The sequence below is a fragment of the Anomaloglossus baeobatrachus genome, chromosome 10 (genome assembly GCF_048569485.1).
Source record: "Anomaloglossus baeobatrachus isolate aAnoBae1 chromosome 10, aAnoBae1.hap1, whole genome shotgun sequence".
NCBI lineage: Eukaryota > Metazoa > Chordata > Amphibia > Anura > Aromobatidae > Anomaloglossus > Anomaloglossus baeobatrachus.
In genome coordinates, this window is record NC_134362.1 from 186,651,704 (window position 1) to 186,723,792 (window position 72,089).

The 72,089-nt window shown below is 47.0% G+C and overlaps 1 protein-coding gene across 1 annotated transcript; it reads left to right on the plus strand.

The window, feature by feature from the left end:
- The first annotated feature begins 31,043 nt into the window (after positions 1 to 31,043).
- DPEP1 (dipeptidase 1) lies at positions 31,044 to 54,859 on the plus strand. The gene is made up of 10 exons (XM_075327021.1): positions 31,044 to 31,280; positions 32,086 to 32,212; positions 45,360 to 45,492; positions 45,956 to 46,106; positions 48,213 to 48,282; positions 51,377 to 51,553; positions 52,744 to 52,828; positions 52,994 to 53,069; positions 54,202 to 54,337; positions 54,415 to 54,859. The coding sequence occupies exons 1-10, from the start codon at positions 31,183 to 31,185 to the stop codon at positions 54,598 to 54,600; spliced, it is 1,239 nt and encodes a 412-aa protein (XP_075183136.1). The 5' UTR covers positions 31,044 to 31,182; the 3' UTR covers positions 54,601 to 54,859.
- The last annotated feature ends 17,230 nt before the right edge of the window (positions 54,860 to 72,089 follow it).

Sequence of the window (72,089 nt, forward strand, 5' to 3'; positions counted from 1 at the left end):
ACCCTTTTCACTCACGGGCGAGGAGCGCCGCTCGAGTCCCCGGATCCGGCCCACCGCTCGAGCCACCGAGCAGCAGCAGCGCCGGACCCGAGCGTGGTGAGCGCAGCGTCCCCTTCCCGCCCGCGACAAATATGTTCCCCATCCTGGTAAATGTCCCCCATTCTGGCCTTCTTCCTAGTAAATATGTCTCCATCCAGGTAAATGTCCCCCATCCTGTTCTAATTTACCCCATCCTGGGCTCCTTCCTTGTAAATATGTCCCCCATCCTGGTATATATGTCGCTCTCCTGACATATATTGTCTCCTGGTAAATATGTTCCTCTCCTGGGCCACTCCTGGTATATACTGTCCCCCTCCTGGTAAATATGTTTGTTTCCTGTGCCCCTTCTGGTATATACTGTCCCCCTCCTTGTATATACTGTGCTCACCCTCCCTGGCTCCCACATCGCGCAACATCATATATCGCCGGCCCGCAGCTTTCATCGCCATCCATGCTATGGCAACACAAGACATTATTATCAAACGCTGCCTCAATCACGGGGACGCTGCTGAAAGCTGCCAATTTCTATTTGGTCACCAGTACATAATGTAGTGCAGGGACCTGATGGGTCTGTGCACCGCGAGGTATTTCAACTGGATGTGCGCCCGAGGCTGCACATCCAGCTTAAGCAGGGGTTGGGACCGGCAGGCCCTCTGCACCACCGGGCCTGGTTGCGGTCACAATCCCTGCGACCATGATCGTTCCACCTCCCATGGTGCAGCTGCTTCAAACTGCTGAGGATTACTCCTATGAACAGGGACAAATGAGATAGATTGTAAGTGAGTAGCGCTACAAAAAAATCTGTGTGTTCTCTTTGCCATATGCAAAATCTGTTCTGTGTCTTTAGACCAAATGCTCTTGTGTCTGGATAAGTCTGGAGCCCGGGGTGATAAGATTATATGTAAAGAGCGCACGTGAAGGAAGGAATGTCAGGACGGATTTCTGGCCGACGGCTTCAAGGGATTTTAAATTCTTTAATCTGCACACATTCCTATACTGAGATGATCACTGCGCAGGATGGAAACGCGCAGAATTTACTCTGCTCATATCTTGTTTACGCGAACATTCTGGAAAATATATGGCTCATAGGCTTAAAGGGGTTGTCTTATATTAGGAGAATGGTTCCAGAAACAATGCCACTGTTGGTATTGCAACTTTGCCATTAAGGTAAGTATACAAATAACACAGCAAAGTCCATGGACCAGGACCATATCCGATATCTACTGATGGAATGATCCTCTCATCTCCACCATCCAAGTCGGTCAAATAAACAAGTCAGACACCAGAACCTCTGCACAGGATCAAGTGTACTGATAAATCAGAGGTTAGTTTACTAGAAAATGCAACCTAGTTATGTCACGTTAAGTGCGGGGAAGTACCAAGTGAACAGTCAAAGGGAAAGGAAACCTTGTGTCTAGGGAAGGGGAAGATGGTGACCCCTGACCAAGCCTACTACTGGGCCCCGGCTTCCCTCACCACCCTAGATAAGTTCTGCACCTATGTGCCAAGCAGGATACCTGGCTGTTATGATCTGGTAACCATGGACGATCACGAAAAATCCCATTAATAAGGAAAAAACAAAAACCACAAGAGTAGTTGGAAACTGAGCTGACCGCAATCCCCTAGCTATCAGACAACACTAGAAGTAGCAGTGGGATGTTCCTAACACACTTAGACACCGCGTCACTGCGTGAGAAACCTGCTACACCTCAAAGATATAAATGAGGAACCCTAACTTGCCTCGGAGCAGTCCCCAAAGAAATAGCAAGCCCCCAACATGCAACTACGGTGATGTAACAAAGCACAATACACAGAAAATATAGATTAGCAAAGGTGAGGCCCAACTTACTAGATAGAACAGGAAAGGACAGATAACTGATTGCGGCCAGCAAAAAAACCCTGAAAAAATACTAATCTCCTGATAATAAAAATACTGAGACCACACTGACTCTCCCCCACTATATCAGGTACTCTTGTGCTTGACACTTTAAACAGAACTGCAGATATAATGGGAGGACACAAAATCACAGAACAAGTAGTTTTCTAAAGTGCAAATAATCCAAAACTGACCAGGGAGCAAGCTCCCTTTCTTGCTGGAGTGGAGGGACTGCCCTGCTCACAAAAGCAGAAAAACAGATCCTCACATACAAGAAACCAAACACCGAACCAAATGGAATATGCAGAAACACTCTTAAGTGCAAATCCAGCAACTAAGCAAAGAAACAGTAAACTTTTATCTGGAGTAGATTCAGGCACCAAATAAATGGGAAAATCAGAAGGGAAAACTTCCAGCCATCTTCAGAAGCATGCAGGAACATTTATCCCTGGCGACCGCCAGGCACACAATGCTCTCCTAAATAAACTAGGCTGATCTGCAATAGGATTTCGTGGATTCCCAATTAATTCCATCACCTGTCTGAATCACAGATTCCAACTCAGCTTCATTACCATTCCTGGCCACCAGAGGGAGCTCCACATCAGTACCCACTCGGATGACATTCACAACACCTGCCTCTGGCTGACCCTGAAGTAGGTCCTAGATAGGGAACAGATGGGATGAGCACTAAGTCAACCCCACTAAGCTCTAAAAAAGATACAGGGCTAACAAACAGGGGAAAAGAAAACAAATAACTTGTCTCCAGATGACAAAGTTTCTCCGGATGCATACAAGTCAACTGCTTGCACTGAAGACTTGTTAAGGGTATTAAACCTATCAACAGCACAGAGGGTGAGGAACTCCACAGGGTCCTAAAGGGAAGGATGAAAACCAAGCAGAGGAGATGCATAGGATACCAAATACACCAAGCAGGAATCATAGAAGGTCAGGGAGTAGTATGTGCAGCACTAATCCACACATCCAGCCAGGACCCCCTCTTTCATGTAGCATACCAGGGCGCAAGAAACACGGACTTCACCCACAGCCAAACGTTGTAACCTTCTATAGCCAGACACCACAGGACTGTCTGTCACCGTGACACAACTGTGACAGGTTAGTCTTGGTGAAGCACTTATTATAGGTGCGATCCATCCATCATGTCAGAGCATGCTGAGAGTTGTAGTTTTAAAACGACTAGAAAGGTTGGAGACCATTGATATAAGTGTTGAAGTAGAAGTCACCTGACTAGCTTTTGAGGGTCTCGCTGACCCATCTACCACATATAATGAATGTGATACACATTGCATGGTCAAAGATCACTCTTTCCGCTGCCACATTGAATCATTAGATAGGTAGCAGGGACCATGTGCAGCTGAGTTGTCCCTCAAGCTAGGGGGTGCTTAGGCTAAACCCTGTCCTCAGCATTACCCCTGAAGGTGGAGATGCTTGAGTCTTGTACCTTGCTTAGCTCCTGGCTACAACTCACCTAAATGCCCCCCTCCCCCAGGAAGTAAATGGTCAGGAGAACAAGCAAACACACAGGTAATCCAGGCAAGGCAACAGGTATCACAGGACTCAAACATCTCTAGTTGGAAGCTGTGCTACTGGTAAAGAAATGAACACCTCTGCTTAATAGAAACAAGCTCCTTCACAGTGGTCAGCATAGAAATTCTATATCCGGCATGGAGTGAAGCCAGGGGCAGGTAGATATAGCAGAAGGGAGAGACAATCACAAGCTGCTGATGAAATCAGGGAAATAGTCCTTAACTCCTTCAGCATAGAAGGAAAAATACATCAGCACAATAACAGTCAACAGGAGGCCTGCAATCAATTAAAACCTCCTGACCCCAGGTCCCCCAGAGGTGACATTGGGACGTGGCGCACTCATTACAATTATGCAGGTGAAAGGGGTTGTATAACTCATCACCAGGTACTAAAACCTTGACAAGCAAGTCGCAAAAAGTCAGAACCAGTTGTTTTTTTTCCTGGATTTAGCAGTGGAATGTCGTGCACAATGTCACGGTGTATCTCCAGCTTTAGGAAATCATGACTGACCATTAGACTAGGGCTGCATGACATTGAGGTGACACTCTGCTACAAGGAATCTAATCTTTTTATATATATTGACCTGCGACCTATCGGATCTTCCACAGTCGCGAATGTTTCCAAATGTGTTCAATCTCCCGTTGTTTGTCGCCAGCTTCACACATATCACTCGCCATAGGCTTCAATGCAAGTCACATGAAACTGCATCTCATCTGCTTTTCGGCTATTTTTGTTTTTTTGGAGTTATATAGTCATGTGAGATCAACACATTACACAAATGTTTTCGGTTGCGTGACTTGTCTGTTGCTCAACAGATGCCCTCAACCACACAGAGAAGTGATCACACTAGGAGTGATGGAAGCCGCAGCCTAAATTCTCAGCAATTCCTACAAACCTTGGATAATATCTTGGAAATATGCGATCAAACCTCCTACTCAGAGGGAAACTCCCAAAATTTTTCCGTTTATAAAAGTTCACACTAAAAAAAATATAAAAAAAAAGACTTCCAGAATTATCCAATTACACCCCCGCACCGTCTTCTATATTTTGACAGGTGACACTAAAGAGTGAGTCACTAGAAGATGTATGACAGCCGGAATGCTAGGAGTAGTGGTTCCAGAAGAGATGAGCGACACTGGTCACCTGACCTTGAGAACCACAATAGAAAAGTTAAAAAAAATAACTTTTGATGAAAGATTTTCACCGGACTTTGTACATAAAGTACCGAAAAATCTGCAATCTGCTGCATATCCAACACCAATATCTCTCCCACCGATGCCCCCTCAGGGGTGGTCACCCCACGCCTACACTCTCCCAATTATCCAATCTGACTAATTATACAGAAACATTACTCCATAACTTGGCAGATCCATGATTCTTACTCAGACTTATGTTTTGCAAGTGATTTGTCTTATTTATAAAGGAAAATGTGATATCTGATATTGAAGAATGAATGTGCACAGATGTGGGATGACGTTAGCTGTGTTCATGGTGGGATAATTAGCCTATGTAAATCCACTATCCAGTATATTGACCTTTAGGTACTGTCACGGTGACAGACAGTCATGTGGTTTCTGGCAATAGAAGGTCACAGCGTTTGGCAGCGCAGAATGCTCCCTGACTTTCTATTGTTCATTGGTATAGGTAGCTTTCCTGTTGGATTGATCTCTCCCCCTTTTGGACCCAGCAGGAGCTCACCTCCCACCCAGCTGCTGATCATCAGTATTCTCTTGGTGCTTAAATACTCCCTTCTTCCTTGGACTGGTGCTGTTGATATTATTCAGTTCATTCCAGCTCTGGTTGCAAGCAGGTGGCTTGCTCTCATCTGTAGTATCGTTGCTGGACTCCTGCCTGTGTCATCTGTGGATAAGTAGATCATGCTTTTCCCCCATGTGTCCCCCCCCTTGTGTGTTCCTTTATAGTTTAGTGGGGTTGACGAAGAGCTCATCCCACCCGTTCCCTATTTAGGGCCCAGCACTAGGGATACCTAGGGTCAAGTATCCGGCTCGGCGCACAGGTGCGGAACCTATGTAGTTTGGTGAGGGACCCCAGGGACCGGCAGTATGGATACCTAGGGTCCGGAATCCAGCTTGGCGCATAGGTGCAGAACCTATATAGTTTGGTGAGGGACCCCAGGGACCAGCAGTACGGATACCTAGGGTCAGGTATCCACCTCGGCACATAGGTGCAGTGAGGGACCTCAGGGACCAGCTTTAGGTTTGGTCACGGGTCACCATCTCTTTCTTCCCTAGACAAAGAGGGGTCCCCTTCCCTTTCGCTGCTCGCTTAGTACTTCCCGGTACCTAGCGTGACAGGTACAGCCTGTCTGATTCCCCCAAAACACATGACTCAAGTCACGGTCACAAAGACCACAGTCACTGTCAGCAAGCACCATGAGACCGGTGCTGTTCCTATAGTTTAGATACAGCAAATCCACATCTCCTAGTGTGCCCTGACCGGCCACAGGCTGATGTGGGGCGCTCACAGAGGGGGCTCCTGTCACTTTGAGAGCTTAGCAAGAACTCCAGGGGTTTTGCTTTAAATTTTCACTTACTGATGATGTCTCTGACAGAGGTCATTTAGAGTTACACAACCAGGTACATTGACGCCCCCCGTGCACTTCTATGATAATTTTCATGTGGCTTCAAAGATACCATTTCTATTATTGTACTTAGACCTGTACAACCCTCTAACACCATGTACATTACTCTGAACATTATAATCTAAACTATTATAACATTCACACACTGGAACATATATTGAACCTTCAGCACTAAATATTCTCCATCTTGTATACCTTCTAGCCATGCCGGATTTGAGAAACTGTCCTTCAAACAGGGTGGCAGGGGGCGCTGTAGTCGTGGTCAGTGTGTTGTGCAACCCTGACCGTTCGGGTCCCTGTCTCGTGTTCTGTGGGTCCAGCGTACAACTATGTCGCCCAGCAGGCCACCGACAACGCTCATAGGAGAACCGATTCGACCCAAGCACCATGCACACCCTGCTCCTCAGGAAGCGATCTTCTGCCTCTACCCTGTCCCAGAAACCTAGTTCTCCAGCTCCTCCCAGGGGCTAAACCTTTCCTTAACCGCTGGTGTACTTGCTGTGAAATGCCACCGAGCTACCCGGCCACAGCACTCCACCAGCACTGCACCTTTCTAACTCTGCTACATCATTTTTGTCTGTAAACTCTCTGCTGTCCTAACCATCACTAACCTAATGTTGCTAACACCTTAGCTACCACTTCCCTACTCCTGCTCTCTTGTACCTACATTGCACTAATATTTTATCTAAGCATTTTTTACATAATATAGTTTTTTAATATACATGGTACAAAACACATGACACCTTTAAAGGCATATAAACTCACATCAGCAATAACTTAGCATTAAATAGGACATGGTACCCTCTTGGCCACTAGATGGCACCATTTAATAGCAAATATATATATATATGTATGTGAGTAGTGTGTTCAATACTTTTTCACCATACATATACAGTACACATATATATATATATATATATATATATAATATATACTGTAAATACTGTATCTATCTGTCTATATATATATATATATATATATATATATATGTATATAAATAAAACAAAAATAAATATATATATATATATATATATATATATATATATATATATATATATATAGTGGAAAAGTATTGAACACATTACTGGAATTTATTTATTCCTTTGCACAAAAGCCTTTCTTGGTGATATAAACTTCAAGACGCCCCCTAAATGGAGACACTGGCCTCCTACATTGCTCAGATGGGATTTTGGTCCATTCTTTCTACACAAACACTCGTCAAATCCAACCCACACAGAAAAAGAAATCAAACCAAGGATGTCCATAAATTCTGTGTAATCCTCAGAAATGTGATAGGGAAAATGTATGTCACAAGAAACCTCTCATGAGGGGTAAAACCAGTGAGCTTTCTCAAGACTGTCGCAACCTTATTGTTGCAAAACATATTGATAGTATTTTTATACCTCTCTTTCATGAAGAAAGAGAGGTGTAAAAAAGCCATGGAAAATAGTTTGGAAATTTTTTTGTAACCAATGCCATCAATATGTTTTAAGACAATAAGATTTCAAGACAGCTCACTGGTTTTACCCCTCATGAGATGTTTCTTGTGACATACTTTTTCCCTATGTCATAATAAACATCTCATGAGGGGTAAAACCAGTGAGCACTTTGCACACTATGACATTGCAGGTGCGATGTCGGTGGGGGTCATGTCGAAAGTGACGCACTTCCTGCATCGCTCTCGACATCGTAGTGTGTAAATCCTAGATGATACGATTAACGAGCGCAAAAGCGTCGTAATCGTATCATTGGTGTAGCATTGGCGAATTCCATAATTACGCTGACGCGATGGTCCGATGTTGTTCCTCGCTCCAGCGGCAGCACACATCGCTGTGTGTGAAGTCGCAGGAGCGAGGAACATCTCCTTACCTGCGTCCTGGCTGCAATGCGGAAGCAAGGAGGTGGGCGGGATGTTTACATCCCGCTCATCTCCGCCCCTCCGCTCCTATTGGCCATCTGCCGTGTGACGTCGCAGTGACGCCGCACGACCCGCCCCCTTAATAAGGAAGTGGTTCGCCAGCCAGAGCGACGTCGCACGGCAGGTGAGTGTATGTGAAGCAGCCGTAGCGATAATATTTGCTACGGCAGCTATCACAATGATATCGCAGCTGCGACGGGGGCGGGGACTATCGTGCTCGGCATCGCAGCATTGGCTTGCGATGTCGTAGTGTGCAAAGTACCCCTTATTGTTGCAAAACATATTGATGGTATTGGTTAACCCTAGAACGCATACCTGGGGCCTCGCAGTCCTGCTAGGTTACTTGTTTTCTATGGTTGATTTCTATGGTTGCGTGTTTTAGGGTTACAGAAGAATTTCCAAACTATTTTCCATGGCTTTTTTACACCTTTCTTACTTCATGAAAGAGAGGTGTAAAAATGCTATTAATATCTTTTGCAACAATAAGGTTGCGACGGTCTTGAGACAGCTCACTGGTTTTACCCTTCATGAGATGTTTCTTGTGGGGCACCTTGGTAATGCTACCCTATTGAGAAAAGTTATTAATTTAAACACATTTAACATAAAAAAACCCAAACTGGATATCTTATTTAATTACTGGTAACATTAAAAATTAATGGTAAATCAACTCAATAGTCAAGCAGAATTAACATTGTAACACTTGCTATATCTTCACATAGACCCTTGGTGGTGCTATAAACTATGGCTGAACTTTTACCAGTCTAAAAAAATCATTTATATATTTATTGTACTCACTTAGCTAGTGCTATTAATTCCATATTCATTAGTAAATGCAATTAAAAGGAACTTTCCAGATTGGAAATTGTATACAATTTATGGAGTTGAGCAGATATACTGTAGATGTTTGGGAAAAAGGATTCCACATAACGTCTATGATCAAATCACTGCTCATTCTTGGATTGGCAGTTAAGGGGGTGGTCCTAATCTGTGACCCCTTTTCCTGGATTAATTATTAGGACCGCCTACTGGACTACAAAAATCCAAATATACAGAGTATGTTCCTTTGCTCCTTTTAAGTTATAACAAGCTTCTGAAATATAAGATCTTAGTGGAACATTTCGTGCTGCCGGATAACCCCTTTGATGTCATGCTTTTACACGCTTAGTGCTCGATGTTGTAAAAAGATATCAGACAAGTAAAAAAGAACTTTGCAAAATCATTGATAACAATAATAAATCTCAATGTCAAAGTGTAACTGGAAGAACGGTGATTATTAACCGAGACAGACGCTGAGAAGGAAATAAGTACAAAGGAACCTGTCAGTAAGTGAAGAAGTGCTCCGATGTTACAAGAAAGGGGCTAATGCTCAAGTCCTTAATTCATTCTCCACTGTCAAAGATATTATAGCTCTGCCTATGTCTGCAAAAGCCATGTGACAACCAAACTGGCACCCATGATCGCTCCCAAGATCCTGAATGGATACCCAAAGCCAATAACACAACATCAATTCAAGCTTTCTAAAATCAATGGATACAAGTTCGGTTTTTAACCTAAAATGACAGAAAACACACCTTTCATGGTGATGGAAAAAACAGCTATAGGGTTTATGAAGAAGAAAAACAATAAATTTTTGACCCCACAAGGTGTCCTGTGGTATCTGGCACCAAAGTGTTACCAGTAGACCCTTTAAAAGTTCACCAATATTCCTTTCTTGGACTACTTTTGATATCAGAAACAACAAAAAAGACCTGCAGTCTTGGAGATGCTTTACTGTCACGCCGGGGCGAGGGAACGCCCGGCGTGTGGTGCAACACAGAACCAGGGAAGATGTTAAGGAAGGCCCTGGCGATGGGCAGAGGGGTCACCACCTCACACTCACCTGTGACTGATCCCTGAGCTCCCTAACGTCCCTTCCCTAAATGAGTCCTTCCCCCTTGCGTCGTCACATGCCCAGGCCTATGCTGACCCTGACTAGTGAGTAGGTCTGCGAAACACTAGTCTAATACAACAAAACAACATGAGGAAGGCAAGACAAATGGGTGTGGAAATCCATGTGAAAAGAGACGGAAGGCACTCACCAAATATGCGGTAAATAAAGCTGTTTCATTCGACCATCAGGTCAGGGGGAAAGGCGTGAGGGAGGTGGGAACACACAACCCGTCGGATGACGGCCGTTTCGCGTCTTTACAACCGACGCTTCCACGAATCCATCTGGACTCGTGGAAGCGTCGGTTGTAAAGATGCGAAACAGCCGTCGTCCGACGGATTGTGTGTTCCCACGTCCCTCACGCCTTTCCCCCTGACCTGATGGTCGGATAAAACAGCTTTTTTTACTGCATATTTGGTGAGTGCCTTCCGTCTCTTTTCACATGGACTATATGGATTGTTGTCTATTGGAATGAGCACCGTGGCCAGAATGCAAGGAAATTTACAAGCCATATAATGCATGTATAAACCTGAAATAGGAAGATTGAGCGGTTAGTTCACTGAATGGTGCCAGTGTTTCCTCCTTTCTCTGTTATGTCTTGATTGAAATGGGTGTGGAAAGACACAACAAAAAGCACTCCTTGTTTTCTTCATGAGGAAACTTCACAGCTGCATCTCAAATGACACCACAGCTATGAAGAGATGAGCTCCCTCAACGTGGTCAGTAAAGAAAATATCTATCACTGGCATGGAGTCAGGACTGGTTATATATAGTGGAAGGACGTGATGGTGATGGGAAAATTCTACAGCTGTGATTAAGGCTAAGAGTAATCTCAGCCAGCACAACTGAAACGAAACCACAGCTATGAAGAGACAAGCTCGTTCAGCGTGGTCAGTATGCAAAATATCTATCACTGGCATGGAGTAAAGCAAAGAGTGGGTATATATAGTGGAAGGGCGCGCTGGCAAAATGCTGTAGCTGTGATTAAGACTAAGAGTAATCTCAGCCAGCACAATTGAAATGACACCACAGCTATGCAGAGATGAGCTCCTTCAACATGGTCAGTATAGAAAACATTTATCACTGGTATGGAGTAAACCCAGGAGTGGGGATATATAGTGGAATGGTGTGATGGCAAAATACTACGGCTGTGATTAAGTCTAAGAGTAATCTCAGCCAGCACAGCTGAAACTACACCAAAGCTATACAGAGATGAGCTCCCTCAATGTGGATGTATAGAAAATATCTATATAGTGGAAGGGCGTGATGACATAATGTTGCAGCTGTGATTAAGGCTAAAAATAATCTCAGCCAGCACAACTGAAATTACACCACAGCTATGCAGAGATGAGCTCCTTTAATGTGGTCGGTATAAAAAATATCTATCACTGGCATGGAGTAAACCCAGGAGTGGGTATATATAGCGGAAGGGTGTGATGGCAAAATACTACAGCTGTGATTACGTTTAAGAGTAATCTCAGCCAGCACAGCTGAAACTACATCACAGCCTTACAGAGATAAGTTCCCTCAATGTGGTCAGTATAGAAAATATCTATCACTGGCCATGGAGTAAAGACAGGAGTGGGTATATATAGCAGAAGGGTGTGATGACAAAAAGCTGCAGCTGTGATTAAGGCTAAGAGTAATCTCAGCTTTCTTCAGCATTAAAGAAAGTAAATCCACTCCAATACAAGATGTAACCTGCCGACACAACACACTCTTGACATTTACGTAGCCAAAGCCATCCAGATACTTACACTTTCCTGCTTCCAGCCCATGAAGTTCACTTACTCACTAATATTTCCCCCCTAGACAGCTGCCATTAAAACAAGATAAACAATGCGGTCCGGTCTACCTGTGGGTTTATTGTTATGGAGGATCACCGACTATTTCGTGACAGTTCCATCTTAACAACGACTGCTTAGGATATGACATGAATATTTGGCCAAAGTTAACAAGTAACCTCTTTAATCACTTTATTGCAAGTCCACGTGATGGTTCTATCATAGATCTTTATTGCTGTATCATTTATGAGATAACGTTATGATCTGTCAGTGGTGTAGTCACAGCTTCTCATCTGGCAACAGAACACTCAAGAAGTCTACGACTTCAAAGACTTTCTCCATTAATGGACCTCTCACCCCAAGGATAGTTGCCGGTGTCAGCAAGCAATGTCTGATAATGATGGTGTCATCTTAGTCTTGGTAAATCATCCTACAATCTGTCCCATCGGTTGGGTTCTTGTAGAGCTTGCCAGCCACTGATTAGAGAAGAAGGCTTTATTTAGGTGGAACATACCCAAAAAATCTTCTATTCCTTTGTGCATCACTGAAACCTTACCTGTTACCCCAGAGGATAATTACACCCCAATTTATTAAACTGACCCTTATTCCAGAGGTAGGCTTGATGGTAGCCAGGTCTGGACCGCCAGCGTAGCCCTAACTCCTGAGCAGCCCTGGTTTAATACCCCCCTGTTAGCGCTCAGCGAAGGGGGAATGTGTTTTTAATGGAAACACATCTTCAGAAATTGACCTATTGTTTAAATTAGGAATTTTGTTCAATTGCATTTTTTTTTAAATGCTGGCAGTATAGTTTTTGCATTTAATAATGTGTAATAAAAAAAATCTTGCCATTTTTACACTGGCTACTGAGACTTTTCTAAACTTTTTTTCTGAAAAATCACATGTACATTAGCAGCAATGGCCAGACTCTGATCCTATCTTTTGCTCTAAAGCATCTAATGAGCGAGTACAGAGGTCATTGTGAAGGGAGGAGAATCAGGGTCTTCTGTCACATCGCCTATTGGGATTGGTGGATCCTGTGTTGTCAGCTGAGCATAGAGATGTTATCAGTAACTGTACAGGAGGGGGAGGAGGTGAGCTGTGACATAACACAGGACACACCAATCACAATAGGTTATGTCACAGCTCATCTCCTTCCCCTCCTGTACAATTACTGATAACATATCTATGCTCAGCTGATAACACAGGATCCACCAATCACAATAGGTTATCTACTGTATGTAGAGGTGTTATCACTCAGTGTACAGGAGGAGGAGGTGAACTGTGATAACACAGGATTCCCCATTCACAATAGGTTATATCTACTGTACATAAAGGTGTTATCAGTCATTGTAAAGGAGGAGGAGGTGATCTGTGCCATCAGCTATTGGGATTGCTGTATCCTGTGTTATCTACTATATATAGAGGCGTTATTAGTCATTATACAGGAGGAGGAGGTGAGCTGTGACATCATCTATTGTGAGTGCTGTATCCTGTGTTATCTACTATATATAATAATAATTTTATTCATTTATATAGCGCTATTAATTCCACAGCGCTTTACATACATTGGCAACACTGTCCCCATTGGGGCTCACAATCTAAATTCCCTATCAGTATGTCTTTCGAGTGTGGGAGGAAACTGGAGACCCTGGAGGAAACCCACGCAAACACGGGGAGAACATACAAACTCCTTGCAGATGGTGTCCTTGGTGGGACTTGAACCCAGGACCCCAGCACTGCAAGGCTGCAGTGCTAACCACTGAGCCACCGTGCAGAGGTGTTATCAGTCATTGTACAGGAGGTGAGCTGTGACATCACCTATTGTGAATGGTGGATCCTGTGTTGTCTACTGTATATAGAAATGTTATTATCAGTCATTGTACAGGAGGAAGAGGTGAGCTGTGACATCACCTATTGTGATTGGTGGATCCTGTGTTGTCTACTGCATATGGAAATGTTATCAGTTATTCTACAGGAGGAGAAGGTAAGCTCTGACATCACCTATTGTGAATGATGGCCCCTGTGTTATCTACTGTATATATAGGTATTATCAGTCATTGTACAGGAGGAGGAGGTGAACTGTGACATCAGCTATTGTGATTGCTGTATCCTCTGTTATCTACTGTATATAGAGTTGTTATCAGTCATTGTACAGGAGGTGAGCTGTGACATCACCTATTGTGAATGATGGCCCCTGTGTTATCTACTGTATATATAGGTGTTATCAGTTATTGCACAGGAGGAGGAGGTGAACTGTGACATCAGCTATTGTGATTGCTGTATCCTCTGTTATCTACTGTATATAGAGTTGTTATCAGTCATTGTACAGGAGGTGAGCTGTGACATCACCTATTGTGAATGGTGGATCCTGTGTTGTCTACTGTATATGGAAATGTTATGAGTTATTGTACAGGAGGAGGAGGTGAGCTGTGACATCACCTATTGTGATTGGTGTATCCTATGGTATCTATTATATATAGATGTGTTATCAGTCATTGTACAGGTGGAGGAGGTGAGCTGTGATATCACTAATTGTGAATGGCGAATCCTGTGTTATCTACTGTATATATAGATGTTATCAGACATTGTGCAGGAGGAGGAGGTGTTCTCTGTAACCACCTGTTGTGATTAGTGGATCCTGTGTTATCAGCTGAGTATAGAGGTGTTACCTGTCTCTGATGATAATGATCCTTCTGAAAGGTTTTCTGTAAAGAACAGAAAGTATGGCCAGTAAGAAACTTGCAAGATATCCATTTTTTATTCTTTGGGATATGGAGAAAAAACAATATTGGCAAAAGAATTAAAAAAAAAATACATTTAACATCAAAACTTGATTCAAATAATCATCTATTTTCTGTAGAAATATTCACTTTAACCCATTAATGACCAGAATTGAACTAATAATATCATTTTCTGTTGTAAGACAATAATCCTACCAGGAGGATGGCAGCTACTCAACATTCAGTTTCTTAGTAATATTTTTTTTTTCTTGTGAAGTGACCGGACTACATACCTTGTAAAGCTTCCAGAGCAGATCCTCAGTGTGTCAACAGATAAGAAGAATTGCGTCTTTGGTTCCAAGAGAAACATTGTGACCGAAATACGGACGGATGGGAATGTTCTGTTTATGTTCGGGGTGAGAACAATCGCTCGCTTATTTCTTCGCACAAGGTCACGCTCACTTATACTTTATGTGTGTATTCTTCTCAAGGTTTTTTTTTGTACACGGCATTTTGTTGCAGAAATGTATGCGCCTGTGCCACTTATTAGAACTGTGTTTGCACAAATCTACACGCCTGTCAATAAAAACAATCCTGGTCAGATGAACATGTGACGCCCCTGGCCTATCAGGTCGTCACAGGGTATTGTGCAATCTGCCCTTCTGTGCAATATCCACCTCCTCCTTGGTTATGGGTCCCCAGCTATATGGTGTTGCCAACATCATCCAATAAAATCCTAGGTACACTCTGCACCACACCCACCAGATACACTAGTGGACGGCCTGAGTGGAATAGGGTCGCCCACTTGGGGGGTTGGTTGAAGGGGAGGTCAGGAGTGTCAAGAGTAGTTCAGTTGGAGAGTGGCGAGTGAAGTGTAAGGAGTGAGGAGGTCGGGAGTTGGGCTCCTTGGAAGCAACTAGGTGGCAGACGGTGGTCTGGGCCTAGTAAGAGTGGACCCCCGGTCGCAGGGGATCGTGACAAGGGGCACAGAACTGTCGAGGAGGACAGCCGGCGGCCTTGTACCATCACTGGGCTGGGACTAGGGCACGACGGGGTACGTGGACCCTTGATCAGGGAGTAGCTTCAGGCGTCCTGACAATTTACCCGACAAGGACGGAGCCTTCAAGATCCGCTCTCCACCTGCTCCAAAATCGGGGTACTAGCGCAACGAGGGGGATAGCACTTTCCACTAAAGCGGTCCAGAAAATCCCAAGCGTGAACCCTGAGAGCAAGCTCACCCAGTTAGCCATACTGGGGAGCAGGACCCGGAAAGTTGTTTTATGCTACCGGGGCCAACTAAGAAGAGAACTAAGTGCCAGGAGGAAGGTCACAGATCACCAGGCAGCACCATCGGGGACGGGACCCGGACGAGCTCCCCTCAGTGGCAGCAGTGTCCAGACACTTGGTTTACACGGTTGTCAGTGTCTGCTTATGAACTGAGTGAGTACGAGAGTGACCCCTGCATCCCACAGCATCCCCTACACCGAGTCCTGGGGCATCCCCCCTACCCATGGAGGGTTACAACACCTTGCTGCCCCCGCTTCATCACCCCGGGTACTCCCAACGGCAGCAGTGGTACTCCCAATTACCACACATCACAGGTGTCGTCACGAACTATAACTCCCCTGTAATACCCCCCTTCACTCGAGTGGCCACACGACCCCCGGGTCCGGAGACCCTCAAGCCACAGCGAACCTGGATCCGAGCAGCCCGGCTGCTTCCACGGGGGCGGCACACCAGACCTTAGGAATTTCTCCATCAAATCTTCCATGTTTCTTATAGGCCCCTTTAAATATATTAAAAGGCAGTCACTCACGGGGAGGCAGTGAGCTTGGTAGTTACAGTCTTATGTGGCGCCCCTGACCTGGTCAGGCACCACTGAGTACTGCACCCATGCTGGGGACAGTACAATACAGGTAATCCAGAAGGCTGACCGAGGTGTGACTACACAGGCGCATAGTGATCAGGTCTCACACATGTACCTATGAGAGGACCCCTGGGGATCCCAGGAGGGGGAAAAGCCTTCACCTTCACTGGAATAGTGGAGGGGGCCAAAAGCCTCCATCTCCTCTCAAGGGGTGTGGTAAGAGAGCCTGGTTGCTAGGTGGCGTAGGCAAGAACAGGAGAGGAGGAGCAGTGAGCCGGTTCAGTGCAGAGCAGAGTCCAGGGAGCTCCGAGAGGAGCTGACCCCTACCCCTGGGGCTGTTGCAGTCTGACAGCGCCCGCGCAGTGGCTACCGACGGGGGAGAACGGTCACCTAGGAGTGCTACCCGAAACCCATCTCCAGCTAGAGAGAGAGCACAGAGTGGGAAGTAAGGAGACTGCTAGGGAGTACCAGGCCCAAACGGGCGGCAGATCCCGGAGCGGGGATAGATCCACCTTTCCTTGCTAAACCTGCCGGTGTGGGGCCCTCAAAGCCCACACCACAACACCTAAAAGCCGCAGCCACGTAGCCACAGTTAGGGCCTATAGTTCACAGGAGGCAAGCAGCTGGAGTGATCTGGCCCAGGCAACAAGCAAACGGCAAACGAAGGGGAGAGAGGCTTCAGCAACTTCCCTGGGTGACCCCCATAGGGACTAAAAGTCGGGGTTACCCCAAACCACCAAGGGCTAAGGAAGGCGAGTTGGTAGTCACCATCAGAAGTCAGCCTGAAGGATACCTGGTTCCAGCCTGGTTCATCCCAGCTACGCCCGGGTTACTCACCCTGCCACCTGAAGTGAGTAAACACGTTGAAAGACTTCTTGGACTGTGTTTGAGTCATTCTGCGCCTTGTGGTACTACGCACCTACACAGGGCCCTGGGGCTTGCCTCACTCTCAGGAGGCTATTCCAACTAACTGCACTCACCATCAGCCCCAGGCGTCCCCTAATCTGCAGTGGCGGTCCCCACTGACCGCAATTCTGAGAGTGGCGTCACGACAAATAGAAGATTTCCTACCTGTGACAAAGACCAGACTGTTCCATCCAAGTGGAGTCCCTGAAGGTAATGCACCGACACTACACATGCGGGGCTTCACACTTACATAAGGTGACGCGCATGATGGGTTCAACAATCCCAAGAAAGGCATCAGGTTGACTTAATCAGATAATTGGCAGTTGCCACTTTGGGCTTTACATATGTGACACTTTGCTGACTTATCTGAAAATTTACTGACACTTTCTGGCCACCTGACTGAGCTTACCACAAAGATAGGCTGCAGCTTACAGAACACTTATTTCATCAAACTATCTGTAAGGCTAAGTTCACACATCCTGTGTTTTGCATCAGTCACAATCCGTAGCCTTGAGGAATTACGGAATCCTGCAAAATATTTTGCAGGAATCCTGTATTTCCCCATAGACTTCTATTAAGTGACGGATTGCGACTGATGACCCTGCGTTGCATCCGCTGCGTCGCGGTCCGTCGTTTTTGACTGACCGCCGAGCGGGGAGCAACGCAGAATGTAACGTTTTTCGGGCCGTCAAAATTAACGCGCCGCGCAGGAATCCGTCGCCATCCGTCAAGCTTGTAATGCATGTCTATGGTGCTGGATTCCGTCGTAATCCGTCTTACAACGGAATCCAGCGCAGGATTCCGTCATGCTCTACTGAGCATGCCCAGCATGCTTGGCACGCCCACTGGGCTGTCCCAAACACAGACGGATCATGACTGATCCGTCAAAAAACGGACGCACAGCGGATGTAACGGACGCAACTGATCAGTTTTTTCACAGGATTCCTGTGAAAGGAATCCTGTGAAAAACACATCAGTTGCATCAGTTGACATCTTGAAAATGACTGATCCGTTGCTGACGGACCTGACGGATTGAAAACACAGGATGTGTGAACTTAGCCTAACAGATGGTTCTGCACACATCAGAAGCACAGTGTCTGCCAGACATTCATAATAATTACACTTCCGGGAATGGAGAGATGGTTGGTGCTACCCACTCTCCATTCACTTCCATAGAAGTTCCTTTGGATAAATGAAAAAAGGATGATTTTGATTTTTTCATTAGTGATGAGTGGGCACTACCATGCTCAGGTGCTCAGTACTCGTAACTAGTGATGAGCGGGCACTACCATGCTCGGGTGCTCTGTACTCGTAACTAGTGATGAGCGGGCACTACCATGCTCGGGTGCTCAGTACTCGTAACTAGTGATGAGCGGGCACTACCATGCTCAGGTGCTCAGTACTCGTAACTAGTGATGAGCGGGCACTACCATGCTCGGGTGCTCTGTACTCGTAACTAGTGATGAGCGGGCACTACCATGCTCGGGTGCTCAGTACTCGTAACTAGTGATGAGCGGGCACTACCATGCTCGGGTGCTCTGTACTCGTAACTAGTGATGAGCGGGCACTACCATGCTCAGGTGCTCTGTACTCGTAACTAGTGATGAGCGTGCACTACCATGCTCAGGTGCTCTGTACTCGTAACTAGTGATGAGTGGACACTACCATGCTCAGGTGCTCAGTACTGGTAACTAGTGATGAGCAGGCACTACCATGCTCAGGTGCTCTGTACTCGTAACTAGTGATGAGCAGGCACTACCATGCTCAGGTGCTCTGTACTCGTAACTAGTGATGAGCGTGCACTACCATGCTCGGGTGCTCAGTACTCGTAACTAGTGATGAGCGGGCACTACCATGCTCAGGTGCTCTGTACTCGTAACTAGTGATGAGCGGGCACTACCATGCTCGGGTGTCTGGTACTCATAACTAGTGATGAGCGGGCACTACCATGCTCGGGTGCTCAGTACTGGTAACTAGTGATGAGCGGGCACTACCATGCTCGGGTGTCTGGTACTCATAACTAGTGATGACTGAGCACTACTATGTACCCAGGTAAGGTGAATACAGTGCAGTTTGTAATTTTATAACAATGCAGCGCTGATAAAAAAAAACTTAATTGAAAGTGAATTCCTCTGAGTATTGCTGCGGAGTCCGGCATTTCTCAGAAACTTGTGATCAGTTTTAACAATTGCAATGAAAAATAAACTCAGTATACAAAATAAAATCCCCCCCACAAAGATCTCCGAGCACGGCCATAAACTCTGCTGCCAATTCAACACAAGCCACAGAGGACAAAGATCTGCTTGGGGATATACCAAACTGGAATCTTTATTTTGATAACATAACTGTTGTTACCTATCTGCGGTGTTATCAGAGAAGGAAAGAACATAAGAAGCAGCAATGACAGTCTGAGGGAAAATAAGATAAAAATAAGGATCAAAAGAAGTGATGAGCGGGCACTACCATGCTCAGGTGCTCATCACTAGTTACCAGTACCTAGCACCTGAGCATGGTAGTGCCCGCTCATCACTAGTTACGAGTACTGAGCACCTGAGCATGGTAGTGCCCACTCATCACTAGTTACAAGTACTGAGCACCTGAGCATGGTAGTGCCCGCTCATCAATAGTTACAAGTACTGAGCACCCGAGCATGGTAGTACCCGCTCATCACTAGTTACCAGTACTGAGCACCTGAGCATGGTAGTGGCCACTCATCACTAGTTACCAGTACTGAGCACCCGAGCATGGTAGTGCCCGCTCATCACTAGTTACCAGTACTGAGCACCTGAGCATGGTAGTGTCCACTCATCACTAGTTACGAGTACTGAGCACCCGAGCATGGTAGTGCCCGATCATCACTAGTTACCAGTACTGAGCACCTGAGCATGGTAGTGTCCACTCATCACTAGTTACCAGTACTGAGCACCTGAGCATGGTAGTGCCCGATCATCACTAGTTACAAGTACTGAGCACCTGAGCATGGTAGTGTCCACTCATCACTAGTTACTAGTACTGAGCATCCGAGCATGGTAGTGTCCACTCATCACTAGTTACCAGTACTGAGCACCTGAGCATGGTAGTGTCCACTCATCACTAGTTACCAGTACTGAGCACCTGAGCATGGTAGTGCCCGATCATCACTAGTTACTAGTACTGAGCATCCGAGCATGGTAGTGCCCGATCATCACTAGTTACTAGTACTGAGCACCTGAGCATGGTAGTGTCCACTCATCACTAGTTACCAGTACTGAGCACCTGAGCATGGTAGTGCCCGATCATCACTAGTTACTAGTACTGAGCACCTGAGCATGGTAGTGCCCACTCATCACTAGTTACTAGTACTGAGCACCTGAGCATGGTAGTGTCCACTCATCACTAGTTACCAGTACTGAGCACCTGAGCATGGTAGTGCCCGATCATCACTAGTTACGAGTACTGAGCACCCGAGCATGGTAGTGCCCGCTCATCACTAGTTACGAGTACTGAGCACCCGAGCATGGTAGTGCCTGATCATCACTAGTTACGAGTACTGAGCACCCGAGCATGGTAGTGTCCGCTCATCACTAGTTACGAGTACTGAGCACCTGAGCATGGTAGTACCCGATCATCACTAGTTACCAGTACTGAGCACCCGAGCATGGTAGTGCCCGATCATCACTAGTTACGAGTACTGAGCACCTGAGCATGGTAGTGCCCGCTCATCACTAGTTACCAGTACTGAGCACCTGAGCATGGTAGTGTCCACTCATCACTAGTTACCAGTACTGAGCACCTGAGCATGGTAGTGTCCACTCATCACTAGTTACCAGTACTGAGCCCCCGAGCATGGTAGTGCCCGCTCCTCACTAGTTACGAGTACCGTGCACCCGAGCATGGTAGTACCCGCTTATCACTAGTTACGAGTACCGAGCACCCGAGCATGGTAGTGCCCGCTCATCACTAGTTACCAGTACCGAGCACCCGAGCATGGTAGTGCCCACTCATCAATAATGATCATAATTTCTTTAATCCGATGTTAATCAGGGATCCACTTTCTATATTTTGATTGTCTGTTTATCTTTGCAGGTACCAAAGTATTATCTGGAGTGTTTCCAATATGGTCTATTCTATGGTAATTTTATTTTTTAGTTCTAATTTTTTTCTTTACACATTTATATACACTTTACAGACGTCTTCATCACTGTCCCATTTAGGGCTCACAATCTACATTCCCCATCATCAGGTCTTTGGAGTGTGGGAGGAAAGTGGAGCACCCGGAGGAAACCCACACAAACTCCTTGCAGATCTTGTACTTGGTGGGATTTGAACCCAGGACCCCAGCGCTGCAAATGCTAACCACTGAGCCACCGTGCTGCCCATGTACATCATACCCTACTTACCATGTGCACCAGAATCTTACAAATATAGAATCACATTATTCATTATTTCTGAAAATTGCAGAGCTACAATCACTGGTAAATATATTTTCTTTAAGGTGCCATAAGTTGACTCAAGTCAATGACTGTGAAGCCGCGTCAGTGGTTACCATTCTTAAAGTTGGCATACAATAGGGTCATTTCACAACTCACTCTTAATTTCCTTATGAATATATTTACTCTGTGGTTGACTAATCAACAAGTGAAGATGAAATGTCTTATACCTTCTACAATGGACAAGGAGAAAGCCATACACAGCTCAGAAGATTGGCAACAGTTTTTCCGTTGGCTCCAGTCGCATCGTTGTTTTCATGATTGGCCAATACATCTCGCAACGTTTCCTTATGTCAACCGTGAGGTTAATAAATTAGTAGTGAAGAAAGAACAAGACATACTGAGGAATACCAACAACGCCAAGGACTTCCACCTTCTTCAGGATCTGATAGAGGATTGCAAGGTGCCCAAAGCAGGTCTATGAAGGACTGATAAAGTGAGTACTTTCTCAACGTTCCTTATCATCTTGTTTATGGTTTTTACGATGGGTTTGGATGACCTCTATGTGTATGGAGCCTTTAGTCTGTTAGGTCAGTTCAGAATCCACTTAAAAAGTATGTAATTCTTCTGCCATTAGTCTTCTTGGCAATAAGGATCATGTAGCTTGACAGATCTTTGGCTACAAGACAACCATAAATAGGCTGGAACATTTTTGGAAAAAGTTGAGTTAAAAATTAGGTCTCATGTCAAAAGTCACCAACTAAAACACTAAAGATGGCCACAGACAGGAGACGTTTTATGGCCAAGTCGGCCAATAATCCATAGACATTATATTGTTGAGAGGTCATCAAAATTGGCTAAATTTGACGTCTTAAAGGATTTCTCTTTTCATACAGTGATGGTATATGGCTAAGATATTGGAGAACAGAAAATGGCCTTCTCCAGACTGTTCCCATAAAGCCAGAAGAAACATTTGTCTAAAATGTTTTGCGTTGAAGTATTACAATTTCACTTCACCGCAACAAAGGGCCCAAGGCCGACCCCTGAAAAACAAGCCCAGAGCACCAAAGTTTATAGTTGGCACAATAACAGTGAAGCGGGTAACATTCTCCTTTATGATCACTTTATGATATATGGATATGGGGGTCTAATCTCTAAATTCTTCACCGATTCCATATTGTGCAGTGATGGATCAGACTTCTCTATCTGGCGGCTGGTGGACAAGCCTGGGTTTCGTGAATACCAGGAGAACCTTGTCCACCAAACTTCATTGTACCAACCATAATGATTGGTGGAGGAGGGATGGAGGCATAAAGCTCGGGGCTTGTGTTTCAGGGGTCGGCCTTGGCCCCTTTGTTCCGGGGAAGAGAAATTTTAATTCTTCAGCACAAAACATTTTGGACAAATGTATCCTCCAGCTTTATGGTAACAGTTTGGAGAAGGACCTCTTCTGTTCCCCATAACTGTACCCATTGCACAAGGCCCAGAAAGCCATGGTTGGGGGAGATTGGTAGAAGAATATGACAGATCCTGGACCTGATCCTCATCCAACAGCTATAATGGAGGTTGTGAACCTGGCCTCTCCCCAAATTCAGTGTCTCACAAATGCTCTTCTGGATGAAGGGGCAAAAATTCACACAGAAAGCTCCTAAATCTTGTAGAAATCCTTCCCAGAAGAACGGGAGTTATTTCTGTAGAGGGACGACTCCATATGAAAGGGGTTTTCCACTACTTTTACATTGATGGCCTATCCTTAGGATGGATCAACAATGTCTGATCGGCCCGGGTTGGACACCCGGCTCCCCCGCCGATCAGCTGTTCTCTGTGCTGGTGGCAACAGCCAGTGGCCGGAAATTCTCTGTTCTGGGGTTGCCCCATCTTCTGACAGCAGCTGCGGCCCGGTACTGCCCATCTGCCTCCTATTGATTTGAATGGGAGGCGGATGTGCAGTACACAGCAATGGACGCTATCAAAAGACAGAGCAGCTCCGGAACTGACCATTTCCGGCCCCCTGCTGCTGGAGGTGCAGGGTGTTGGCTCCCGCCAATCAGACAATGATAACAAAAAAGAGAGTTGCACTCTGAAATGCTAAATCATGCAAACAGTGAATGCAAGAATATAGCTATGCGTTACTGTTTAAGGAAATCTAGGAAAAACGGAAATATTTAGCATAAAAAAATGACTATTTCTATATCTGCCCAGTAGCCACGTCAAGGCATATCTCATATACTCGGAACCTACACTGAACTGGGTTACAAATCTCCATGTGTATGGGCGAGTAGGAACCTGCTATAGAGAATAAAATCACCTGTGGATAATGGGGGAGGGCATGGCTCCATATTCTAGACAAAAGGACTGATGGCACTCCCAAAATGCAATCTGATCAGGTACAAAACTGAACATGACATATGAGAAAAAAAAGACAGCTGCACTCTGAAATGCTAAATCATGCAAACAATGAATGCATAAATATTGATATGCATTACTGCAAATTTAGATATTTTATGATCAAATTTAGAACAAATTTAGATATTTAGCATAGAAAAATGGTAATTTCTTTATCTGCCCCGTAGCCACGTCAAGGCATATCTCGTATACTGGGAACCTACACTGAACTGAAGCCTCTTTCTCCGTTACAAACCTTCATGTGTATGGGCGAGTAGGAGACTGTTATAGAGAATAAAATCACCTGTGTCTAATGGGTGAGGGCATGGCTCCATATTCTAGACAAAAAGACTGATGGCACTCCCAAATTGCAGTCTGAACAGGGGCAAAACTAAACATGAAATATAATAACAAAAAAAGACAGTTGCACTCTGAAATGCTAGAGCATGCAGACAATGAATGCAGGAATATAGATATGCATTACTGCTTAAGAAAATCTAGGAAAATTGAGATATTTAGTATACAAAAATGGCCATTTCTATATCTGGCCAGTAGCCACGTCAAGGCATATCTCTAATACTAGGAACCAACACTGAACTGATGCCTCTTTCTCGGTTACAAACCTCCATATGTATGGGCGAATAGGAGCCTGTTATAGAGAATAAAATCACCTGTGTCTAATGGGGGAGGGCATGGCTCCAAATTCTAGACAAAAAGACTGACGACACTCCCAAAATGCAGTCTGAACAGGTGCAAAACTGAACATGAAATATAATAGCAAAAAAAAAGATAGCTGCACTCTGAAATACTAAATCATGCGAACAATAAATGCAAGAATATAGATGTGCATTACTGCTTAAGGAAACCTGTTTTTGATCAGACATTGATGACCTATCCTCTGTATAGGCCAATGTAAAAGTAGTGGACAACCTCCTTAGTGTCTATGGGTGTAGAATGGGATGTAACAATGGGAGGTGTAATGTGGAGGGGGCACATACTTTATTCTATATAGTGCATCTTTTGTTGCCATATATCATGCTTAATGCATCCTATAAATGCTTCTCATTACACTATTCCAAAATCTATCTTTGGTCTGAATTTTCAGATTTTCGGAAGTCTTTACATAATGGTTCAAAACTATTAACAGGTCCGTAAATCTTTTCCGAGGAAAGGAAGGTGATAAAAGGTGATAACCTTGAGCTTGAGGTCTAAAGTCATCAGAAGAGCATTGTAGGGTCACCCAGTTCTTATCCATTATCACATACTGCTTATCTCGGTGTCTATGTAGCTATGCACCCTTGTACTTAAATACTTTAATTACCCCTAATAAACCAGATGAGATTTAGAATAAAACTCTGTCATTTATGTTGGGATCTTAATTGCTGCCCTTAAATAAGGAATAAGGATGTGTTGCTTAAACTTTAACCCTTTCATTACACACAACTTATCAATGCTAATTAGTTTTTTCTGTGAAATATGATGATATCGGAAGACAGATTAGCAATAGTCAGGAGCGTTTTGGGTCTGTAGGCTACATCTTGTTATGGAGAGGATTTACTTTTATTTGATGCTGAAAGGGTTATGGACTCTTTCCTTTCCGGCTGAGATTACTCATAGCCTTAATCACAATTTTGGTATCTTGTTATCACGCCCCTTCCACTATATTTACCCAATCCTGGCTTTACTCCATGCCAGTGATAGAATCCCTACACTGACCACTTGGAAGGAACCTGTTTTTGGCGTAGCTGAGCTGCTGTTTCAGTTGCAGCTGTGAAGGTTCCTACTGAAGAATCCTATAAGGGTTATTTGTTGTGTCTTTCCCAACCCTGTTTGTCTCACTTTTCTTGTGTTGTTTTATTGTAGTAGCAGGACTAGTGTCTTGCTGATTTATCCAATCCTGGCTTTACTTCATGCTTGTGACAAAATCCCTATACTGACCACTTGGAAGGAACTTGTTTCTGGAGTAGCTGAGGTGTGGTTTCAGTTGCAGCTGTGAAGTTTCCTGCTGAAGAAACCTATGAATGTTATTTGTTTTTGTATTGCTGATTTATCCAATCCTGGCTTTACTCAATGCCAGTGATAGAATCCCTATACTGACCACTTAAACCAATCAATCACTAATCTCAGGGAGACCAGCCAGAGAAAACACTGCCGGCAGCCAGCGAAGGCGCTCAACACAGTGAAATCCTAGGTGCATTGCCCCCTGGGAAGTATGCAAATAAAAAATGTCTGTGGAGCCGCTGTTAGGAGTCCCGACATGGAAAATAGCCAGATATCCCTCCGGGAAGGACCTAGCCAAGGAGTCAAGACTCCTAACAGAGGCTCCACTGACTTTTTTGATTTGCATACTTCCCAGGGGGCAATGCACCTAGGATTTCACTGTGTTGAGCGCCTTCACTGGCTGCAGGCAGAGTTTTCTCTGGCTGGTCTTCCTGAGATCAGTGATTGTTTTGTCATGTTGGTCTACTAGGCATTGCTCCCACCTGGCCAGAATCCTACTCCACATTGATGAGAGGCAATTACCCCGAAACAGCGGTCTGTGGATAGATCCCTGGCCTTATAATTTTCCCTTGTCATATCTTTAAACTCGTCAAGAGCTGGATATTGACTAAAAGGACCACTTAATATGTTGGTTATGGTAGTCTCCTAAAAAGAGCCACTCCTTGGCTAGGTCCTTCCCAGAGGGATATCTGGCTATTTTCCGTGTCGAGACTCCTAACAGAGGCTCCACAGACTTTTTTGATTTGTATACTGACCACTTGGAAGAAACCTGGAGTAGCTGAGGTGTTGTTTCAGTTGCAACTATGAAGGTTCCTGCTGATGAAAGTTATGAGTGTTATTTCTTGTGTCTTTCCTCACCCTGTTTATCTCACTTTCCTTGTGTTGTTTTATTGTAGTAGCAGGACTAGTGTCTTGCTGACCTACTCACTAGTCAGGTAAGTTCAGTGCCAGCAAAGGCCTAGGCATGTGACAAAAGTATGTGCCAATAAACTTTTGTGTTCTAGCTTCTCTTATGTGGCAGGGGTGATCCCTGGGAGTGAAGTGGTGCCCTCCACATTTTTATTCTTACGGCCTAGGCACGTGACGGCGCACAGGGGAATGACCCATCTAGGGACGTTGGGGAGCTCAGGGATACAATCACAGGTGAGTGTGAGGTGGTGACTCCTTTCCCCTCTCCTACTATATGTTCCCTGGTTTCCCCCCTTTTTGTTGCGCTGCACCCTGAGAATTTCATCGCCGCCGATCCTTTTGCCATCCTTAGATATAAGTTACTGCTACATGGAGCCTAGAGGTGAGGATTGAGGAGTTTGTTTTGCATGGGAAGATGGGAGAAAGTCACTTCCACATGTATGCTCAGCTAAAATAAGCATTCATGTGTAAAGCCTGCTTTACACACTTCAATAGATCTTTCAATCCGTCGTCGGGGTCAAGTTGTAAGTGACGCACATCCGGCATCGTTCGTGATGTATTTGTGTGTGAAACCTACATGCGATCGATATTGAACGAAAATACGGTGATCGCATACACGTCGTTTATTCCTCATACATTTGACGTTTAGTAGTACGAAACTAGTGAATTGTAACGTGTGACATCCCTCATACGATTTTGGTGTCTGATGCTATGTGCGCAGGTGTGCGCTCTGCACCGCAGCTTAAAAAAGGTCTGCTTCAGAGCGCAGCTGAAAAGCTGCGTTCTGAAGCGCCTCACAATGTCTGTCATTCACTAATCTCTGTCAGTCCGTCACTATCTCTGTCCCTCTCTCTCTGTCCATGTCAGTCTATCCCTCTTACCCCCTCTCTCATATACTCACCGATCCCCGATCCCCAGCGCTGCTCTGCATTCACACTGCTGCGGCGGCTTTTACTGTTTTGAAAAAGCCGGCCGCCCATTAAACAATCTCGTATTCCCTGCTTACCCCGCCCACCGGCGCCTATGATTGGTTACAGTGAGACACGCCCCCCACGCTGAGTGACAGGTGTCACACTGCACCCAATCACAGCAGCCGGTGGGCGGGTCTATACTGTGTAGTGAAATAAATAATTAAATAATTTAAAAAAACGGCGTGCGGTCCCCCCCAATTTTAAAACCAGCCAGATAAAGCCATACGGCTGAAGGCTGGTATTCTCAGGATGGGGAGCTCCACGTTATGGGGAGCCCCCCAGCCTAACAATATCAGCCAACAGCCGCCCAGAATTGCCGCATACATTATATGCGACAGTTCTGGGACAGTACCCGGCTCTTCCCGATTTACCCTGGTGCGTTGGCAAATCGGGGTAATAAGGAGTTATTGGCAGCCCATAGCTGCCAATAAGTCCTAGATTAATCATGTCAGGCGGCTATGAGACACCCTCCATGATTAATCTGTAAATAACAGTAAATAAACACACGCCCGAAAAAATCCTTTATTGGAAATAAAAAACACACACACATTCCCTGGTTCACCACTTTAATCAGCCCCAAAAAGCCCTCCATGTCCGGCGTACTCCAGCATGCTCCAGCGTCGCATCTAGCGCTGCTGCATGGAGGTGACCGGAGCTGCAGCAGACACAGCCGCTCCGGTCACCTCCACACAGCAAATGAAGACAGCCGCGCGATCAGCTGATCTGTCACTGAGGTTACCCGCGGCCACCGCTGGATCCAGTGACAGCGGGTAACCTCAGTGACAGATCAGCTGATCGCGCGGCTGTCTTCATTTGCTGTGTGGAGGTGACCGGAGCGGCTGTGTCTGCTGCAGCTCCGGTCACCTCCATGCAGCAGCGCTAGATGCGACGCTGGAGCATCCTGGAGTACGCCGGACATGGAGGGCTTTTTGGGGCTGATTAAAGTGGTGAACCAGGGAATGTGTGTGTGTTTTGTATTTCCAATAAAGGATTTTTTCGGGCGTGTGTGTTTATTTACTGTAATTTACAGATTAATCATGGAGGGTGTCTCATAGACGCCTGACATGATTAATCTAGGGCTTATTGGCAGCTATGGGCTGCCAATAACTCCTTATTACCCCGATTTGCCAACGCACCAGGGTAAATCGGGAAGAGCCGGGTAGTCCCAGAACTGTCGCATATAATGTATGCGGCAATTCTGGGCGGCTGTTGGCTGATATTGTTAGGCTGGGGGGCTCCCCATAACGTGGAGCTCCCCATCCTGAGAATACCAGCCTTCAGCCGTATGGCTTTATCTGGCTGGTTTTAAAATTGGGGGGGACCGCACGCCGTTTTTTTTAATTATTTAATTATTTATTTCAATACACAGTATAGACACGCCCACCGGCTGCTGTGATTGGGTGCAGTGTGACACCTGTCACTCAGCGTGGGGGGCGTGTCTCACTGTAACCAATCATAGGCGCCGGTGGGCGGGGTAAGCAGGGAATACGAGATTGTTTAATGGGCGGCCGGCTTTTTCAAAACAGTAAAAGCCGCCGGAGCAGTGTGAATGCCGTGCAGCGCCGGGGATCGGGGATCGGTGAGTATGAGAGAGGGCTGCTCAATTCAGTTACTCAGGAGATTAGCGGTCACCGGTGAATCCTTCACTGGTGACCGCTAATCAGGACGCGGCACAGACAGAGCCGCAGCATCACAATGAAGTCGGGTGAAGTTCACCCGAGTTCATTCTGACAGTGCGGCTCTGTCTGTGTCTGCTGTCATCTGCCATTCACCGCTGCTACATGGCTGTCTGTGTCTGCTGTCAGCGGCCATGTAGCAGAGCTGAATGGCAGATGACATAGTAAAAACGCATCCCTACACATTACACACGCTTGTCAAGTCAATAAATAAAAAAAAAAAGGGTGCCCAATGCATACGTCACAGAACACATGATCTAAAGGATCGCACACAAAATTGATCAATTTAACATAGGCTACTAACGCACGTGTGACAGCAAATGAACGACCTACGTGCAATCTCATTCAATCGCATATGCGACCTGGGCGTGTCACATCGCATACGAGATCGCATACCTAATTGTAAGGTGTAAAGCTGGCTTAAGGGACAGTCAGCAAACAGATCTGTCAACTCGATGAGCATCTGCCTGGCAGCGACCATCATCTGAGAGATACCACTTAGCAAAGTATTTGACCAACTATCCCAAAATGTAGGATGCCAGAAACAGCCCTTTGGATCCTGATGCATTTTCATTAGGTAGGATTAGACATGGAATGATTGTGTCCTTTAAAGGAGGATTCTCTAGGTAAAAAAGCATTTGGCGGAAAGCCCTTTGACCATGGAGGGAAGGATATGGTGGAAGAACATCACCAACCGCACAGAGCCCGGACCTTGGCCCCATTCAACCCCTATAATGGAGATTGTGAGGCCTGCCTCCAACATCAGGGTCTCACAAATGCTCTTCTGGATGGTCACGGGGCCCTTCTCCGATCTCACACAATCAACAGAGCCGAGAGATGGGTGAACAATCTAGAGATCCTTTATTCAATGAAAATCAGAAGATCCATAAAATAATCCACCACACAGAGGGAAAAGTAGTCCAGTAATGGGATACATGTCCCAGGAGGTTAGTCATAATCCTTCAGCAGTCCTTTCCAGGGAAATGGGGGTTTCTTGCAGTCTCTCTGGGGTGTCAGCTTCTCCCTCAGAGGATCAATCTTACTTCTTCTCTCTTGTCTTATATCAGCTAGAATGAATAATCTCCCCGGTAAACAGAGAGTTTAGGTGGATCCCAGGCCCACCTCCCCCAGACTTGGGGACAAAAGCCCAGCAGGGGGTGATTAACCTGCAAACAGGACAATGTACACACAAGGAATACACAGAATGGACAGAGCACCATGGCTAGAATACGAACCTACACAAAATTATACACAACCCCTTATATTCCACCATCACATGGATGAATGGCCAAAAATGTTCAGAGCCACATCCCCAGTACCAAATTATACCATTGGATGCTCCTTTTGGGAAAACTACTACAGATCCACAGGTTCTTCTCCTCCAGAATTAATTAATTTGGAGCATTTGATTTTAGGTGATAATTAACCAATAAAGCGCTGGCTCTCATCCTATTATTGTCGCAGTTACATATTAATTTCCTCTTGTATAGGACATATAAAAGGCATCGCTTACACCGTCATCTAATAATTTACCAGGTATATGAGCCAACTAAAGACACTAGATAAGATACCGGCTCATCAGCTCCTCAAAGGAAGATTTTCATCCAAGGAATCACCTGAAAAAATACTACGGGCACCAAATCCACCATGGCGCTGCTTTGGTTATTGACTCTACTAGTCTGTGGGGTCAACGCAAACAGGGATGAAGCCTTGAGGATCATGGAGAACAATCCAGTCATTGATGGGTAAGTCTTGCCCCTAGGTTATAGGTGGCCCTGGTGTAGCAGTGCCGAACCTGTGTGCCTGAGATAGTGATTATTTTATTTATTATATCTATACCTAACTGCCGAATGAGTTAACTGGGGACCCGTCAGTGAGCCCGGCCTTTTCTGGACCGTTTTTAGATCTTTTTTCTGTCTTTTTATGACCACAGACAACAAGTGACAAAGAAAAAGAGCCCATAAAAGATAACGGGGAAACATTTTTAATAGAACCCAATTGCAAAAATTATTTCTTAGCCACAAATAGTCTACTTTTACCTAAATGTATGTATCTCTTTAATAGTTAAAAGGAACCCATCCCATTAAAGAGGTTCTCCGCTATGGACAATTCCTAAGTGTTACATTATTTTGGCATAAATTGTCTCCCCCCCAGTCTCTTTTCAATCATTGGGTTGATTGTAAAATACACGACAGGTCCGTAAAAAATATTGTCTCTCCGTGATTTTTTGATAAACTGCCCAGAAAAAAGTCAAGCTGGCAACACTGGACCAATGCAGCCAATCAGTGGCAATTGATTGGCTGCAGCCTTGAGCTAGGAAACTCTTTCCTCCAGCTGACATGGGATATCACCACTGCAGTCAATCAATGGCCGCTGATGACTACCATCAGAGGAGAAAGCAAGGAGAATGTCGGTGGTGAGTATATGTATTTTCCTTTTGGAACCATCATTATTCCATTAGTGAAAGACAATATAGTAATGGACAATCCCTTTAACTCTGAGGGTGCACCGACCACCCATATATTAATAAATCCCCTGTCTTCTCCGTAGGCACAATGATCTGCCCTGGCAGCTACTGAGTGCAGCCAACAACCAGCTGAGTAAGGTGGACCTCTTCACAGTGGCTACCACTCACACCAACATCCCCAAACTACGAGAGGGAAAAGTTGGGGGGCAGGTGAGTGTGTACAGACCCCAACTACATACAGGAAACCATCACTAAAAATAAAAATTAGAATTGTTTTTAATTTTTTATCATTATGTTAATATGTAATATAAAACTTTTATTAAGTAGTGGCAACATCTTATCAAGTGACCGAATCCTTCATTTCTGTGCCAACATCCGGCCTAGACACCTAGTGATGCTGCACAGTCCAGTCTGCTTATTCACAATATGGAAACCGCTTTCTTCCTTAACCACTATTTGATTGTGCTTCTCTGGTCATGGTTGGAAGGTCACCAAGATTGTTCCTTTTAGTTTTTACTTTACATTCTTCCCCCACCACACCCTATTTTCCTCTCTCTCTCTTGCTTTCTTCTACTTTTCTTGCCTTGATACCACTATTTGATTGTGCTTTCTCGTTGTGGTTGGAAGGTCACCCCGATTGTTCCCTTTGTTTCTCCTTTACCCTCCTCCCCCACCACACGCTTTTTTTTTCTTCCTTGCTTTCTTCTACATAGATTGTGCTCTTTGGTTCTCCTTTACCCTCTTCCCCCACCACACCCTATTTTCCTCTCTCTCTCTTGCTTTCTTCTACTTTTCTTGCCTTGATACCGCTATTTGAATGTGCTCTCTGGTCATGGTTGGAAGGTCACATAGATTATTCCCTTTGTTTCTCCTTTACCCTCTTCCCCACCACTCCCTTTTTTTCCCCTCCTTCTTGCTTTCTTCTACTTTTATTGCCTTGATACCACTGTTTGATTGTGCTCTCTGGTCATGGTTGGAAGGTCACTTAGCTTGGTCCCTTTGTTTCTCCTTTACCCTTTTGCCCACCACACCCTTTTTTTCTACTTTTCTTGTCTCGATACCGCTATTTGATTGTGTGCTCTGGTCGTGGTTGGATTGTCACCTAGATTGTGCTCTTTAGTTCTCCTTTACCCTCTTCCCTCACCACACCCTTTTTTTTCCCTCTTTTTTCTACTTTTATTGCCTTGATACCGCTATTTGATTGTGCTCTCTGGTCATGGTTGGAAGGTCACCAAGATTGTTCCCATTGTTTCTCCTTTACCCTTTTCCCCCACCACACCCCTTTTTATTCTCTTCCTTGCTTTCTTCTACTTTTCTTACCTTGATACCGTTATTTGACTGTGCTCTCTGATCGTGGTTGGAAGGTCACCTAGATTGTTCTCCTTTACCCTCTTCCCCCACCACACCCCTTTGTTTTCCCTTCCTTGCTTTCTTCTACTCTTCTTTCCTTGATACTGCTCTCAGAATGTGCTTTCTGTTCATGGTGGAAGGTCACCTGGATTGTTCTCTTTGTTTCCCTTTTACCCTCTTCTCCCACCACACCCTTTTTTCTTCTCTCTCACTTTCTTCTACTCTTCTTGCTTTGATACCGCTATTTGATTGTGCTCTCTGGCCGTGGTTGGAAGGTCATGTCGATTGTTCTCTTTGGTTCTCCTTTACCATCTTTGGCCACCACACCCTTTTTTTTCTCTTCCTTGCTGTCTTCTACTTGTCTTGCCTCGCTACCGTTATTTTTTTTTATGCTTTCTGGTTGTAGTTGGAAGGTCATGTAGATTGTTCCCTTTGTTCTCCTTTACCCTCTTCCCCCACCACACCCTTTTTTCCTCTTTCTTCTACTTTTATTGCCTTGAAACCGCTATTTGATTGTGCTCTCTGGTCGTGGTTGGAAGGTCACCAAGATTGTTCCCTTTGGTTCTTTGGTTCTCCTTTACCCTTTACCCTTTTCCCCCACCATCCCCCTTTTTTTTCTTCCTTGCTGTCTTCTACTTTTCTTGCCTTGAAACCATTATTTGGTTGTGCTTTCTGGTTGTGGTTGGAAGGTCACCTGAATTGTTCCCCTTGTTTCTCCTTTACCCTCTTCCCCCACCACACCCTTTTTTTTTCTCTTCCTTGTTTTCTTTTACTTTTCTTACCTTGATACCGTTATTTGACTGTGCTCTCTGATCATGGTTGGAAGGTCACCTAGATTGTTCTCCTTTGCCCTCTTCCCCCACCACACCCCTTTGTTTTCCCTTCCTTGCTTTCTTCTACTCTTCTTTCCTTGATACTGCTCTCAGAATGTGCTTTCTGTTCATGGTGGAAGGTCACCTGGATTGTTCTCTTTGTTTCCCTTTTACCCTCTTCTCCCACCACACCCTTTTTTCTTCTCTCTCACTTTCTCCTACTCTTCTTGCCTTGATACCGCTATTTGATTGTGCTCTCTGGCCGTGGTTGGAAGGCCATGTAGATTGTTCTCTTTGGTTCTCCTTTACCATCTTTGGCCACCACACCCTTTTTTTTTCTCTTCCTTGCTGTCTTCTACTTTTCTTGCCTCGATACCGTTATTTTTTTTATGCTTTCTGGTTGTAGTTGGAAGGTCATGTAGATTGTTCACTTTGTTCTCCTTTACCCTCTTCCCCCACCACACCCTTTTTTCCTCTTTCTTCTACTTTTATTGCCTTGAAACCGCTATTTGATTGTGCTCTCTGGTCGTGGTTGGAAGGTCACCAAGATTGTTCCCTTTGGTTCTCCTTTACCCTTTACCCTTTTCCCCCACCACCCCCCTTTTTTTTTCATCCTTGCTGTCTTCTACTTTTCTTGCCTTGAAACCATTATTTGGTTGTGCTTTCTGGTTGTGGTTGGAAGGTCACCTGAATTGTTCCCCTTGTTTCTCCTTTACCCTCTTCCCCCACCACACCCTTTTTTTTCTCTTCCATGCTTTCTTCTACTTTTCTTACCTTGATACCGTTATTTGACTGTGCTCTCTGATCATGGTTAGAAGGTCACCTAGATTGTTCTCCTTTACCCTCTTTCCCCACCACACCCCTTTGTTTTCCCTTCCTTGCTTTCTTCTACTCTTCTTTCCTTGATACTGCTCTCAGAATGTGCTTTCTGTTCATGGTGGAAGGTCACCTGGATTGTTCTCTTTGGTTCTCCTATACCCTTTTCCCCCACCACACCCTTTTTATTCTCTTCCTTGCTGTCTTCTACTTTTCTTGCCTTGAAACCGTTATTTGGTTGTGCTCTCTGGTTGTGGTTGGAAGGTCACCTGGATTGTTCCCCTTGTTTCTCCTTTACCCTCTTCCCCACCACACTTCTTTTTCCTCTTTCGACTTTCTTCTACTTTTCTTGCCTTGATTCGTTGGTGAGACTAATTACTACTTTGAGGAACCTCATTCATATTACATCTCTTTCTACGATTTCTTGAAGGCTCTGTATATTTCCATGGTGATACTATTGTATTATGTAGACCTACTTGTATGTTGTATATGATGCTTTCCGAATTTCCTTTATGCCATATTGTCCCCATTCGTCTAAATAAAGTATTACAATAAAGAAGGGAATTTTGTTACTTACCGTAAATTCCTTTTCTTCTAGCTCCTATTGGGAGACCCAGACGATTGGGTGTATAGCACTGCCTCCGGAGGCCACACAAAGCATTACACTAAAAAGTGTAAGGCCCCTCCCCTTCTGGCTATACACCCCCAGTGGGATCACTGGCTGCTCAGTTTTAGTGCTAAAGCAAGAAGGAGGAAAGCCAATAACTGGTTTAAACAAATTCACTCCGAAGTAACATCGGAGAACTGAAAACCGTTCAACATGAACAACATGTGTACCCGAAAAAACCAACAATCCCGAAGGACAACAGGGCGGGTGCTGGGTCTCCCAATAGGAGCTAGAAGAAAAGGAATTTACGGTAAGTAACAAAATTCCCTTCTTCTTCGGCGCTCCATTGGGAGACCCAGACGATTGGGACGTCCAAAAGCAGTCCCTGGGTGGGTAAAGAAATACCTCATGTTAGAGCTGCGAAGACAGCCTTCCCCTACGGGGAGGTAACTGCCGCCTGCAGGACTCTTCTACCTAGGCTGGCGTCCGCCGAAGCATAGGTATGCACCTGATAATGTTTGGTGAAAGTGTGCAGACTCGACCAGGTAGCTGCCTGGCACACCTGTTGAGCCGTAGCCTGGTGTCGTAATGCCCAGGACGCACCCACGGCTCTGGTAGAGTGGGCCTTCAGCCCTGATGGAACCGGAAGCCCAGCAGAACGGTAGGCTTCAAGAATTGGTTCTTTGATCCATCGAGCCAGGGTGGCTTTTGAAGCCTGCGACCCTTTGCGCTTACCAGCGACAAGGACAAAGAGTGCATCCGAGCGGCGCAGGGGCGCCGTGCGGGAAATGTAGATTCTGAGTGCTCTCACCAGATCTAACAAATGTAAATCCTTTTCATACCGAAGAACTGGATGAGGACAAAAGGAAGGCAAGGAGATATCCTGATTAAGATGAAAAGAGGATACCACCTTAGGGAGAAACTCCTGAATGGGGCGCAGCACTACCTTGTCCTGGTGGAACACCAGGAAGGGAGCCTTGGATGACAGCGCTGCTAGCTCAGACACTCTCCGAAGAGACGTGACCGCCACTAGAAAGACCACTTTCTGTGAGAGACGAGAAAGTGAAACATCCCTCAGAGGCTCGAAGGGCGGCTTCTGGAGAGCAACTAGTACCCTGTTCAGATCCCATGGATCTAACGGCCGCCTGTACGGAGGGACGATATGACAAACCCCCTGCAGGAACGTGCGCACCTGAGAAAGTCGTGCTAGACGCTTCTGAAAAAACACGGATAGTGCCGAGACTTGCCCTTTAAGGGAGCCGAGCGACAAGCCCTTTTCCAACCCAGATTGCAGGAAGGAAAGAAAAGTAGGTAACGCGAATGGCCAGGGGGATACTCCTTGTGCAGAGCACCAGGATAAGAAAATCCTCCACGTTCTGTGGTAGATCTTAGCAGAAGTGGACTTCCTAGCCTGTCTCATGGTGGCAACGACTCCTTGGGATAATCCTGAAGACGCTAGGATCCAGGACTCAATGGCCACACAGTCAGGTTCAGGGCCGCAGAATGCCGATGGAAAAACGGTCCTTGGGACAGTAAGTCTGGTCGGTCTGGTAGTGCCCACGGTTGGCTGACCGTGAGATGCCACAGATCCGGGTACCACGACCTCCTCGGCCAGTCTGGGGCGACGAGTATGACGCGGCTGCAATCGGATCTGATCTTGCGTAGCACTCTGGGCAAGAGTGCCAGAGGTGGGAACACATAAGGGAGCCGGAACTGCGACCAATCTTGCACTAAGGCGTCTGCTGCCAGAGCTCTTTGATCGCGAGACCGCGCCATGAACGTCGGGACCTTGTTGTTGTGCCGCGACGCCATTAGGTCGACGTCCGGCACCCCCCAGCGGCGACAGATTTCCTGAAACACGTCCGGGTGAAGGGACCATTCCCCTGCGTCCATACCCTGGCGACTGAGGAAGTCTGCTTCCCAGTATTCTACGCCCGGGATGTGAACCGCTGATATGGTGGATGCTCTGTCCTCCACCCACAGCAGAATCCGCCGGACTTCCTGGAAGGCTTGCCGACTGCGTGTCCCTCCCTGGTGGTTGATGTATGCCACCGCTGTGGAGTTGTCCGACTGAATTCGGATCTGCTTTCCTTCCAGCCACTGCTGGAAGGCTAGTAGGGCTAGATACACTGCCCTGATTTCCAGAACATTGATCTGAAGGGTGGACTCCTGCTGAGTCCACGTCCCTTGAGCCCTGTGGTGGAGAAAAACTGCTCCCCACCCTGACAGACTTGCGTCTGTCGTGACCACTGCCCAGGATGGGGGCAGGAATGATCTTCCCTGTGATAATGAGGTGGGAAGAAGCCACCATTGCAGAGAGTCCTTGGCCGTCTGGGAAAGGGAGACTTTCCTGTCCAGGGAAGTTGACTTCCCGTCCCATTGGCGGAGAATGTCCCATTGAAGTGGGCGCAGATGAAACTGTGCAAACGGGACTGCTTCCATTGCTGCCACCATCTTCCCTAGGAAGTGCATGAGGCGCCTTAAGGAGTGCGACTGACCGTGAAGGAGAGACTGTATCCCTGTCTGTAGTGACCGCTGCTTGTCCAGCGGAAGCTTCACTATCGCTGGCAGAGTATGAAACTCCATGCCAAGATACGTTAGTGATTGAGTCGGTGACAGATTTGACTTTGAAAAGTTGATGATCCACCCGAAAGTCTGGAGAGTCTCCAGCGCAACATTCAGGCTGTGTTGGCATGCCTCTTGAGAGGGTGCTTTGACAAGTAGATCGTCCAAGTAAGGGATCACCGAGTGTCCCTGGGAGTGCAAGACTGCTACCACTGCCGCCATGACCTTGGTGAAAACCCGTGGGGCTGTCGCCAGACCAAATGGCAGAGCTACGAACTGGAGATGTTCGTGACCTATCACAAAACGTAGAAAACGTTGGTGCTCTGTAGCAATCGGCACGTGGAGATAAGCATCTTTGATGTCTATTGATGCAAGGAAATCTCCTTGAGACATTGAGGCAATGACGGAGCGGAGGGATTCCATCCGGAACCGCCTGGCGTTCACATGCTTGTTGAGCAGCTTTAGGTCCAGAACAGGACGGAACGAGCCGTCCTTTTTTGGAACCACGAAGAGATTGGAGTAAAAACCTTGCCCTTGTTCCTGAAGAGGAACAGGGATCACCACTCCTTCTGCTCTTAGTGAGCCCACCGCCTGCAGAAGAGCCTCTGCTCGGTCGGGATGTGGGGAAGTTCTGAAGAACCGAGGCGGAGGACGAGAACTGAACTCTATCCTGTACCCGTGAGACAAAATGTCTGTTACCCACCGGTCCTTGACCTGTGGCAGCCAAATGTCGCAAAAGCGGGAGAGCCTGCCACCGACCGAGGATGCGGAGGGAGGAGGCCGAAAGTCATGAGGCAGCCGCCTTGGAAGCGGTTCCTCCGGTTGCTTTCTTGGGGCGTGAGTGAGCCCGCCAGGAATCTGAGCCCTTTTGCTCTTTCTGAGTCCCTTTGGACGAGGAGAATTGGGCCTTGCCAGAGCCTCGAAAGGACCGAAACCTCGACTGCCACCTCCTTTGTTGAGGTTTGCTTGATCTGGGCTGGGGTAAGGAGGAGTCTTTACCCTTGGACTGTTTAATGATTTCAGCCAATTGCTCACCAAACAGTCTGTCTACAGATAGTGGCAAGCTGGTTAAACATTTTTTGGAAGCAGAATCCGCTTTCCATTCTTTTAACCACAAGGCTCTGCGCAAAACCACCGAGTTGGCAGACGCCATTGAGGTACGGCTCGTAGAGTCCAGGACAGCGTTGATAGCATAGGTCGCAAACGCAGACATTTGCGAAGTTAAGGACTTCACTTGCGGCACTGCTGGACGTATGATAGAGTCCACCTGTGCCAGACCAGCTGAAATAGCTTGGAGTGCCCACACGGCCGCGAAAGCTGGAGCAAATGACGCGCCGATAGCTTCAAAGACAGATTTCAACCAAAGGTCCATCTGTCTGTCATTGGCATCTTTAAGTGAAGCCCCATCCTCCACTGCAACTATGGATCTAGCCGCAAGCCTGGAGATTGGGGGATCCACCTTTGGACACTGGGTCCAGCGTTTGACCACGTCAGGGGGAAAGGGATAACGTGTATCCTTAAGACGTTTGGAGAAACGCTTGTCTGGATAAGCCTGGTGTTTCTGGACTGATTCTCTGAAGTCAGCGTGGTCCAGAAAAGTACTCAGTTTACGCTTGGGATACCTGAAATGGAACTTCTCCTGCTGTGCAGCTGCCTCTTCTGCTGAAGGGGCTGGGGGAGAAATATCCAACAGTCTATTGATGGCCGCTATAAGGTCATTTACCATGGCGTCACCATCAGGAGTATCCAGGTTGAGAGCAGTCTCAGGATTAGACTCCTGATCACCCTCCTCTGTCTCATCACGCAGAGACTCTTCTCGCTGAGACCCTGATCCGCGTGATGACGTGGAGGGTCTCTCCCAGCGAGCTCGCTTAGGCTGCCTGGGACTGTCATCTGAGTCAGAGCCTTCAGCCTGAGATGCCTGGGACCCCCTTGAAGCACGGATTAACTCCAACTGAGGGGGACCGGGGAACATTGACGCAGCAGTGTCCATGGTCTGAGTGACCGGCCTGGCCTGCAAGGTCTCTAGGATTTTTGTCATAGTGACAGACATCTTGTCAGCAAAAACTGCAAACTCTGTCCCCGTCACCGGGACAGGGTTCACCGGTGACTCTGCCTGGGCCACTACCACCATAGACTCCGGCTGACGAAGTGGCACAGGGACCGAACATTGCACACAATGGGGGTCTTTGGAACCTGCCGGTAGATCAGCCCCACAAGCGGCACAAGCAGCGTATACAGCCTGTGTCTTGGCACCCTTGCGTTTTGCGGATGACATGTTGTCGTCTCCTCAGAGCAATATAGGGTATACAGCCAAGAAGCGACCTTACAGTGCAATATATATATATATATGGTATAGAGAAAAAAATACACCAATATAACACTGTGGCACTAGTGGGGCCAGCACAAATGTGCTGCTTACCGCCCGCTTAACGCGGGTGTGTGGTCGCCAGAAATCCCTTGTCTGGGTCTCCCAGAGCCTGTGTCCGTTCTCCAGCCAGACTGCATGTAGGAATGGCTGCCGGCGTCCTGTGGAGAGGGGCGGGCCCTGGGCGTGCTGCCGACAAAGAGCGGGAACTGGCGTCCCACTGTGCCCAGTGAGAGGGCTGGAGTATGTAAAACAGACTCCAGCCCTCGGCGCTGACTACCGTACAGCGTCTCTCCCTTGCCCTGATTGACAGGGTGGGGGCGGGAACGAAGCGGAGCTAGGCCGCAAAAGCCGGGGACTAGATTTATGAGCGCCGCCGTCGTAAAAGCACGGTCGGCGCTAAGTCCCCGGCGCACCACAAGTCTCAGCCGCGCCGCCGCTCCAGGGGCGGCCGGCGCGGCAGTCCCCAACACATAAAGTCCCTCAGAGAAACTGCAGTGACTGTAACCCCAGCGCGCAGCGCTACTGTCCCCGGCGCACTAGCACACCCAGCAAGTCTGGAGTGTGCGCGGCCTGTCCCTACGGGGACACAGAGTACCTGAAAGTCGCAGGGCCTTGTCCCTGAACGGTACCCAGCTCCGTATCCAGCAGGTTCTACGGGTCTGTGGATGGAGCCCGGCCTCAGGGCTTGGGGGCCGGTAAGATCCCACTTCCTCAGAGCCCTCAGGGGGATGGGGAAGGAAAGCAGCATGTGGGCTCCAGCCTCCGTACCCACAATGGGTACCTCAACCTTAACAAACACCGCCAATAGGAATGGGGTGAGAAGGGAGCATGCTGGGGGCCCTAGTATGGGCCCTCTTTTCTTCCATCCGATATAGTCAGCAGCTACTGCTGACTAAACAGTGGAGCTATGCGTGGATGTCTGACCTCCTTCGCACAAAGCTTGAAAACTGAGCAGCCAGTGATCCCACGGGGGGTGTATAGCCAGAAGGGGAGGGGCCTTACACTTTTTAGTGTAATGCTTTGTGTGGCCTCCGGAGGCAGTGCTATACACCCAATCGTCTGGGTCTCCCAATGGAGCGCCGAAGAAATCTTCTCTTTCACTAGTACAATGGGCAAGATTTACTATTCTAAGTATATAATAACATTTTTTTGCAATTTGGTGCCAATTCTAACATCTAGTTTTAACTCTATGTATTACGTATTTTAAATATTATTTGTGCCTTATTGAGTGGGGTGTGGGGTGTACCTGTAAAGGACATTGTGTAAAATACACCAACACGTGCCAGATAAAGCAGAGAGTTGTATTTTTGCAGAACCTCTACATAATATCTAACTTAACAAAGCAAATCTCCCGGCGGAGATTAGTCTGTATCATATGATATGATATATGATATAATTCTTAAAGCAATTTTCCAGCCTTAAAAAAAAAATCACATTCTGATAAAAAAAAAAAAAAAGTATCCATATTCACCCCAGAAATCCGCTCCCAACTGTCTCTGTTGGACAAAAGTGGTGACGACAAAGCCACCAAGGTCAGGTAACTTGTGGAGATGCCGTCGGTACGGTGGAGCTGATTCCTTGCTTTTTTTCTTCTTCTATTCAATGGCTTCCACCTGTAATTTTATATATATACATATACAGTGTGTCCACCAATATCCTGTCCACAGCCATTAACTTGAGAATGGCGGCAGCTATAGGCATAGAAGTGGTGTCTAGGTATAGTAAAGTAGCCATGCGCTATGCAATGAAACCACCTATAGCGCCACCCGGTGGAAAATAATGGAGTTAGCAACGAGAGAGAAAAAAAGCGAATTACAAAGTTGTAGGGCATCATCAATTCAATAGGAATCGACACCTTGCATACAGGAATGCTATGATTAGAACGTGTAAAACTCACAAGGCTGCGGACATGAAGCGATACCTCATGGAGACCTTCCTAAAAGTCATTGGGTATGGAGGCTGTGTGGAGTGGCCTCCGCTCACCTGACCTGACCCCATTGGACTTCTTTCTGTGCGGTCACATCAAACAGCAGGTGTATGCGACCCCTCCACCCACATTGCAGGACCTACGACCACGTATCACAGATGCTTGTGCAAACGTGTCACCTACCATATTGCACAACGTGCAGCAAGATACAGTATGCTGTGCAGAGGCCAGATGTGCATTGCAGATGACGGGGGCCACTTTGAGCATCAAAGTTAAATGAGTGCCATATGCGTGACCAGCATTCAATGTTTTGGGGGGGGTCATGGGTTTCATATCATAGCATTTCTCTATGCAAGGTGTCGATTCGTATTGAATTGATCATGCCCTACAATCTTTTAATTCACTTTTTTTCTCTATCTTCCGTTTTCGAGATAAAAATGCTAACTCCATTGTTTTCCACCAGGTGGCACTATAGGTGGCTTCATTGCGTAGCGCATGGCTGCTTTACTATACCTAGACCTCACCTCTATGCCTATAGCTGCCGCCGTTCTCAAGTTAATGGCGGTGGACAGGATATGGGTGGACACACAGTATATAATATATATAGATATATAATGTGTGTGTGTGTGTGTGTGTATATATATACATATATATACACTGTGAATGTAATATACACATATGTATATATGTATATTACGTTCACAGTGTATGTGTATATATATATATATATATATATACATATATATACACATACATATATACACACACACACACACACACACACACACACACACACACATAAATACACACACATACATACATACACACATTTTATATATATATATATATATATAATATATATATATATATATATATATATATATATATATATATATATATATATATATATATATATGTATATATATATATATATATATATATATATATACAGTGCCTACAAGTAGTATGCAACCCCTTGCAGATTTAGCAGGTTTACACATTCGGAATTAACTTGGCATTGTGACATTTGGACTGTAGATCAGCCTGGAGGTGTGAAATGCACTGCAGCAAAAAAGAATGTTATTTCTTTTTTTAAAATTGTGAAAAGTTTATTCAGAGGGTCATTTATTATTCAACCCCTCAAACCACAAGAATTCTGTTTGGTTCCCCTAAAGTATTAAGAAGTATTTCAGGCACAAAGAACAATGAGCTTCACATGTTTGGATTAATTATCTCTTTTTCCAGCATTTTCTGACTAATTAAGACCCTCCCCAAACTTGTGAACAGCACTCATACTTGGTCAACATGGGAAAGACAAAGGAGCATTCCAAGGCCATCAGAGACAAGATCGTGGAGGGTCACAAGGCTGGCAAGGGGTACAAAACCCTTTCCAAGGAGTTGGGCCTACCTGTCTCCACTGTTGGGAGCATCATCCGGAAGTGGAATGCTTATGGAACTACTGTTAGCCTTCCACGGCCTGGACAGCCTTTGAAAGTTTCCACCCGTGCCGAGGCCAGGCTTGTCCGAAGAGTCAAGGCTAACCCAAGGACAACAAGGAAGGAGCTCCGGGAAGACCTCATGGCAGTGGGGACATTGGTTTCAGTCAATACCATAAGTAACGTACTCCACCGCAATGGTCTCCGTTCCAGACGAGCCTGTAAGGTACCTTTACTTTCAAAGTGTCATGTCAAGGCTCGTCTACAGTTTGCTCATGATCACTTGGAGGACTCTGAGACAGACTGGTTCAAGGTTCTCTGGTCTGATGAGACCAAGATCGAGATCTTTGGTGCCAACCACACACGTGACATTTGGAGACTGGATGGCACTGCATACGACCCCAAGAATACCATCCCTATAGTCAAGCATGGTGGTGGCAGCATCATGCTGTGGGGCTGTTTCTCAGCCAAGGGGCCTGGCCATCTGGTCCGCATCCATGGGAAGATGGATAGCACGGCCTACCTGGAGATTTTGGCCAAGAACCTCCGCTCCTCCATCAAGGATCTTAAGATGGGTTGTCATTTCATCTTCCAACAAGACAACGACCCAAAGCACACAGCCAAGAAAACCAAGGCCTGGTTCAAGAGGGAAAAAATCAAGGTGTTGCAGTGGCTTAGTCAGTCTCCTGACCTTAACCCAATTGAAAACTTGTGGAAGGAGCTCAAGATTAAAGTTCACATGAGACACCCAAAGAACCTAGATAACTTGGAGAAGATCTGCATGGAGGAGTGGGCCAAGATAACTCCAGAGACCTGTGCCGGCCTGATCAGGTCTTATAAAAGACGATTATTAGCTGTAATTGCAAACAAGGGTTATTCCACAAAATATTAAACCTAGGGGTTGAATAATAATTGACCCACACTTTTATGTTGAAAATGTATTAAAATTTAACTGAGCAACATAACTTGTTGGTTTGTAAGATTTATGCATCTGTTAATAAATCCTGCTCTTGTTTGAAGTTTGCAGGCTCTAACTTATTTGCATCTTATCAAACCTGCTAAATCTGCAGGGGGTTGAAGACTACTTGTAGGCACTGTATATATATATATATATATATATATATATATATATATATATATATATATATATATATATATATTTGTGTGTATGTATATATATATATATATATATATATATAAAATACACATACATATATATATATTATAGTGTGTGTGTATATATATATATATATATATATATATATATACATATACACAGTATATAATACTGTCCTTTATAATCCTATATAGTCCTATATATAATCCATCCTTTAATGGAGAGGTTCATAAGCATACAAAGAAGACCTTGATTAGTAATCCTCACCTTCAGGCAGTGACTACATATTTTTATTATTCTTTTATCATGAATATTTGCTTTCATGCATTCTCACCCATGACATTATTTTTGCGTAGTTCTGGGCCGCCTACGTTCCCTGTGATACTCAAGGCAAAGATGCTGTGAAAAGGACCTTGGAGCAGATAGACGTCATCCATCGGATGTGTGAGAAGTATCCAGTTGACTTCTTGTGTGTGGGCAGTTCAGATGGTGAGGAGCGATGGCTGGTGGTGGACGTCAAGGGATGTCACAGGGGTATAAGTAAAACCAGGGAGCTTGGATATGTTTTCTGATACAGTTTGATTCAGAACTGGTAGATCTTTACAGGTGAGGAACGACGGAAAAGTGCTGGCTGCTGCCAATCAATGGTCCATAATTACCTGTAGAAGTCACAGGACATTGTATTTATGAGACCGGTGGGGAACACAGAACTGAAAGCAGAAGCTTAGTAGAACTTTTTTTTATATATATATGTTGTACCCAGTAGTGGACGATCCCTTTAAGGGCTGTAGCTATGGGTAGTGCAGAGATTGCAGCTTCCCCAATACCCCTTTGCCACACAACATTATAAATGGCACATGGTAGATAGGGAACTGGTAACCGATTTTGCATTTAGGCACAGGGGCCCTGTTATATGCTCAAGCTTCCATATGTCGTTGTATTCCTCATCTAGGTATTGCTGAGGCTATCCGGACTAAGAAGGTGGCCAGCCTGATCGGGGTGGAGGGAGGACACTCCATTGACAGCAGCCTGGGAGTACTGCGGACCTTTTACAATCTGGGGGTGCGATATATGACCTTAACACACAGCTGTAACGTCCCATGGTAGGATCCGTAACTACAGTTCTAATGATATGATGCGGTTTTACTTTGATATTGTTTTATTGCATGCAAGGCCAACAAGGGGGCATCAGATAGCCAACGCCATGATTCCGGCACCAAAATCAACTTTTATATACTGTATTGTATTATGGGTGGTGATTGTAATGATGGGATTATACCTCTGATCTACCAATATCATGATCGTCTCCCTGCATGTAGAGACCAGTGACCGTCTTAGGACTGGAGCCTCTCATAGGGCTCTCTTCATTTACATGGGTTTCATTTCTCTTGGCACTGAAGTGGTTAAGTGCCAGTTTTTCTATTGCAGCTTTTCCAAAGCAGTTCCTTGCTGAGTGATCAGCTGCACTTAGTAAGTAGTCACGCTCTTCAGCTTTAGATAGTGGTGTATCCCAGCAATCCCTGCTGAAGATACAAACTCATTTGTGTCCTGGCCACCTTTGAGGAAGGTTCTGCAAGTCAAGCTCCTGTGCTCAGGCTATATCCTTTTGTTTGTTAATTTTCTCCATTTGTCTTTACTTCTGTAGTGTGTTGTTAGTGAAGTGGTGAGGTCTAGTGAACTCCACCTGCCCCTTACTAGTCAGGGTTACTATACGGCCTCCGAGGGTTCCAGGTACCTTCTCGGCGACAGTTGTGGAATCTGTATAGGGACTTGTGAGGAGAGGAGGGTCAGCTGCAGGTGAGTTTAGGAGGTGCCCACCTACCCCTCTCACAAGTTCCAGGGCCTCCCATTGTTTTTGTGTCCCCGGTCCCCCCCTTTTGTATATTTTTATTTTTTTTTGTTGTGCATCAGATACACGGAGGTCTGAACGCACCTCGCCCTGCTTGCTACACCCGGCGAGTGTGACAACCAAGTCTTCTGTAGGGATTAGGCTTAGTTCACATTTCCGTTGATTTGTATCAGTCACATGCGTCGCTTGACGCATGTGACTGATGCGCTGTTCAACGCTGTACAACGGATGACAAAGAACAGAATTCTTTGTCGGATTCCGTTGTGTGCGGGGGGCGGAGTTCGGGGGCAGAGCCGAGCGGGGGGCGGGGCCAGGCGCTGAGGATGTCAGTGGAAGTGCTGCGGTCTGCATGGCTGGGGACAGGTGAGTGTATCTGTGAGTGAGTGAGTGTGTGTATGTGCATGTATGTATGTATGTATGTATGTATGTGTGTGCACATGCAAAGTGCGGGAGGGGGCGGAGCCGAGCGGGGGGCGGGGCCAGGCGCTGAGGATGTCAGTAGAAGTGCTGCGGTCTGCATGGCTGGGGACAGGTGAGTGTATGTGTGAGTGAGTGTGTGTATGTGCATGTATGTATGTGTGTGTGTGCACATGCAAAGTGCGGGAGGGGGCGGAGCCGAGCAGGGGGCGGGGCCAGACGAGGGTGTCAGTGCTTGTCTGCATGGCTGGGGACAGGTGTGTGTGTGTGTGTGTACATACATGTGCGGAGTGCGGGAAGGGGCGGGGCCGAGCGGGGAAGTGTCGGCCTCCCTGCACACGTAACCAGCCTAAATATCGGGTAACAGCAAAGCACCCGATGTTTACCTTAGTTACCCGATATTTACCTTGGTTACGGGCCTACACCGCTTAGCGCTGGCTCCTTGCACCGTAACCAGGGTAAATATCGGGTAACCAACCAAAGCTGGTGACGTGTGCAGGGAGCCAGAGAGCATGCGCAGCGAAATCCGACGGATCTCGCTGCTCAAAAAACGTTACATGCTGCGTTCCTCCCGCCCGGCGGTCAGTCGTTCCACGACTGATCAGTCGGGCGGAGGGTGCAACGCAGCATCATCAGTCACAATCCGCTGCTCATACAAGTCTATGGGAGCAGCGGAATCCGCTAAACGGATTCCGCTGTTTACAAGAGCAGCGGATTGTGACTGATAGATTTTAGCGGAAATGTGAACTTAGCCTTAGAGGCAATGGCAAAAATGTAAGAGGTACAAATGTCGCAGAGGTACCAAAGGCCAAGGGAAGAAATAGCAATGGCACCAGTTAGGGGGCATCAAATCCGAAGAACGACAAGCTCTTGTTCTTCATGGAATCTTTTAAAGTAATTTATAGCTTTTTTTTACAGATTATCCATTTTGGTTTCTTAACAGGGTGGATAACTGGCTGGTGGATACAAATACAGATCCCGCTAAAAGCAATGGCTTGTCTGACTTTGGAAAGGTGAGTGTGCAAACGAGCTCTCCACCAGCAGAAAGGAAAGGGTCACTCTGGTACCACCTATAGACAGCTAACCTTAAAGTCAATGTCTGACCAATTAACATTGATTGCCTATCCTTTGTATAGGTCATTAATGTCTCATCGGCTGGGTTCCGACACCTGGCACCCCTGCCGAACAGCTGTTCATGGTGCCGAACGGAAATGCTCAGTTCCAGAGCTGTCCCATTTTCCGGGTATTGCACCTGTGCCCCCCCATTCATATCAATAGGAGTCGACTGTGCAATATCCGGACACTATTAGAAGACGGAGCAGCTCTTAAACTGAGCGTTTCCTGCTGCCATCGCCGCACCTAGAACAGCTGATCGGTGGGAATACCAGGTGTCGGACCCCGGCCAATCAGACATTGACGACCTATCCTAAGGAGAGGCCATCAATGTAAATGTAGTGTGTCTCAAAGCATGACTAGTGACACCCATCCAAGGAGATCCAAATATTGGGGTGGGTGCGGAATAACAGTGCAGATTTTTTTTCAAAACTAATATATGTTATTTCTACTGTGTTTTAATACTTTTATTATAACATTCCAGACATTGGAATTTTCCAGATCTGACCTTTCATTATACATATAAAAACTAAATGTGTTGGCCAGAATGTCTGGCCTAATTATGCTTTGCCATTCCGTCCTTTTCTGACCATCTAACCTTTGATGGTCGTTACCCAAGAAGTGATGATGTCACGTTTCCTACAGACATTCCAGGCCTTTCCAAAACACATAACACTTTTGCAGATTTTTTTTTTTATGTGACATTTGGTAACAATGTGTAACTGTGTGTTCTGGAATAAATAATAAGCTTCATGCTTGGGTTAGAATGCGCTACATTGGAGCCCCAGGCTTGCCACGCTTCATCCTTGTTTGCCCACCATGACTTTTTTCCCTGACCTCAGAGTGAGAACCACCCAGAAATATCTGTAAATCATTAAATATTGGGTAGATATAAACTTTTCCGGGCAGACTGGTAACTTTTAGGATGTCGGAGAGGGTAGCTTACCTAATATGTAGTCATAATACAAATAAGATCATTCTAGTATTAAACAAAAAAAGACAATTGAACTCTGAAATGCTACAGCTTGCAAGCAATGAATGCAAGAATATAGATCTAGGAAAAAAAATAGATATTTAGCATACAAAAATGGCCATTCCTATATCTGCCCAGTAGCCGCGTCAAGGCATATCTCGTATACTTAAAACCTACACTAAACTGAGGCCTCTCTCTGGGTTACAAACCTCCATGTATATGGGCGAGTAGGAACCTGCTATAGAGAATAAAATCACCTGTAGCTCGTGGGGGAAGGGTGAACGGTCAGAAGGCATGACCCCATAATCTAGACAAAAAGACTGATGGCACTCCCAAAATGTAGTCCTACCAGGTGCAAAACTAAACATAACATATACCGTATTTTTTGTTTTAAAAGATACATCAGATAAGATGCACCTCAAATTTGAAGGAGGAAAATAGTAAAAAAATATTTTTTACTGTTAAAATGAGGGTCCGTCTTATAATCCTAGTGCCTCTTATATTAGCTCACAAAGGGGAGCACTGGTAGTGGAGCAGCTCAAGAAGGTCACAGGAGGCAGTATCGGCGATGCTGCGGGCTCAGAGGATGGGGTGTCGCTGCTCAGTAGGGTCGGTGATGCTGCGGGCTCAGAGGAGGAGGTCTCGTGGCTCAGGAGGGTCAGAGATACTGAGGGCTTGGAAGGGGGTGTCGCAACTCAAGAGGGTCAGTGATACTGCAGGCCTGTGAGGTGTGACGGCGGTGGGCGCCATTGATCTGCCGGCGGGCTTAGAGGAGGGGGTGTCACGGTTCAAGAGGGTCAGTGTGTGGCAGCAGAGGGTCGGCAATACTGCGGGCTCATGTGGTGTCATGGTGGCGAGCGCCATTGATCTGCCGGCAGTTGACGTGCTGGACTTCAAGAAAATGGCCGCGGAGGCGGAGCGTTTACAGATTGGCCTCTGTGGCCATTTCCTTGAAGTCAATCACATCATTCGCCGGTGATTCAAAGCTGCCCGCAGTCCGCTGGCAGATCAATGGTGCCCGCCATGACACCCCTTGAGCCCGCAATATTGCCGGCACTCCGCTGCTGCACACTGACCCTCCTGAGCTGCTCCACTGCAGTAACACCCCCTAAGAGCCCTCCGTATCGCCGACCCACTGCTATCCCGGTAAGCCATATGCGGTTTGTAAGACACATTCCAATTTTTTCCCCCTAGCTTTGGGGGGGGAAAAAGTGCTTTTTACAAATTGGAACATGCCACTGCCGCCTCTGTAAGCCATATGTGGTTTATAAACGCACCCCCATTTTTACCCCAGTTTTGGGAGGGAAAATGTGTGTCTTACAAACCAGAAAATACGGTAATAACAAAAAAAGACAGTTGCATCTGAAATGCTAAATCATGCAAACAATGAATACAAGAATATAGATATGCATTAAATCTAGGAAAAATTTAGATAATTAGCATACAAAAATGGCCATTTCAATATCTGCCCAGTAGCCACGTCAAGGCATATTTGGAAACTAGGAACCGACACTAAACTGAAGCCGCTCTCTGAGTGATGATACAAATAAAATCATTCCAGTATTATGTCTTTTATGGATATTTGGATGGGACCTGACTTTGCCTTCTACAGATTTGGTTCTCAGCTGATGGCTTTGTATGGGTTGATAAACTACAACTCTCAGGATGCATTGTAAGGACAAATTGTAATGTCACAATAGCTTGAGCTAGAGGTTAGAGACCTACAAGGGTTATTACCAAGCATGAAATATGCCCCTATCCTTTGGGATATGCCCCTATCCTTTGGGATATGCCCCTATCCTTTGGGATATGCCCCTATCCTTTGGGATATGCCCCTATCCTTTGGGATTATGTAGAGTTCGGCTATCTCATGGAGGTCGAGCATGTGCTCCTCCACTACATTGAAGGTGGGGGCTCTGCATACTTCAGTCCTCGGGTAGCAAAGCCCCTTTCTCGAAATCTTAAGACATTGTACATGCTTTGTCTGGAAGTTCACACCTGGAGTTACTATCTTAATACAGACCGTCATCATGGAGATGAATCGCCTGGGAATGATCGTGGATTTAGCTCATGTTTCGGAAAAGACGATGAAAGATGCGCTCGAAGTCTCTCAAGCCCCGGTCATATTCAGTCACTCATCCGCCTACCACTTATGTAATCATGCCAGGAACGTGAAAGACGACGTTCTCAGAATTGTGGTAAGTGAGAAAAGTCCTGTATGAATAGAATAAGACTGAAGGTCAAAAACTCCAAGGCCCTCCGCTTCCTAGAGTCTTCCCTTCATTGTGTGACTATTGCTTATCTTGACTCAGGCAGTAAAATAGACTTATATTTGTGTCATTAAACCTCCATCTACTAGATATAATGAGGTAGTAAAAGTTGTTTATTGCTCTGGAGTATAAAAACAAGTTTGCTTGGTTACCCGATATTTACCTTGGTTAAGAGCGTCCGCAGAAGCCGGCTCCCTGCTCACTGCATATTCAGTTGTTGCACTCTCGCTGTCACACACAGCGATCTGTGCTTCACAGCGGGAGAGCAACGACCAAAAAAATGGTCCAGGACATTCAGCAACAACCGGCGACCTCACAGCAGGGGCCAGGTCGTTGCTGGATGTCACACACAGCGACATCGCTATCAAGGTCTCTGCTATGTCACAGAAAATGGTGACTTAGCAGCGACGTCGCTGTTGTTGTGTGTGACATGACCATTAGATACAATGTTTGTTTTAGCTTCAGGAGATTATCATTGCTGGACTAGGTCAGTTAAGGGTTAGCTAGTGAGGCATGCTCCCTGCTGTGATGAGCAACTCACTGTCTATAGACTTTGTATATAGGGAGCCTGGTGTGGGCGGGGACAGCTTTCTTGGCTCTGCTACATGGCTAAATTTAAAAACTGTGATTGTTTCAGAATGGCTGCACCCAGTAACCTACGTGATGCTGTTATAGGAATTTTAGTCTCATATTAATAGCTGAATATTAGAAGTAATTTTAATTCTCCGTACTCATTATTCTATATCTACTGATATATGAAGAGGAGGAGAGGAAGCTAAACCCGCAGACTTTGTTTATCTATGCTTCTCCTGTCTGGATAATATTGCAGGAGATGAAATATTTATACAAGGACAAACACTGTACTTTCTAAAGTAGATTATTGTTACAAGTTCCTTATCTGGTGGGCTGGGAATTAAGAGACATGTTCAAGGTTAAAATCATACGTGATTGTGATCTGAACTGGACAAGTCCAGGAATCCCCAGTTTACAATTGTCCCAGTCCGGCAGGGGCTATGCCCCTCTTATCTCGTTCTCTACATACTGATGAATGTTGATGGAATTTAAAGATGATTGCAAACTCCATAAACCTCCCTGACCTCCTCTATTCCTAAATACAGAAAGAAAAGAAGGGTCTGGTGATGGTGAACTTCTTTAATGACTATGTCACATGCAATACTGCTGCCAATCTGTCCAATGTGGCAGGTAAGTGTGATACGTTTACATCTGAGAGTATGGATGCTATATTCTATAGAAATATACTAGCAACCTGGGTGCAAATTTAAAGGGGTTCTCTGTATCCGTCATCTCTGACCTGTCATGGAGACAATAGATGAAGTATTGCTTACATTTATGTTTTTCTTTCCATAGATCATTTCGATTACATTAAACAAATTGCTGGATATGAAGCTGTTGGATTTGGGGGCGATTATGACGGTGTCCCCAGGTAAGCTGGTGAAAAGCTACTCACCTGGCCAAAACTTTTTATGGCATAAATAATACAATTCTAACTTCCTACAGTCACCACTAGAGGGAGCACACTGCCTACAATATCTAGAGCGAAATCAATTAGGCACTAAGCGCCCCCTAGTGGCTGTACATAATATTAAATCATGACATTTTATTTTTTCTTGTTTGTTTTTTTGCAGATTTGAAGGGAGTGTGGGACATTGTAGGTCATGATTATATACTTATACAAAAAAAGAAATTGCCTCTGATCTAATCAATTAAAATGACATGTGAGGGCAGGCATTAGGACAATGACAGACAGCAGAGCCTGGAAATTACTAATTTATCCTGATTACCTTTAATGAGGATCAGATCATCAGTTTCACTCAGGGATGACGGAAACTGCACATTTATCTATTTTTTTTTAGTTTGTCCAGCATTGGGCAAATAAGGACAAAAATTTGGGGGGAAAAAAATCTTTTTTCCACTGTGTCAGATTCATCTCAGTATGTTAACCATATGGTCGCTGGGAGATTTCCGCAGTCATCATAGTCATAAGACCACATTAACCAGTGACTCCACTGCTGGGTGACAACCCATAGAGTCACTATTACAAAAAATACAACCCAACTTTCCTAGGGTTTGGAAAAATAAATCTGCAATGATCTGGAGACTTTTCTACCTATTAGGCACTCTAGTATAGCCAGGTGTGGACATATCATTGGTGCAACCTGCGCAGCTGCACAGGGGGCAAAAAGGTTAGGCGGCCATTTCAACCCCCAAAACCAGATAAAATTCTGCATTTTGATGAGCTCTTAGGCTTTTCTACCTATTTAGAACTTTAGTATAGCCAGGTGTGGACATATCATTGGTGCAACCAAAAGAATCCCAAAAGATTAGGTAGCCATTTCTACCCCCAAAACAGGTGAAATTGTGCATTATGGTATGTTTTTGGACTGTAAGGGGGCCCATATATTGTTCTTGAACAGGAGCCAGTGTCCGCCAGTGAGTATAGCGATATGACGAGCCTGCCCTACCAGAAAATAGCGTTCACATGGCTCACCATCCAAAGAAACACCTAACTATAATGTCTGCTTGTTCTTTAATGAGACGTCCATTCACCATCTTAGGGTACCGGATGGTCTTAAAGATGTATCCAAGTACCCGGACCTGGTAGCGGAGCTGCTACGGAGAGGATGGACGCAGGCAGAGCTGGAGGCAGCCCTGACTAAGAACCTCATTCGGGTCTTTCAAGGCGTGGAGCAGGTGAGGACCTGCCCGGCATAATGGCAGCCATTGGGCCCAAATTTGGCCCGAAAATAACGTCTTCTCTCTTTTCTTAGACAAGTATCAACATGAATGCAACACAGCCCAAGGATGAGCCCATAGCCTACCAGGAGATTAAGGACGACTGCCGTACCAGCTATGGCTATGATACTTCCACCGGTACAACCGCCCATCCACATGTTGGCGGAGGGCTGCTTCTTCTCCTATGTCTTTTTATACTTTGTACCTTTGAAGCCTTATAACCACCCTCAAAAACCCTTTACATTTAGTGGGGCGCATGTATCAATATGCAAATAGCGTCTTAATTTGGTGCGTCCCCCGCATGGCCGAGCCAGCAGTCCGCTCCCTGGATCATGCACTCTGCTACCTGTGCCGCTCTGGGTGCAGGGATGTGACTTCATCAGTTTCCGCCACACATTATTTAATGACAATTATGGAGTCACATCCCCCCCATGATATAAAATACATATTTTTTTGTATATAAAGTCTTTGTCTGCAATTTCTACAACACCAGAGGGAAAAAGAATCCAGAATAATACATGGCTGATATAAGGGTTTAGGAATGGGGAGTTCCTGGCTTGGTTGGGCACAGTCCTCTTTCTCTACTGCTCCTGAATAGTGATGAGCGAGCACTACCATGCTCATCACTAGTTACGAGTACCAAGCACCCGAGCATGGTAGTGCCCACTCATCACTAGTTAAGACTACTGAGCACTCGAGCATGGTAGTGTCGCGGGCGGCGGGGCGCTGCGCTCACCACGCTCGGGTCCGGCGCTGCTGCTGCTCGGTGGCTCGAGCGGTGGGCCGGATTCAGGGATTCAAGCGGCGCTCCTCGCCCGTGAGTGAAAGGGGAGTTTTGTTGGTGCTTGGGATGTCGGTTTGTGACGCCACCCACGGTGTGTGGTGAGGTTGGGGCACCACCGCTGCTCTGTACGGGGATTCCGGGAGCGATGACAGGGAGCAGCTGGGATGTTTCTCTCCCCTCCGTGGCTAGTTGTCTGTTTGGTGGGTTGCGGGGCCTGGCCGGGTGCAGGGTCGCGGGGCAGCGCAGTGCCAGACGGCATGGTGGTACTTACTCAGCCAGTAACGCACACCGAGTCTCTGGTAAAACAAACGGCTGGATGGACGAGTCCCACAGACGGCTGCGACGGTTACTCCCGGTAGGCTGGCGGTAACTATCTCTCCTTGCACCGGTGTTATGTTCTCGGCCCCGATGGCTTCCCACCGGTAACCCGCTCCCCTGCAGTATGTTGGCTAAGGGAGCCCCTTTTTGCCCGCAGGCTCTGGCCCTGGGAGCTCTAGCTCTGGCGGTAGCTTTATCTCCCTCACGGTTTGGACGGTTGCCTTCAGTCGGGTCTTTATTGCTGGGAAACCCCGGAGGTTCCCGTCGCTGACGGATTTGACCGGTTTTACGGCGACTCCTAGCCTGGTCAGGGTCCGTAGGCCCTGCCAGATGGTGCTGGCTTCTCTTCACTCCCCGATCCGGTACCGGCGGGCCACCTCCCGTCCCTGGTCCTTACAGTTGTGCGTCAATCGGCCTCTCCTGCAGACGGTCACCACCGTCTGCCAACCTTGCTGTTTCTGTGCCCGGGCCACGCACCCGGACACGGCCAGTCAGTGCCTCCACTCCTACTTCCCTCACTCTCGCTCTACACTCCACTCCAACTCCTCAACCTTTTCCCACCTCCAGGACTGTGAACTTCTCGGTGGGAGGAGCCAACCGCCTGGCTCCACCCCACCTGGTGTGGACATCAGCCCCTGGAGGGAGGCAACAAGGATTTGTGTCTGACTTAGATGTTCCTAACCGGGGTGTGGGGTGTGTTGTTGCAGTACCTGTGACGTCCTGGCTTGTCCAGGGTGCCACATTCCCCCTTGGTTAAACGCAGACCGTCCGAGGGCTGCTCGTCCATCACCGGTTTTATTTTTCAACTGTAAAAAGGTAAGAAAACTGTAAAACATGAAAAATCATAAACATTTTATAAACTTCCCATAACGGGAGGCACAGTGCTTTAACGTTACCAACATTTTATTAACGGTACGGCTTTCGCTCTCCCCCCGCCCAAACAACCTGGCCCTGATGCTGCCCCTAAGAAGCGGGCAGCACCCCTTGCCCCAGTCCAGAACCAAATTGCCCGAGCGGGTACGGTCTCTTTCAGGGGACCCACGTCCGTAGGGGACCCCTGACCCCCGGAGGATTGCCACCGGTTACGGTAGTGGCGGGCCTGGGCCATCCATTTCCTCCAGGCCCATCCTCCCAAATCAGCCTCTCCGGATGCGGTCACGGTAACAAGCCAACATTTTTATTTACACGCCACAAGATTGTGGTTGCCCTGTGAGTTCTCGGGCTTGTCCGTAAGAAGTTCCTTACGCACGGTGCAAGGGGTCGCAACGGGGACTAGTTGCCTGCAACGGCCGGTGTAATCACGGTGTTAATCTGATAAACTTCTTCGGTTGATTCAATCTTATCGGTCACATTCAACAACATATAAGAACATCACAACGGTGTCTGTGGTCCCAACGGGGGACACTTACGGCGGGGACCGCTGCCATCAGTCTAGACCCACTGCACCTGGCGGGGGAGGGGGCTGGGTTGGTACTTGAGGCTCCTGGCCTCCTCTCAGCCTAGCGTCCAGGGCAAACCAGACCCTCTCCCCGCAATGCCGGGTATAGGTGACAAGGTCACCGGGAAGCAAGTTGCGGCTTGGGTGATCCTCCGGCAGGTGGTCCTTTACGTCCTTCCGGGCTATAAAAACTTCGGCCTCCAGGCCCGGTTCGAAAATTAAGCCTTATCCCCTACGGACGTCGAACCTCCTCACTTGCCCCTCGCACCTCGGGCCCCGCACATGGAAAGTGGCCCTGCGGAGGTTCTCTTTCTCCCTTATTGTGCGGGCTACCAGCTCCGCCTTCCTCTCCTCTCTGTCCGCGATCTCTTTGCCCAGCGGTGTCGGCTCCCTGTCCCAGTAAGGGGCTATTGCGGGCCTATGCGCACGGGTCGGGCCCCGCGAGACCTCCTTTACGCTGCCCAGGACAGACGTTCAGAGTGGGAGGTCCCGCGGTGTCATGGCCTGGGAAGCTGCCGCACAGCAACAACCCGGCGCAGCCTCAGCCGAGGCGTGGGGGATGGGTACTGGGCTCTTCTCCCGCTTGACCTCCGTCTCCTTCTGCACGGGGCAAGCTGCCGGAGTCGGTTCGGGCCTAGGCACGGTCACTGGGTGCGCCTCCGGGGCATCTCTGCTAATGGGCTCGGCTTTCAGTATCTTCCAGGGGAGCGGTGACGGACGGTCAAGGGCCTCGGCTGCAGGTCAGTCCGCCTGGGCGGATTGGCAGGGTACCGCTACCGGTTGCGGTGGTATCGGGCCTAGTGGCGGGGCAGCAGCAGCCAACACGGGCAGCGGGGGAGGCAGCAGGGCGAGCGGGCGCAGACCGAGCTCCTCAGCCACGATGGCCGACCCTATAGGGCTACAGGGGCGTGGGTCGCTTACCCGCTCTTCCAATTCTTCCTCCACCTCGCGTCTCCGGATGGCCGCCACCACGGCCGCCATGTCGGCCTCCCACTCCTCCAAGAGGAGCTGCATTCGGATCTGCAGTCGGCTATGCAGCTGAGCAGTCCGGACCTCCACCCACGCCGCGGTGCCTGGCGCGGGGGTTACGGTGTTGCTCGTCGGACGATGCATCGCTGCGGCGGCCTCCTCCAGGAACCAAAAGATGGCCGCAGGGTCCTGGCGTCCCTGCTTTTATAGCCGCGGTCTACATGCGGCCAGACGCCATCCATCCCCCCTTGGTGTCTCCTTTGGCACCTCCTCTTCTGGGGCGGAGCTTCGACTTTCATGCCTCTACTGCTCGGGAAGACGCTCGAGCGGGGACTTCTCGCGCCCAATATGGCGGCTCTCAAAAATTTTCGGCCGGACACCTCCAGCGGGGCACAAGGTGCACTTCCACCAGGCGGTAGAACGGTAGTATCCTGTTCGTGACACCAAGTTGTCGCGGGCGGCGGGGCGCTGCGCTCACCACGCTCGGGTCCGGCGCTGCTGCTGCTCGGTGGCTCGAGCGGTGGGCCGGATCCGGGGACTCGAGCGGCGCACCTCGCCCGTGAGTGAAAGGGGAGTTTTGTTGGTGCTTGGGATGTCGGTTTGTGACCCCACCCACGGTGTGTGGTGAGGTTGGGGCACCACCGCTGCTCTGTACAGGGATCCCGGGAGCGATGACAGGGAGCAACTAGGATGTTTCTCTCCCCTCCGTGGATAGGGGGATTTTGGCAGTCCCGGGGCCCGGAGTTGTTGTCTGTTTGGTGGGTTGCGGGGCTTGGCCAGGTGCAGGGTCGCGGGGCAGCGCAGTGCCAGACGGCACAGTGGTACTTACTCAGCCAGTAACGCACACGGAGTCTCAGGTAAACAAACGGCTGGATGGACGAGTCCCACAGACGGCTGCGACGGTTACTCGTGGTAGGCTGGCGGTAACTATCTCTCCCTGCACCGGTGTTATGTTCTCGGCCCCGATGGCTTCCCACCGGTAACCCGCTCCCCTGCGGTATGTTGGCTAAGGGTGCCCCTTTTTGCCCGCATGCTCTGGCCCTGGGAGCTCTAGCTCTGGCGGTAGCTTTATCTCCCTCACGGTTTGGACGGTTGCCTTCAGTCGGGTCTTTATTGCTGGGAAACCCCAGAGGTTCCCGTCGCTGACGGATTTGACCGGTTTTACGGCGACTCCTAGCCTGGTCAGGGTCCGTAGGCCCTGCCGGATGGTGCTGGCTTCTCTTCGCTCTCCGATCCGGTACCGGCGGGCCACCGCCCGTCCCCGGTCCTTACAGTTGTGCGTCAATCGGCATCTCCTGCAGACGGTCACCACCGTCTGCCAACCTTGCTGTTTCTGTGCCCGGGCCACGCACCCGGACACGGCCAGTCAGTTCCTCCACTCCTACTTCCCTCACTCTCGCTCTACACTCCACTCCAACTCCTCAACCTTTTCCCGCCTCCAGGACTGTGAACTCCTCGGTGGGAGGAGCCAACCGCCTGGCTCCACCCCACCTGGTGTGGACATCAGCCCCTGGAGGGAGGCAACAAGGATTGATTTGTGTCTGACTTAGATGTTCCTAACCGGGGTGTGGGGTGTGTTGTTGCAGTACCTGTGACGTCCTGGCTTGTCTAGGGGGCCACAGTAGTGCCTACTCATCACTAGTTACGAGTACCGAGCACCCAAGCATGGTAGTGCCCACTCATCACTAGTTACTAGTACTGAGCACCCGAGCATGGTAGTGCCTGCTCATCACTAGTTACGAGTACAGAGCACCCGAGCATGGTAATGCCCGCTCATCACTAGTTACGAGTACTGAGCACCTGAGCATGGTAGTGCCCGCTCATCACTAGTTACGAGTACCAAGCACCCGAGCATGGTAGTGCCTGCTCATTACTAGTTACGCGTACAGAGAACCTGAGCATGGTACTGCCCGCTCATCACTAGTTACGCGTACAGAGCACCCGAGCATGGTAGTGCTCGCTCATCGCTAGTTACTAGTACAGAGCACCCGAGCATGGTAGTGCTCGCTCATCGCTAGTTACTAGTACAGAGCACCCGAGCATGGTAGTGCCCGCTCATCACTAGTTACGAGTACCGAGAACCTGAACATGGTAGTGCCCGCTCATCACTATTGCTGAAATATTTATCTATCGTCCAATAAAAGGCCCAATATACAGTAGAGGAAAGTCGGCCAAAGCTGCTGATTGTGACAGGACCAGACGAACATCTAGTAAGTAAAAAAAAATGATGTTGGGAAATGGAAGGATCAGACAGTTTGAAATTTCAGAGCCTAATTCTTTTATTTTCAGGGATGGTAAGGTGCTGCCAAACAAGTCTGGCAGCGGTTTCCTCCTCTCTCCCTATTGAAAACACATGAATGCCAAGGCAAAGCGAGCACTTACGCGCATGGTGGACTCGAGAGAGCCATCTGCTGAGTGAAATATATATATATCTCCCTTCCACCCATTCAACCCTCCTCTAACGTATCTGCCATGGAAAACTAAGAGAATATACATCTGCTGTATCCATAGGACTCCATTCACCTAACAGATACAAAAAAAATTGCCTTTTTGCCTTAGTTCACACTGGTATGCCGCGCCATACTGTTTTTTTCACCAATGAATAATGACTCGCCCACCCCAGGGCTATGGGACACCCGGTGCCGGGCCGGACTAGTCCGGTGGTAGTCAGTGGTGGCTGGGCCCGGCTCCGTGGCCCTGGTGGGTGTCAGTAAAATATGTGGCTTGGTGAATAAAGTTTGTGTTCGTGACGCCACCTATTAAGCCGCCGCTGCTGTGTGGGGCCTCCGGGATGATGTTATGGCAGCAATGGTGGTACTGCTCCCCACAGGTGGAGCAATGCCCGGGGCGCAGTTAGTGCTTGTGAATGTCTATGCAGCTGAAATAACAGAGACCACTTCAAGGGTGCAGTTCAAGTTCTTTACTCACAGTTCTGCAGGGACCCTCGGGCTGCTGGGACCACTGTCAGGGACCTCCGCCGTTTCTGGGTGATTCTGAGAGTGAATGCCGGTGCCCTTCTCTTAGTGTCTCTTTCTTCTGCTGTCTCCCTTAGCCTTGCCTTAGTTAAGATGACTCTGGCTTGGCCTCCACTGCAGCCTCCAGGCTGGGGGGTCACCTGTCGGCTGATTACCCCTTTTCTGAAGGTCTGCTATGGGTTCTGGCCCTGGGAGTTTACAACGTTCCCTGGGCCTCGGTTTTTACTGTTTGGAGATTGTCTTTGCACTCCTCCAGTCTCTAGGGACCGTCCCCTGTCGCAGCTTGATCCCTCCACCGATGTTAATGTGGAACAGGCCACCGCAGCCTGCAACTACCCGTGGCGCCTCTAGGCCCTCTCTTCGGTACCTAACAAGGACTGCTCGTGGTACCTCCAGGACTACCCGCGGCCCTGCGACTCCTTCTGTCTCTGCGTGGTGTCACCTGGACCTCTGGGTCCCAGGTTCTTCACCAGGAAGCGTCTCCTTCTGTTTCTCTGCTCCTGCCTGACTTGGAGCTTTCTTTCCTTCTTTCTTTCTTGCTTTCTTTCTTTCCTCCTTGCCTGCCTCCAGCAGGCCTCCTCCTCCCTCCTTGCTCTCCTTCTTCTTCTCCAACTACATGCTGGCTCCTCACTCTTTCACTCCCTGAGGTAAACTGAAACTAACTTGACCTTCCTTTCTCTATCTGCTCTCTGGTGGCTCCTCCCACCTCCCCAGTTGCTAAGCTACCACCCTATGGGAGCAGGGATGGGTCTTACAGCCCCTCTCAGCATGCAGCATGGGAGGGTTGCCTGCCACTTTCCCTGGTCCCAGTATGTACCTAACAATGGGTGTAGTGTGGATTTACCAGGGGACCGGAGTTCACTCTCTTCCTCTCCCAGAATGGGGCATCACACCGCTGATGGGGTGCAATGACCTGTGGCGACGGAAGCCTCAGGGGCGCCACACTCCCCCACAGCAAATCCCAGCACGTCCTCGGGCTGAAAAACAACAAAAACATGTGAAGAAACTGCAAAACATTTTTGTATGCAAAACATGAAACAACAAAACATTTCTTCCCTTTATGGGAGGCACATATCGGTAAACGTTGCGAACTTCTTATAAAGAAACTATGTGTGCACTTTCAGTTCATTGCACAGTTTGGGCACATCCCCCATAATTCTGGTAGGGGGCACAACAGGTGCAACTATATACATTTTCGGCTACAACAAGTCCAGTAGCCCGACAGTTCGTTTCTTTCAATCAACAATGGGACAGAATCAACCAGCCATTAAGTCCAATAGCCTGGTTACATAAGACACATACACATTCACCGGGGCCCACATTCCAGTTCAGTGGCCCGGTAACACATAAACATGGGGGGGTGACGTCTTCAAAAACCATGAGGGGCAGTACAGCATGAAAGGGTGTCATCTTCGAAAAGAATGAGGGGCAGAAACACAAGGGACTTCTTCAAAAAGAATGAGGGGCTATGTACAGTTCAGCTGCTTCTTACTTCTTTACATGTAGGGATTCTTCTCCGGCTCCCCACCTGGCAGCAGGTAGACAGCGGTCAGCACAGTCTGCGTCTCCTGCGTGGCTGTAGCAGGCCTGCTGCAAGATGCTGCGGCCTGGGCCTGCTCTGAGGTAGTGCTGCTGGCTTGCATAGGGTTACTGGCTGGCGCGAGGCTGCTGGCTTGCAGGGAGTTACCAGCCATACGGCGCCACTCTGGCTCTTCTGGGGCTGCCTCCTTGTCTTGGCGGCCGCGCCTGGCATGGCGGCGGCCTGGGTTGGAGTCGCTGCTGCGGTGTGGATGGGCGTCGCTCCGGCGGTGAGATCTTTGCGGGCCGCACCTGGCGTAGCTGCGGCCCGGATCGGCGTCGCCGTGCCGGGCGTCTCTCCAGGGACCGCGGGCATGGCAGCGGGGGTTGGGGCTCTCGCGCCGGCAGGGGCATTAAATGACTCACCCCTCAGTAGCATCTCCGGTGTTCTGGTGGTCGCTGTCTTGCTGCAGGGTGCTGGTATCGGAGCTGCGGTCGTGGCACGCGCGCCTGCAGGGGGACCGGGCAGGAACCCCACCTGGCAATCCGGGCTCCGCCAGCTGGGGGTGTCACTCTCTTTACCCGGCTCTGCAGCGGCTGCTGGATCTTCTCCGCTCTCCAGGACGCAGGACACAACCCGGTTCTGAGGTGCGTGTCCCGGCTCGGCCACTCCTCCTCTGGCCGCTCGTTGCTCGGCGTCCATCCTTTTAGCTTCTTCACGCGCCATCTTTTCTTCCTCCGCCTTCTATGGCGGGCACCGCTTCGCGCGCTTTTCTTGGACAAGGGGGCGGGGCTTCTCTTCGCGCCCTTTCTTCTTGCACGCCCCCCTTCTTCTCGCTCTCAGCAGCGCTAATGGCGGCGGTTTCTCAGTAAAGTACACAGTCTGTCACACGGTTCTTCAGGCGCACAGTACCCGGTTAGACCGGGCACGAAATCCTGTTCACAGCGCCAAAAGTTGACTCGCCCACCCCAGGGCTATGGGACACCCGGTGCCGGGCCGGACTAGTCCGGTGGTAGTCAGTGGTGGCTGGGCCCGGCTCCGTGGCCCTGGTGGGTGTCAGTAAAATATGTGGCTTGGTGAATAAAGTTTGTGTTCGTGACGTCACCTGTGGTATGCGGCTATTAAGCCGCCGCTGCTGTGTGGGGCCTCCGGGATGATGTTATGGCAGCAATGGTGGTACTGCTCCCCACAGGTGGAGCAATGCCCGGGGCGCAGTTAGTGCTTGTGAATGTCTATGCAGCTGAAATAACAGAGACCACTTCAAGGGTGCAGTTCAAGTCCTTTACTCACAGTTCTGCAGGGACCCTCGGGCTGCTGGGACCACTGTCAGGGACCTCCGCCGTTTCTGGGTGATTCTGAGAGTGAATGCCGGTGCCCTTCTCTTAGTGTCTCTTTCTTCTGCTGTCTTCCTTAGCCTTGCCTTAGTTAAGATGACTCTGGATTGGCCTCCACTGCAGCCTCCAGGCTGGGGGGTCACCTGTCGGCTGATTACCCCTTTTCTGAAGGTCTGCTATGGGTTCTGGCCCTGGGAGTTTACAACGTTCCCTGGGCCTCGGTTTTTACTGTTTGGAGATTGTCTTTGCACTCCTCCAGTCTCTAGGGACCGTCCCCTGTCGCAGCTTAATCACTCCACCGATGTTAATGTGGAACAGGCCACCGCAGCCTGCAACTACCCGTGGCGCCTCTAGGCCCTCTCTTCGGTACCTAACAAGGACTGCTCGTGGTACCTCCAGGACTACCCGCGGCCCTGCGACTCCTTCTGTCTCTGCGTGGTGTCACCTGGACCTCTGGGTCCCAGGTTCTTCACCAGGAAGCGTCTCCTTCTATTTCTCTGCTCCTGCCTGACTTGGAGCTTTCTTTCCTTCTTTCTTTCTTGCTTTCTTTCTTTCCTCCTTGCCTGCCTCCAGCAGGCCTCCTCCTCCCTCCTTGCTCTCCTTCTTCTTCTCCAACTACATGCTGGCTCCTCACTCTTTCACTCCCTGAGGTAAACTGAAACTAACTTGACCTTCCTTTCTCTATCTGCTCTCTGGTGGCTCCTCCCACCTCCCCAGTTGCTAAGCTACCACCCTATGGGAGCAGGGATGGGTCTTACGGCCCCTCTCAGCATGCAGCATGGGAGGGTTGCCTGCCACTTTCCCTGGTCCCAGTATGTACCTAACAATGGGTGTAGTGTGGATTTACCAGGGGACCGGAGTTCACTCTCTTCCTCTCCCAGAATGGGGCATCACACCGCTGATGGGGTGCAATGACCTGTGGCGATGGAAGCCTCAGGGGCGCCACAATAACAGTGCACAGAGATGATGGAGAATGCGAGGAACTGATAGAAAGTGATTTGGAAAACTTTTACATTCTACTTTTTACTTTGTAGTGGTGGTATACACAACCCGAGGGAGAAAAAGCCACAGATATAGAATAGTAACAATCAGGAATTCAGAGATATACACACATAGCAAAGGCGGCATGCTCAGGGTGAGGAATATATCACACCCATAGGCCCCGGTGACATCTATGGGGATGGTATTTGCACTGACTCTTCTCTGATGACTTTTTCAGCCCCTGCAGCGATAATATATTGTCCATACCTTATTTTTCTAGGAAGATCTGTGCAGACTTTGCACTTTATTATATATTAGTAATCTATATATATTGTATTTGGCATTATTTTTTTACTCCCTCTTTCTTCCTCACCTGTAAGATGCCGCCTTTCCCATGTGTGACTTTTTTTAAATACATTTTTTATATTGTGAATGAATAAAGTTTATTACTATTTTATATTATTTTTGATGTTGTCAAAGTCATTCCATAATAAATATGTCCAAGGTCCCACAGCCAGGGCAGTGATGTAGTAAGGGGTATTCAATAAAAGGAGCTGAATACATACATTATTTAGCCTAATTTAAATATTGACTTATTTATAAAAAAAAATTCTTTAATACATATTTAGAGAATAGATTTTTTTTGTAAATATATATTTTTTTTAATAAAAGCGCGAGTATAAATTCTTTATAGTATGTAAGTGTAGTTTAGTATATATTCTTTAAAAAGAATATTTAAGTGTATATAAAACTATATACTTACAAAAAGTATATTATACATATATATTATACAGTAAATATATTTTAGACACTTATTAAAATATTTATCTATAAATATAAAAAAATAAGTGCATATAAATACATATTTACAAACATATATGTATATACTGTATATAGTAAAACTAAATATAAATGTGTATATATTACTATTATATACAGTATATATATTTATTTTTACTATATACAGTATATACATACAGTATGTTGTAAATATGTATTTATATGCACTTAAAATATTTATCTATAAATATAAAAAAGTGTAAGTGCATATAAATACATATTTACAACATACTGTATGTATATACTGTATATAGTAAAAAAAATAAAAAAATATATATATATGTACACACTGTGTGTGTGTGTGTATATATATATATATATATATATAAAACATATAGTAATATATACACATTTATATTTAGTTTTACTATATCCAGCATATACATGTTTGCAAATATGTATTCATATGCACTTATTTTTTTATATTTATATATAAATATTTTATCTAAAGTATATACACAGTAAATATATATTTATTTATTTATTTATTTTAAGCACACTTTTAAAAAAATATATAGATTTTTTAATATACAAAATATTTACCTAAAAATTCATTATATATCAACATTATATAAACTTTTTTTTTTTTTTTAAATATATAAACATGTTTAAAGGGAACATGTCACCAGGTTTTCCCATTTTTTAAGTTGCGGCCACCACCGGTGAGCTTTTATATACAGCATTCTAGAATACTGTATATGTGAGTCCAGGCTGCACTGTAGAATGTAAAAAAACCCCACCTTTTATTTTACTCACCTAGAGGGCGGTTTGGGGTGTCACTGCTCTCGGTCCGACGCCTCCTCTCTCTTGTGCAGTCACCGTCTTACGTCCACTTGTGCATGATGCGTCCTACGTTCTTTTTCTCTTCTGTCCACATACAGGGAGATTAGCTACAGTGCTAAGAGTTGTAAACTTCTTTATTATGTTGCTCACCGTGGACAAAGGAACATCAAGATCTCTGGAGATGGACTTGTTGTAACCCTGTGATTGTTGATATTTTTTAACAATTTTGGTTTTCAAATCCGCAGAGAGTTCTCTTCTCCTATTTCTGCTCTCCATAGTTAGTGTGGCACACAGACACACAAAGCAAAGATTGAGTCAACTTCTCCCCTTTTTATCTGGTTTCAGGTGTGATTTTCATATTGCCCACACCTGTTTTTTTGCCACAGGCGAGTTTGAATGAACATCACATGCTTGAAACAGAGTTATTTACCCACAATTTTGTAAAGGTGCCAACAATTTGGTCTGGCCCATTTGGGGGTTTTGTGTGACGTTATGTCCCATTTGCCTCTTTTTTATGTTTTTTAGTGTTGTTCCAATACACACAAAGGAAAAAAAATGTGTAATTGCAATAATTTTCTCTTAGAAATACTTCTTTTTCTGGAACAATTTCAAGGGTGCCTTCACTTTTGGCTATGACTATATATGTATTAGGCACAATTTCAGCAATTAAATATGTAGTAGGGGTCTGCAGTGCCAAGGATTTGCTTACACATAACCTAATGACGGCCGTGAGCAGCCCTCCATGGAACAGGATAGTTCTGTTCTCACAAATAGAGGAAGAAGAAGCCTGAACAATGGGAAAGAGGACATATATTTATAAAGCAGATTCATCACCATAATTCACAAAGCATAGCATTATTAAATTAGATCTTAGACCTGTTGAGACTGATGTACTTACTTAATTAATCCATGTCAGGACCGATGTATTATTCTGATCTTAGCCTTCTCACCTTATTAAAAGAGCCGTAACGGGGGCGTGGCTTAGCTATGGTGGTGTGAGGACGCATCTTCTTTGAGCTCCTCAGACCCAGATTAAATTAACTTACTAGATCCTTCGCATCAGAGGTTAAATGAACCGGAGGAGGACAGTGGCTATGAAGAGGAATCCCCCAGCATCCCAGAGTGGCAGTGCAGCGGTGGATCGCCTATTCAGAGGCGGGAGGCCTTCCCCAACTTCCAGGCCTGATGCAGCAATGGCGCCGGCGGACGCGCGCTCCTCACCTGAAGCCACACGTGCAGGACCTGACAAGGCAGCGGGGAAGGCAGCGACACCAGCGGCAGATATGGAGCAACAAGGAGCGGGCGCTGCTGCAGCGGGCCCCGTGACCCAGAACAGGCACTTCAGCCCTGACAAGTCAGGAGCAGATACAGCAGAGCGGGCGATGCAAGAAGATGGCGGCGGGGAACCCCGGTCTCCACAGGTGCAGGAAATCATGATGTGTCTCTCTGGTGCGGTGAGTGGGCGCCCGGATGCAGGGGAAATCCTCTCTGGAGGTCCCAGTAATATGCTCCCCCTAGAAGACCACCTTCCTTTGGAGGGAGCACAGAGGAAACAGACCCCAGATGCATGTGGGAGACAGGCAGGGGAGCAGGCCCTGCGGGGCATTAACCCCATCATGGCCTCAGCAGAGACAGACCGCATTTTACAGCTATTATCAGCTCTCCCTACCAGGAATGATCTGGACTCTCTAGTAGCAAGGATGGAGGCTGCACATGAAAGGGCATTATCTATAGTTAGAGGAGACATTGATATGATTAACTCTCGCACTGCTGTAGTGGAAAAAGATGTGTCTACCCTGTTTGAAAGAGTTACTGCATTAGAGCAAGATCTCTCTAAATCCAAAATGCAAGTGCAAAATATTACCATTCTCTTAGATGATCAGGAGAACAGAGGAAGGCGAAATAATGTCCGCCTGAAAGGCATATCAGAAAATATTCCAACAGCAGCCCTCTCCAAGACAGTGAGTGCAATTTTCAACAAGATCTCAGGAGGCACAACAGACACTATATATGTAATTGACAGAGTTCACCGGGTGTTTCGCCAGGGACCCATAGATGCTGCCTTTCCACGTGATGTCTTATGCAGATTACACTACTACACCGACAAGGAGGACATTCTGAGAAATGCATGGGCCTATGGGACTGTCTCTTACGAGGGGTCAGAAATAAAGCTCTTTCCGGATGTCTCCTCCCGGACCCTCTACATGAGACGTCAGCTTATGCCAGTGCTGCAGAAGATCAAAGAGAAGGGAGCTACGTATAGATGGGGCCATCCCTTTCATCTCATTGTCAGATATGGTGGAGATCAATTCTTCCTGAAGCGTCCGGAGGAGTTGGAGGGACTTTTCAGTTTTCTGGGCACGGATGCAGTAGAGGTCCCCAATTGGCTATAATTAGACAGACTGCCCGGCCTGCCTCAGAGAAAGAAAGGAGGCAATCGCATGACCCAAAGATCACGCGGGAGCCCACGGGGGCCCACATCTGCGGAGGAGCTTGCGCAAAGGTCACCGGACTGATGGTCACACTCGGAGGAGTGACATTTTTATGTTTATTATGATCTTACTCTCCCTAAAGGAGTGGAGGGAGAGGTGGGAGGGACTTGTATGTCTCCTCGGAAATCGCGGTCGGTAGGGGATATCCTGCGGGTGTTCTAATACGAATCAAATACACCTACCCTACGGCCGACGGATTTAATGCCTTATTGCAATATGCGATACATGGTCTATAAGTTTTCATTCCTGATGTTCTATTCTTCTGGTTAACGTATTCTAAGATAAGTGCCCCTCACCCCAATGCCTCACAGTTGAGGGGTGAGGTGTTGGATCTAGTTAAATGTATATTTTTTGCATGTATATCTGGGTGTTTGGGGAGCTCTGACCCCTTGTTTTCTACGTACCCCAAGGGACGCTCTCCCGTTTAGAGAGCGCCAAGTCTCAAACGGGTGTTGAGACTGTAAAAATCTATACAATCTGGTCAATAAACCAGCCACTTGAACTGGTTTAATCTTTTCATACTTTTCTTCTCATCTCTGCTTCCTCTTCGATCTAATCTTACACCTTTTACTTCACCCTTCTTATTCATCTCGCGCTCTACTTACATTCTTCTCTCTTCTGAGCTCTTCTATTCCCTACCCACCAACCCCCCCCTCTCTGATCCCACCCCGTGTTTCACTAGTAGGGGGACATTCTATTACTCGCTGTTCGCCATGCATAGGGCGGGTGACACTGAGGTGAAGTGTGGGACAATAAATGTGAAAGGACTACATAGTCCTGGTAAGAGATCCATTTTGACAAATATGCTGAAAAGGTCTCCTGTTCAAATTGCTTTTTTGCAGGAAACACATCTTTGCAAACACAAGATGTTCAAGTTGTCATCTCGATGGTTCCTTGAAGTTTACCACAGCTTCTCCCCCGACCCGAAGTCCCGAGGAACAAGTATCCTTATATCTCGCTCCGTTCCCTGGGAGTTCTTGGATTCTCGCAGCGATGACTCAGGACGGTTGCTGCTGGTAAAGGGTAGGATCGCCTCGCACATATACACTCTAGCCTCACTATATCTTCCAAATACTGGACAAATTACAGCACTGACCGACTTCCTGGAAACGATAGAGGATTTTATGGAGGGCACTCTCATTTTAGGGGGAGATTTTAACATCGCACTGAACCCAGTCCAAGACACCTCTTCGGGCACTTCGGCACATCCTCTAGCGGCCCTTCGTAAACTAAGACGCATAATACATGAACACCAATTGGTGGATACATGGAGGCTATTACATCCAGCCGATAAAGACTATTCATTTTATTCGACGGCACACGGAACATATTCTAGAATCGATTACTTTTTTGTAAAGCATGGGGATCTCACAAGGATCTCTCAGTCTCAAATAGAAAACATTACCTTTTTCGATCACGCACTTTGTACGGTAAAAGTGTTGTTACAATCCTCAGTGCCACATCAGTGGAGGTTGAATAACTCTCTGTTGGAGGACCCGGAGATCCTACAACTAGTACAAAATACCCTGACAGAATACTTCATGAGGAATAACTCGGGAGACATCTCAGCAACTTCAGTGTGGGAGGCTAACAAATGTGTCATTAGGGGTGTATTGATTCAGCAGGGGGCAAGACGAAAAAAGGAGCGGGAGCTTGAGATATCTACGCTCTTAACGCAGCTGAAAGACCTGGAGACCCGTCACAAACAGATGCCCTCTGTAGAGGTGGGAAGCGCCCTCTTTAGAGCCCGCGACAACTTGCGGAAACTGCTCAATAATAAGGCTAAGGGGATCCTTGTCAGATCTCGTCGGCATTTTTATGAATTTGGGAATAAATGCAGCAAAACACTGGCGAGAGCGCTTAGACAACAACAAGCGTCAACATTTATTTCTAAAATTTCCCCCACACAATCGCAGGGTACTATGCTACATTCATCCCTGGAAATTGCGGAAACCTTTAAAAAATTTTATGCATCCCTATATAATCTAGAAACAAATGGCCCCTCAAAGTCATCACTTACCCTTAAACGTAAAATAGTAGATTATATTAAAGAAGCTAAAATGCCGCACTTGGAAGATTCGGAGATTGCAGCATTGGAAATACCAATTACGAACCAAGAACTGTGGGATGCTATTGCATCTTCCAAAACAGGAAAAGCTCCAGGACCTGATGGCCTGCCCCTGGTGTACTACAAAAAACTTAAAGAACTACTAACACCGCACCTTCTGCGTACCTTTAACTCCAGGGCCCAGAGGGACTCAAACCCTAACGTTGATTCTTTGAGAGCCCATATCACAGTCATACCTAAAGCAGGGAAAGACCCAACGCAGTGTGCTAGCTATCGCCCAATATCATTATTAAATGTAGACACAAAACTTTTTGCTAAAATACTGGCGACCAGACTGGCACCTCTGCTTCCACGAATTATCCATCCAGACCAGGCGGGGTTTATGGCAGGTCGCGAGGCACGAGACAACACAATTAAGGCCATTAACTTAATACATGCAGCAAAAACAGGGGGAATTCCGTCCTTGCTATTGTCAACAGATGCCGAAAAGGCATTCGATAGAGTAGACTGGACATTTATGGAGGTTACGCTCAGAAGTCTGGGGTTGGGTGACGGTATGTTGGGATGGATATTGTCTCTTTACACTATGCCATCAGCGAGGGTGCGTGTGAATGGGATCCTTTCAGACCCTTTCACCATTTCAAACGGCACCCGTCAGGGATGCCCGCTATCCCCTCTAATATTCATCCTAACGTTGGAGCCCTTCCTTAGACATGTACGAGCTAATAGCGATATTGCGGGTGTGGTGGTGCGCCAGGCCGTGCATAAAGTCGCAGCATATGCGGACGATCTCCTGTTTTTTGTCTCGGCTCCCAAAGTGTCTCTCCCTAACTTGATGAAAGAGTTTCAGAGGTATTCTCAATTAGCAAACTTCAAAATTAACTTCTCAAAGTCAGAGGTCCTTAACATTAATCTGTCTCCCAGGGAAGTGGAGGAGTTGAAATCATCTTTTAGTTTTCGGTGGGCAGTTCAGTCTCTTAATTATCTGGGAATACGTCTTACCAGTGACTTGAGCCTCCTCTATGTCCATAATTTTCTACCCTTGCTAGCATCCATTAGGAAAGACTGTGACCGGTGGGGAAAATCCCTGTTCTCATGGTTTGGTAGAAATCAAATCTTTAAAATGAATATACTGCCCAGGCTCTTATACATTTTCCAAGCTCTCCCAATTAAAATTCCGGCTGCATTCTTCAGAACACTCGAATCAAT

Bases quoted from the DNA above. Each gene is read 5' to 3' on its own strand.
- DPEP1 (XM_075327021.1), top strand. From the start codon at position 31,183: ATGGCGCTGCTTTGGTTATTGACTCTACTAGTCTGTGGGGTCAACGCA. The intron at 48,283-51,376 runs GTGAGTGTGCAA...ATCTTAATACAG, and splicing joins GCTTGTCTGACTTTGGAAAG to ACCGTCATCATGGAGATGAA. The intron at 51,554-52,743 runs GTAAGTGAGAAA...TCCTAAATACAG, and splicing joins ACGACGTTCTCAGAATTGTG to AAAGAAAAGAAGGGTCTGGT.